Source organism: Bos grunniens, chromosome X, assembly GCF_055505025.1.
Source record: "Bos grunniens cultivar Pamir isolate PY7600 chromosome X, Bosgru_T2T1.0, whole genome shotgun sequence".
In the NCBI taxonomy this organism is placed as follows: Eukaryota; Metazoa; Chordata; class Mammalia; order Artiodactyla; family Bovidae; genus Bos; species Bos grunniens.
Window position 1 is genome coordinate 105,867,223 of NC_141194.1, and position 69,223 is coordinate 105,936,445.

Genomic DNA, 69,223 nt, shown 5'->3' on the forward strand with positions numbered 1-69,223 from the left:
CCCTCATAGTCAACAAAAGAGTTAGAAATGTAATCTCAAAACAACATAATGATCTCTGTTTGTTTCCAAGGCAAACCATTCAACATCACAGTAATCCAAGTCTGTTCCCCAACCACTAATGCTGAAGAAGCTGAAGTCAATCGGTTCTATGATCTATAAGACCTTCTAGAACTAATATCAGAGAAAGATGTCCTTTTCATCATAGGGGATTGGAATGCAAAAGTAGGTCAAGAGATACCTGGAGTAACAGGCAATTTTCGCCTTGGAGTACAAAATGAAGCAGGGCAAAGGCTAACTGGGTTTTTCCAGGAGAAGACACTGGTCATAGATAACCCTATGGGGAATAAAATGAGAGCAAAAGCCGGTGGACATCTAAATAGCACCCCTTTCACTGTTGCTTTATCTACCTCAAATTCTTATCACTATGTAACATTTTATTTTATACTTTTTGTATGTTCACTCTGAATCTTCCCCTACAAGAATGTTAATTTGGTGTCTTATTCAGTACTCTGCATCCAGAGCCTGGAACAGTGCCTGGTACATAACAGGGATTTAATAAATGAATGGGGGTGGGGTAGGGAGTCACATCAGAATCAGACGGTTCCTTCTTAACTGGAGAAGTAGCAAAAAGAGAATCGGATGGATTGGATGATAGCTGGAATCAGAGTAAAGTCGCCTTAACAGACAGTACTATCCTGAACACTCCATTAGCTAAAGGGAAGTGAAGTGAAAGTCGCTCAGTCGTGTCTGACTCTTTGCGACCCCATCCAGGCCAGAATACTTGGAGTGGGGTAGCCTTTCCCTTCTCCAGGGGATCTTTTCAACCCCAGGATGGAACCCAGGTCTCCCGCATTGCAGGTGGATATTAACCAGCTGAGCCACAAGGGAAGCCCTCACTAGCTAAAACTTTTTTTCATACTCTTAAAATATTTTTCTATACCAGCGTTATGGGATCTTAAGTCCCAAATTACCTCTTCTGGGCCGAGTGCTTATTTCTTTGTGTTCCCACTGCCCCCTCTGCCCACTCACCCCAAACCATCTCATCCAACCATGACAGGTTTCGTGAAAGCCTTGGCATGCACCCTCTTGCCCCACCAGAGTTGCAAGAAGGTGAAGGCTACAATTCGTTGTTCAGTTATTTCCCTGCCCCTCTGAGAGTGTGGCACACGGTAGGCTCAAATGAAAGAATGCCTTGGGTAGGCCTCGTAAACCAAGATTCCTTATTTGGAACAATGTCAGGCAACTTTGCTGCTTCTACTGAAGGTGGTGATACTGAGAAATGCAGCTGTTGCGGGAGGCTTATAGTAATGTACTTCGTGTGTTTGCGGACAGCAGGTCAAAGGCCCGGGATGGTCGCGCAAACAGGCGTCCGGAACCTAGGCCTTCCCTTGCCCCAGCATCCGCAAAGGCCTATTAATCCTTAATATTCAAATTCGGCCCACTAAACCATCCCCTCGGCGCCCAAGCCGCCTCTTTTCCCCAAATGACGGCCGTTGGCAGCCAATCGGCAGCTAGACGGGGCGTCCGCCCCCTTTTCCCTCGCCGGAACGGACACCGAGTCCCGCCAATTGGGGGCGTCGCCACCGAGGCCCCGCCCCACCCCGACTGCCGCATCCAATGGCGCGCCAGCTCGCTCAGGCACCGGGGGCGGGGCGCAGGCGCGCAGGTGCAGCTGTGCGCAAGCCGGCCGGGAGGGCGGGGCGCGACGTCGGCCGTGCGGGGTCTCGGCGTCGGCGGCGCGCGCGCTCCCTCCTCTCGGAGAGAGGGCTGTGGTAAAAGCCGTCCGGAAAATGGCCGCCGCCGCCGCTGCCGCGCCGAGCGGAGGAGGAGGAGGAGGCGAGGAGGAGAGACTGTGAGTGGGACCGCCGCGGCTGCGGGCGGGGACCCTTGCTGGGGGGCGGGGGGTAGGGGCGGGACGTGGCGCGGGAGGGGCCCGTGGGGTCGGGCGACACGGCTGGCGGATGGCGTCCCTCCTCTCTACCCTCCCCCTCCCGCTGGTGACGGCACCCCCCCCCCCGGCGGCCCGTTACCCGCACTTGCGGGTGACCGTCTTCGGCGCGACCTCCTCAGGCTGCCTTTGCCTGCTTCCCCCCACCCTCCCGCCTTCGGCGCGCATCCCGGCCCCCCGGCCCCGCGGGCGCCCCTGTCGCCGGGGCTTCGCCTGTCGGGGCTGCGCGCGCGTCGTGCCCTTCGCGGGGCTTCGGGCCCGCGGCGCCGTCGCGCGCCCGCGCCCCCGGCCTCTCCCTGGCTCGCGCTTTCCCGTCTCCCTCCCTCGCGCGCCCCTCTCCCGTTACTCGGCCCCCCCCACTGGCGCGCGTGCGCAGTTCGCCTCCCGTCGGGAGAGTGCGCCACAAGGGCTCCTGGGCAGTCGCCCCCATCTCCAGGCTTTGCCTCCCCCTCCTTGTCGCCCATTCCATGACTTTCTGCGCCCCCCCCCCGCCCCCGCCGCGAGCGAGTTCCTTTCGCATCTAGCAAGAACAAGTAGGTGGGAATTATTGTCCACCCACAAAAGGCACTAGACATTGTGTTCTTGGCCCCAGAGCTCATCAGAAAGAGGCGGTGATAGTTGCCATCAGGAGCCGTGGGGAGGGGACGGGGTGTCCGGCAGCACCCGAAGCGCTTCGATGGGAGCGCGCTCCCAGGGCGTTTGGGGGGGGGGGCATGGCCTCAGAATACGAGCGCCCTCCCATCCTTCCCCCCCCCGCCCGCCCCCCTTCGCCGGCGATCTTCCAGTTACATAAGTGGAGTGGGGCTCAGTCTGTGACGGGCTTCCATAGTCCCGGAGCGCGCCCGGCTCAAGATCACCAGTACCAGATGGGGCAAGTTCACCGCATCGCCGGGGTGCCCATCACTTGGTCCCTGAAAGTTTATTTTCTTTCTAGTTTGCTTCTGAGTCACCCAGACTGAAACTCAGGTGACTGATTAGTGGTGTGGCAATGTTTTTTGTGGTTTTGCACTGAAGACTTAAGGTCATGGTGAAGAGTTTAAAAGATTGCTTTCACAGAGGAGACCGTTCATGGCCTTGCTGAGTGTGGATTCCAAGGGGGGAAAGGCTGGCTGTGGAATACACCTCTGTGGCCGTCGCTTCTACTGTGAGTGTGTTCGGTGTGGATTGGTCACAGCCGAAATGGGCTCCACCACAAAATTGATATTCCTGACTCATGGTCAGGCAGATGTGTGCTTCTCGTTTTTCAGGAACAGGAACGGGCTGCAAAGCCATTCAGAGTTGTGTCTCTGTTGTGCCGATCAGTGCCCCGAATTGTGAGATGGTAGCATAGAATTCTGTGGGTGGTTGGTGATCACAGAAGCGAACCTACTGGCCTGTGAGGCTGAGTGGCTTAAGAGTTGAGGACTCTGGCAAGTTTTAGGCATTTTGTTACATTATGAAAATGAAGCATATTCGGGCCTTGGTAGCAAAAATCATTAACAGGCAGTTGCTATCCAGGAGAAATTTGGGTTCCACCGTCAGAATTTTCATCTGCATCTGAACGATTTCAACTAAGAATGCCATTAACCTCTTGGGTCCTTTGAGATATGCTGAATCTTTATTATTTTTTTTAATCTGGCTTTTAGTTTTAGGTCTTTTGGGAATTTCTACTAGGGATTTAGGGAAATAAATTTATTTATGGGCTTTGAAGGATTTCTAAATCCTAGTCCTGGAACCTAGGAAAAAATTTGCTTTCATTTTTTACCCGGACGTATCAGAACGTTAAAGGGCACAATCAGTCTCAGAGGTGTAGGGTTGATTGAATAAGTTGCCACAGAACACCCATTCATGGCATGTCAGCGAGGGGGCTGATCACTGAGGTGCATTCCTGTCTGCACACATAGATACACAAGCCTCTAATGAAGATTGCAAGGTTTGTACATCTGAGCCTCAGATGTGACCGGCAAGGGCTCGATTTTGTTTCCCATCATTGGCAGTGCGTTAGCCGCCTCGGGTGCCCCTCCAGTGAGCCGTTCCATCATACCCCTATCCCTTTAACCTGCACAGCCTCCAGAATATAGTTTGTCTGCAAAGTACCTGGTGGCATCTGAAGTCATGGTGTCCTAACAGCTTGAGGAAACCCTCTATGGCTTTCTTGCCAGTACACACCATACTCTTCTTTTGGTGTGACAAATTTGCCTGGAATGCTTGCAACCTTGAATCCCAGGTCTTTGTTTCACCTGACAGAGCACGATGCAGTCCAACCATACTCCAACTTTTGCGCTGTTTATGTTGCAGGAGGGTTCAAGTACTGTTTTGCATTTTATTTGCAATTTCCAGCCACAGCCCTTGTTTCCCGGCTGGCCCTGCCTCTTTGTGGCTGAATCTAGTGGGATGGGGAGGCACGCTGTGGAATTTGACAGAATTGGCTAGAGGAGTCCAATATGATGATGTCCCCCTCCTGAATACCCCTTCCCCCATGTGGAGATGGAATGAAAACCTTGCTTCTCGAAACTAGAATAAAGAAGAGCCGATTGGAAAGTGTTAGTTCCTTCTTGGAGGGCGCTTTCCCCTGCTTTACACCTGCCCTGTATTATTTACATGATAAATGATGTCTCCTGGAACCCGTGATATTTTGTAAAGGTGAATATCAGTGAAAATCTTTTAACTGGCTAAGAGCAGTTTGTGGCCAGCCTGCCCGAGTTATCTATGAGAAGAATATTATAGAAAGGGTTTGACTTTTGGAGTAAGTAGTGTTTCAAGCACAGAGAGAGTAAAGCATAGTCCTAGACTGGTGGTTCCAGGGAGTGTGGTAGACACCTGTTTGTTTTCCCCACCCTTTGCTGGTGATACGCACGCAGACCGGCCTCGTGTGGCTGGCAGACACAACCTTTTTTTCATGGGTAGAGCATTATTACTGCTCCAGTGGGAGGACCTTGTTCTCAGTGCTTCTGTACCAGTGTCTTACAGTCAAACTGTCATTGTCACCACTGTGCCTTTACCTCAATTTGGGTAGGATGGATGTAAAGTCTCTTTTCCTTGGACTCACTGACACAAAAGTTGTGCTCTTCTGCATTTACCTGGTCTCTTCTGCCTTTCTTTGGCACAGAGCCCCTTCCTATTGAAAGCTTGCTTTGTACGCCTTTGCTTAAATACTTGGTTCTACCCCTTTGATGGTAGGTATGGTGTGGGGGGGAACAGAGTGAGAGCAGGGCATGGCCACTCCCATATTTAAGAGGAGTTGTGACCATTCTGTTACAGAGTAAAGCCTTGGCCTTTTTCACTTCTTCAAGGCACAGTTACGTTGGTTCTGCTGGTGTATGAATGTCTTGAGCATAGCTGTTTTGTTATACTGCAGATGTCTGGACTCTTGGTATCAAGCCTTAGAAAGGCTTCTGTGCATAAGGGCTGGGGGTGCTCTATAACATATATATAGACCTGCAATTCACTGCTTTATTGGGTCTTCACCTAAGTGCTCTCATTTGCTGGCTCTTTTTTTTTTTCTCTACGAAATCTTGAGTTATCAGAGATCTTAAACTTTCAGAGCTCGAAGGAACCTTAGTCTAGGTCCCTCAGTTTACAAATAAAAATGTAATTTACAAAAAAAAAAAGGCAACTGTGAAAAGTTGTGGCTCTTCTAGGGCTTCCCAGCCAGGATGCCAGTTTGATTTTTATTATATAGCTAACTGAGTAATAGGTCAGCTGGTAAAGAATTCACCTGCAATGGGGGAGACCCTGGTTCGATCCCTGGGTCAGGAAGATCCCCTGGAGAAGGGATAGGCTACCCACTCCAGTATTCATGGGCTTCCCTGATGGCTCAGATGGTAAAGAATCAGCCCGCAGTGCGCGACACCTGGGTTCGATCCCTGGTTGGGAAGATCCCCTGGAGGAGGGCATGGCAACCCACTCCAGTGTTCTTTACTGGAGAATCTCCATGGACAGAAGAGCCCAGGAGGCTACAGTCCATGGGGTTGCAAAGAATCGGACATGACAGAGCAGCTAAGCCCAGCAAACCTGAGTAATACTGTGACTTTGACTCCTGGGATTTTAGAGTGTTCTATGACTCGACTGTTTAAGGGAATTCTGAGGCCTCACTGCACCTCAATAGATAATTCCAGATACCATCCTGGTAGTTCCAGACCAGCAGTAAAAGACTTGGTTGGTGTTGCACTTCTGAGTTTGATTATGTGAGTAATTGTGCAAATAGTCTCTTAAGTTGTACACGCTAGGCTTTTTTTAGTCTAAAGATAAAAGTGCAACTCTTGGGCCGGCAAGGTATCAGAAATTAGCTAATATGGGGTGGTTGAGGTTTTAACAAGGAAGTGTTGGTTGTCTTGATGAAAAGTATAGTGGCAGAAGACCTTCTTAGAACATGTGTTCAAAGGCAAAGGAGAAAGTATCACACTGTTAACTCAGTTTGTTGAACATTTTACTGATCTGAGAGGCCTAAAAGTGAGTGCTCAAAAACAGTCTTGTGTATGTCTGGGGATGGCTTAGGATCTCCCAGGGTACTTGGTTTCTTTTTGGTTCCACTTGTTTTTTTTTCCTCTCCTGGCTAAAGCCTTTTTACGTGATGTCACAGCAGCTTGTTGCAACTTCAGCTGCTTGCAAATGACAGGACACTTGGCCTCTGCATTTCATGTGTTCTTGGGATGACATTTTGATGTTGCGTGTTCTCTGGAACATATCTTCGGTCTCTGGGTATTTCTGTATGATGTGTTGCACGAAATACTGGAGATTGCTTCCTAACTGTACGTTTTAGTATCAAAATGTCCCTCAGAGGTGACAAGACCTGTGATAGTGTCAGTTCTAACACTCATGAATCTTTCCTTCAGCACTGTGTGTTATCTGGCAGTAAATTTCAGTGTATCCTTTGTTTCTAGCTAGGTAAGCTGGGAAATAGCATGTTACTTTGTCTGTATGTGTATCTTCAAAATGTCCCAAATAGCCCTGGGAAAAAGTCGTGCAGCACAATGGGGGCTTTCAACTTACGATTTTCTTTGTTTTAGGCTCCATAAAAATACAGACTCACCAGTTCCTGCTTTGATGTGACATGTGACTCCCCAGAATACATCTTGCTTCTGTAGACCAGCTCCAACAAGATTCCATGGTAGCTGGAATGTTAGGGCTCAGGTAAGTAACCTTCCTTTTTTTTTTTTTAGTATATGTCCTGGTTTGGCCATCTGTTTTTAAAAAAAAAAAAAAGGAATCAAACAAGATCTACTACTCTTGAACCATTATCAAAGTACCCCAAAGACTAAAGACATACGGTGCCAAACTGTGCCATATAATAAAAAAAAGTCACTTCCCTGAGCCCTGAAAGGTCAGTTGGGTTAAGGCTCCTTGGTAGCCACAGTATGATCCGGGGGCGGGTGTCAGATTAGAGCTGGAACTGGTGACCTGCCCCTTCAGTTCACCTTCAAGCAGGTCAGCTAAGCGGAGCTCTTCACCGGCTGCTCTGGCTCTCACCTAGCGGCCTTCAGCGCAGTGCTCTGTTTGCTCTGGTCTCGGGTAAATGACTTCCTGGTCAACATTAGCAAGTGGCGGTGATGCATTTGCAGACACGGGAACCTGCGTGTGTTCCCCTAGAAGGACAACCTTCTGCAAGCTGTGGCCAGACAGCAGAAAGAAAAGAAAGTGAAGTCAAATCAGTCATGTTTGACTCTTTGTGACCCCATGGACTGTAGCCCACCAGGCTCCTCCATCCATGGAATTTTCTAAGCGAGAGGACTAGAGTGGGTGGCCATTGCCTTTTCCAGGGTATCTTCCTGGCCCAGGGATTGAACCCAGGACTCCCGCATTGTGGGCAGACAGTTTACTGTCTGAGCCACCAGGGAATCGAGTGTGTGAATGCCACACACCTCCCACAGGGGCAGCAGAGAGCACCGTGAGGCCCTTCGGGCTCTTGAGACTCTAGAGCAGGAGGAAGGCCTTTTGAGAAGCTGGGGAGCTAGGCCCTCTGAGTCTGCCATGCAGGGGTCCTGTCACCCGCACGTCAGGTGCTTGGGCACGACCGCCTGGCCTTTGAATTTGGTCAGATTGAACGGTTCCTTCATTTCTAAACTGGCAGGCTCAATATCTTAAGCTTTTTTGGAGGCCACATCCACATTTGATGTTTTGACATCCAGATTGCAAACATCCCGTGTGGTAAGACTGAACACTCTAATTTGATTTCTCCATTTCTTCTCCGAAGAAAAACACGTGACTTTACACACTTGTGGTCCTCAGGATTCCAGCTGACCCCCTCAAATTTTGCACTTAGTTGTATCTCTCTAGCGGCTTCTGATGCTTCAGTCTGAAGCTGTGTGGACATCTGTCTCAGCCCATTTCGGGGCTGAGTGAGGGGCAGAGAGTTTGGATAGAGGAGCAGAAAAGGTGTAGACGGAAGTGAAGAGCATCACGCTTGTCTCCAGGTCACAAATTTGGTTCTGCTTCTGATCCTATGACTTAAATTGTCATTCCCATTTACCACTGCGGGGTGTGCTCTGGGCCCTGCTGACAGGACGTTCTTTGTACGCCACGTATTTATGCTGGTGGGAGTCGTGTGGCTGCTGCTTTGTGCATTGTCTCAGAAACTGTGTGGATGAAATGTAATATAGGCAGTGAATGGGTTTCTTCTGATAGATATTAGGCCTGAAGGAGTGATTGATGTTTTTAATAGTCTTTTTCTCCGATTGCAAATGGATTTCATAAAACAGACGGTGGCAACTCTACAATTTCTTCTAAACAATGTAGAAAGGAAGAGATGTTTTTAAAAATATCTCATTACTTGTGAATGGGAGAGACATGGCTGTTTGAGCTTCAAGGGACTTTGAAGTGAGCATGAGTGTGAAAGGCGCTGAGTCGTGTCCGACTCTTTGTGACCCCATGGAGCATACAGTCCATGGAATTCTCCAGGCCAGAATACTGGAGTGGGTAGCCCATCCCTTCTGCAGATCTTCCCAACCCAGGAATCGAAGCAGGGTCTCCTGCATTGCAGGCAGATTCTTTACCAACTGAGCTATCAGGGAGCTTTGAAGGGAATTCTCAAAGGACAGAACCTGTCTTTAATAGATAAGCACTTGATCTCTTACTACTTTTCAAGAAATTATAAAAAATAATACATGGTTTTTTTTTTTTTTTTTTTAAGAAAAGTCAAACTATTTTAAAGTATTTCAGTAAAAAAGCAAATGTTCCAGTACTCTCCACACCCACTACCCAAAGTAACTGCCGTTAATAGCGTACTGTAGATCGTTCTGATTCTTCTTCTCAGGCTCTGCAAATATGTTCCGTTTGTATTTTTGACAAAATAAGAATTGCATGGTATGTATTCGACATCTCCCATGTGATATATTTCTCTGCCTCATTTCTGTTAAATAGAAGCGTGGTTTGGTGCTAATTTACGTCATACAGTGTTCCCCTTTTGATTTTCTTGATGGTTCACTATTAAAGATGCTACTGGATTGAATGTCCTCAGGTGCCAGTCCTTTTGAAGAAAGGCTGCCTAGACTTGAAGTTGCCGGTGGGTACTTACCACATCGCCTTCCAAAATGTCTATCCCGTTTCCCATGACAATCTTAGCAAGTACTACTTCCTGTATTTCCCATATCCTCCCAGAATTGGATGTCCTTTTTAAATGTGTGTTTCTTGGGTTATTACTAGGGCTGAACGTCAGTGGTCACTGGCCATTTGTATTTGGTTTTTGTGAATTGCCTGTTCATGTTTTGCATTTATTCTTCCATCGGGGTATTTCTTTTAAGTCAGTTTATAAGAACTCTTAATATATTAAGGATATTAATTCTCTGTCATCATGCAGAGATTTTTCTTTGTTACATGACATGACGATACTCATCTAGATTTTCTTTCTTCCTAAAAAACTTGATGATGTGCTATATTCATATATACATATTTGATACATGCAAAAGATTCATATAGTTACGTTGTCTTATGATTTTTGTACGGTATTTGGAATACTTGTGTTTGTATTTAACTTTGGGATTGGATAAGGTCTCGAGTCCAGCTAGCCAGTATGTCATAGCCATTTGTTGAACCATCTGGTCTTCACCTTTATCTTATGCCAACTTCAAGTGAACAGAGGATCTTTTACTTCTTTCTTTCTGAAGTTTTTTCTTTGTGAGGCTCTTGAGGGCAAGCCCATCAGCAGATAATGGTTTATGCATTCATCCAACAAATATTTTTGCTCCTGCTTTGAGCCAGGGATGGTGCTGGGCCCTGCACGTGCTGCCTTCTTCACTGGCCGTGGGGTGCTGGGGAAGGCGACAGAGGTCATGATGCCAGCTGCGTGGCTCCAGTGCCCATTCCAGAAGACTCGAGAAAATAGCGGATCTTCACAAAAGTAGGTTTTAGATAAACTAGGAGGACTCCAGAGGGTGTATATATGCATGTGTGTGTTTTAAATTCTGACACGGAAGTCGGAGCCATAGGGTAGACTGCAACATAAGCATAGTTTGTTTTCTAACTCAGATAATTGCAGGCTGATTTGTGTCTTGATTTATGATGAGGGCTTTTTGCTGTTAAAATAGTTTTATATTCAACTGCCTTGGTTGTGATGGAATAAAAGTTGCACACTGATAAAAATGGTAATTTTCTTCTATGATGATTTTGAAGCTTTCTGTAATAGCTGATAAAAATAAAGACAGGGTTTTGGTGAATGTGATCTTTGGGGAACAAGTGTAATTTTTTGCGGCTGGCATCATTTAAATCTAATAAGTACCCTCAAAACTGAAGTGGAATCCTAATTTCTTTTTGACTTAAAGAAATGACATAAGTGATATGTGATTAAGGAAAAGGCTTCTTGTGTAAGGCTGAGGTTTTTTAATGATTACTTTAAATACGTATATAACAGTACAGCATTAAAAAGGTGGTATAAAAGGTTGCATGGTATAAGATCTCCTTGCCACCCTGTCCCCAGACAACCATTTCTCCCTGAAGGCAACCATCATTATCAGTTTCTTATAAATCTGTGAGTGTGCATGTGTAATTTTGAAATTGTGAAATGTTCATAACAGAAAATTTTCTGTTTTAACTATTCAATGTGCAGTTTAGTGACACTGAGTACATTCTCTTTGCTGTGCAGCCATCACCACTGTGTATCTCCAGAGCCCTTTTATCTTGCAAAACTGAAATGATACCCGTTAAATGAGAACTCCCCACTCTTCCCCACTCTCAGCCCCTGGCAATTGCTCATCTACTTTGTCTCCTATGAAATGGACTATTCTAGATACCTCATATTATTGTATATTTTTCTATATGTGTTTATGTATATATCTTATGTGTGTGTTTTTTTACCAAATAGTAAAACACTGTGCACATTTGCACAGTTTGCTCTTTTTAGTTAATATATTTTGATGCTTGTGTGATGTGAATTTCCGTAGAGACATGTCACTCATTTTAAGGGTTGAGGTAGTAGTCCATTATGGATACACCATAATTTCTTAACTGATTTTCTCTTGATGGATATTTATGTTTCCAGTGTTTTTTATTTCATATGTTGTAGTGAATCATCTTTTATATAATACCATTTTTCACAGCCAAGTTTATCTGTAGGAGAAATTCGTAGAGCTGGAACTTGCTGGGTCAAAGAATATATGCATTTTAAACTTTGATAGATATTGCTAAATCAAGGATGGCCTTCCAGTTGCGTGGTTTTAGAGGGGAAAAAAACTACATTTGAGTAGATAAGCACAAATTTGTAGAGATTAGAGAGCTGTTTATTCGGATAGGAAGAAATTATTTTCAGCAGTTAGCATGAGAAAGCAAAACTTCAGAAGCTTCCATTTCACGACCTAGTGTGAACAGAGGAGCTGAGACAGGACCCTTTATTTGGCAAGGAGAACGTCAGCCTGTTCTCATTTGTGGATCTTGAAGAAAATGGAGTGTTTTTATTTTGGTACCGTTCTAACTTGCAGCGGTTCCTTGGGACTCAGGGTTGAAAAGTGCCCGCAGCTGCTGAATGTTCTCCCTTATTTGTGTTGTGACGTCATAAGGAATACCCTGAAAGTATTCAGGACCATATTGCTGTCGCCTTGTTTCTCGTTGACTGTGGTACTCTATTGCAGTCCTTTTTTCACTTACCTTGGACTAATTGAGCATCTGTTATTTGTCACTTCCTGCCCTAGATGCTGGGGACTGTTCATACACTCAGTGATTTTCTGGTCTAAAAGACAACAGGCCAATACGCCTTTATTTTACAAGGGGCTAAAGGTGACAGTGGCCACTTAGAGTGCATGGAAACATTAGATCCCACCTGGACTCCCAGGTAGCGTCAGGGAAGAGACTTCTTTGAAAAATGACCCCCCCACCCAGGACCTGAATGATAAGGCACCATTAAATTCCAGGAGGAGGCACATGCAGAGGAGAGGGCTGTGCGTCTGGAAGCTCGGACGGGAGGGAACTTGGAGAGTTCAGGGTGGGAGGATGGGGCAGCAGGGGGTCTCAGAGAAGTTGCACTGGCAGGGATGCTGGTGGCAGAGCAGACCCAGCTGGCCTGGCTGTGCCAAATAGGCTCAGTCTTCCTTCCAGCGGCCTCACTCTGAGAGGGTCCTGAGCCCCAGGAGGTGGTGGCAGGTGCTCCAGCCACCTGGCCTGTCCCCCCAAACCCCCGGGTTCTGGAGGCCATCTGCCCATCAGACCCCAGGGGCTCCCGTTCCACGTCTCCTCCTCAAACCTGATCCTGGAGACTGAGAGGTTGCCCATCCCCCGAAGGTGATGGAGCTACTCCCCAGACAGGCCAGTTTATAACCTTCGGAAGTACTTTGCGAATTCCCAGGATGGTGCCCTACCGCAGGTGACATTCTGCAGCTTGTGCTTTTTACACACTCCTTGGCTTTTGAGCCTGGGCCGTGTTGCTGTGTGCAGCCCTTCATTCATTTAACTTGTCTCCTTGTGCTGTGGAAACATCTTTACAACCGAAGTCCCACCAGAGCCCTGAGGGAGAATGGAATTGTCGAGAAACAAGGATTGACATCTGGTTTATGTTTACATCCTTCGGCTCTATTAACTGAGAAGATATTTTTATTTCGGTGTTTGTGAAAACTTTCCACAAAAAAAAGGCATCCATTTTCTAGACTTATTAATAGAGCAGTCCGAAGGTTTTATTTTTAGTTTTGAAAGAAATCAAAGCAGGCTTCTGAGATAGGCACATTTTCCCTCATTCCCATCTCCTTTTCATGTTTTGCTGCTAAGACAAACATGAGCACTTTTCAGCATGAGCTGGCTGTCTCCATGTAGATTATTTTTGAAAAATGTAAGCACTTGGGTTTTTCTGGGGTTTCTACTGGTACTTAAGTTTTGACATTTCTTTGAAAAGTATTTTAAATCTGTATATACATTTTTAGTAATTTGTTTTTAAAATACAAATGTCTGTGTTTTTGGGTTTTCTGTTTTTGTAAACAGCAGAAGGTATTAGTCTATATTAAGTACTAATTTGCTCTAATATTTTCAGCTGTTTTTGGAATTACACTTGGCAAAAAAAAAGAGACAAATGTCTGCAGTTGTGACAGTTTGTCTTTTTGTTCCTTTTAACTCCAGAATAAATAATTCTAGTGAATTTTTTTCTAGGCTTGTAAGAACACAGGAATGATTTGAGTCATTGTAATAAGTAGTTAGGCAAAATTGAAAGTCTTTTTTTTCAGTGGTATGACCCTGTAAGAAACTGTTAATACAGCCTGTGAGCAACTGTGTAAAATTTCTTAACCACTCTTCCAGATTGTTTAAGACAAAAGAAAATGAACAACCAAACAAAAATACTGTTCATTATGCTCTTTATTTTTAATTACATAAGTAAAGCATCATTCTAGGAAATTTAGAAAATGCATGTGGAAATTACTCTGGAGATTCCAGCATGCAGAGAAAACTGCTGTTACTGTTTGGTGTGTATCTTTCTAGAATGAGGGTTCTGGCTCAAGTTTGAGAAGTTAGGGGTTCTGTAACCTTGGATGTATACTTGGCCTTTATTTTTACTAACCTCTCAGTAAAAATTTAATGACAGATGTAGGCAGCAGACCATGGTAGTGTTAGGAGTACCTGTGCTTTTGTCCCCAATAGAGAGCAAAGATGCTTTCATATAGTATTCCATGCAGTTACAGAGATTTTGAAATATTGCTCGTGTTCATCACAACTCAAACTTAGTTGTCAGACTCACTTCCAGATCTGGCTATTTATTTAGTGGTTTACTAAAGAGGCACATATTACTCTTAATACCAATTCTCAAAGTAAGTTGTTAATCAATTTCTATTTATTTTATTTTATGTATTTGAAAACATCCTTCTGAGGAGTGGTTCAGAGGGCCAAAGTCCATTATGCCATGCAACTCCAGATATAAGAACAGCCAACATTTGAGTGGTCGCTGTGCCAGGGAAAGAGATCAGGAAAGCCCTAAAACACAGGTGCATTAAAGAGAGACAGAATGACGTGAAAAGTGAGTTTAAATTACTATATCAAATATTTTTTATGAACACATTAATATTTTCCAGATCCTGTGCAAAGTGTACTGCAACTACAACTGGCAAATAATAACCTAAAGGTTACCTTTGTTATTGGCATTTTAAATATCCTTCTAGAGTCGTCTTTACACACCTGTGTATATGTGTCTGTGTTTTACTTATCAAATATTTATTTGTTTTTTGGCTGCACTGGGTTTCAGTTGCAGCACATGGGATATTCAGTCCTCGTAGTAGCATGCAGGATCTTTTAGTTGTAGCATACAGGATCAAGTACTCTGACTAAGGATCGAACTCGGGCCCCTTGCATTGGAAGCATGGAGTCTTAGCCACTGGACCACCAGAGAAATTCCTACATGTTGATTGAGATAAATGGGATCATATAGTATGTACTGTTGTAACTTGCCTTCTTTCCACACTGATAATGCCATAGATATCTTTCCATGTCAATAAAAATACGTATCATCACTTTTCTCTACAATAAAAATAACTCGTGTTTTCTAATTATAAAAGCAATAACTGTTTTGTGGGGAAAAAATGTTTTTTAGAAAATATGGGAAGAGGAAACGGAAGGATTGTCCATAAAACTGACATCTACACATAGATAATGTTTTTGTGCCATCATTTTTAATGATCACCTGACATTTTATTGATGGCTCTACCTTGATTTAATTAGAGCTGTTTCCATTATTTCTGTGCTTTCATTTCTGTGTGGCTGTGTGCTGACCATTCTACTCTGTGCCTGTGTCTCTAGCTTGCATCTCTAACCTCTTTTTTGTTTGTTTGTTTTCTTAATTACTTTATTTTAATTGGAAGATAATTACTTTACAATATTGTGATGATACAATATTGTGATGATTTTGGGCATCTCTAACCTCTTGAGCCCTGCATTGGATGGCCTCTTCAGTCTTTCCCCCGGAGTTGCTCCTAGCCGTCTCAAACTTAACAAGTCCCAAACAGAACTCTTGCTTTTTTCCCTCCTTCAATTCTGCTTTGGACACGACTGAGCGACTATACACCAACAATGGATCTGCTTCTCTTCATAGTTTCTGTTTCATTAAATATCATCAGCATCCGCCCAGTTACCAGTCTAAAATTCTAGGAGATGTCCTAGGTTCTCACCTTCCTCTAATCCACCAGCAAGTACTATGGGCCTCCACATTCAAAATGTACCTCAGAACCAACCACTTGTCACCACCTCCACTAAGACCTCAGTCCCCACCACAAGTCACTTCTCAGACGGATGCTCTAAGACTTCAGGTCACATACTGAGCAGCTTTCTCACCCACACTTGGAAACAGCTACATCCTTCATAGGCCTTTTTTTTTTTTTTTTTACAGTGATACTTAATTCTAAGTGATTAAATTTTTCCACGTACAAGTACTGGGTTCCTTGCTGCTCTGTGTTGAAGAATCTGCAGTTCATCAGGCTGTCATCCAGTCATTCATCCCATGACAGAGTTAAGTGTCTACCGTACCTGGGGCAGTGTGGTAGGCAGGCTGTAGGGTGACCGACACAGAGTGGCATCTATTTTGCATGGAGCTCAAGTGTGACTGGAAAGAGAGACTTTAAATAATTTCGGAGAGACAGACTTTAAATAATTTCCAAGTGATTATGTAATTACAGTGGGTTCAGTGTTCTAAAGGAGGAGTTGGAAGAGGGTTCACTGTGATCATGTGTAATGGAGGAATAGCCCAGCCTTGGGAGGGATATGGAGGCCCGCCCTAAGGAGGCAGTGCTGAAGTGAGGGACCAAGGGGGCAAAGCCCAGAGTGGAGGAGGGCTTTCCAGGTGGAGAAGAGTACCTGTGAAAGCCCCGAGTCTGGCCAGAGCTTCATCAACTGAGATACTTAAGCAGGCTACGGCAGAGCAGGGGTTGGGAGCTGAGATGCAGGCTGAGTGGCTGACAAGGTGGGTGCAGGATTTTTGACATTAATGTCATAATAGTAGGGAGCTATCAAAGGGTTAGGCTGTTTGGATTTTGATTTTATAATCAAAGTATTACAACCCCTTTATAACAGCATAACCTCAAGGTTATGGTGAAAACAACAGTCTAGCCCTCTCCTCTCCTGTTCCATGACCCAGAGATGCGATGCCAGCTTTACATGGTGTCTCCTTTGAGTTTCTTTGGTTACTGTCAGAACTAAATTGTATATTTATGTGTCTTTCTTGATTTGACAACGTTGGGGAGTTACAAAAGAAGACAGCTTACATTACCTCCCTTGTTGGCATTCATATTCACAACAGTGGTTCCTGTTCCATCACCTTTAGTCCATAAAACACTTCCCCTCTCTGGAAGGGGATATAATAACCCTGGATCAGTAAAAATGCTAAATGTTTACCTTTGATAACTAAATTCCAGAGTAAGGAGCTGGTGTAATGATCACCTGAAATGGTGGCAAAATATTTGCTGTTGTATTTTCTGTTCTCTTTCATGTCAATATAGACTCGTGGAATTTTACTTATTAAATGTTTTACTCTGCAGCCAAAGTCACTATTCTTTCTTGATCAAATTATTCCAAATGTGGCCAGTGAGATTCCCTTTATGCTGGCACCTGTGTCATCTTGGCATACCCTTATTAATTAGTCTTTGAGTGATTCTTTGCTTTCTGGGATAAGACATTCCATCCCAATGTGTGCTTTTCCTAACCCAGAACTGGTTCCAAGAGTTCTGGATCCTTTTAGTGGGAAATGGTATTTAGAATTTCAGTGTTAGATATGCACACTCTTACTGGGATGCCATTGTATCTATGATCTTTCAGTGGACAAAGCTAGAAAACATACTGAAAAGCTTTCTTACCTCACAAATACATAACGATGTCTACAATGGAAATTAACATTAGAGGGTTTGTCATTAAATTAACATTAGTGGATTTGTCTTCAACTTTATTTTACCCTTATATATCTTTTTCTTACACAAAAAAAGTTCATTCCTAATTAACATTAAAGGTTACTTAATCTTGTAATATACATAAAATAATTATCAAATTATAATGTCATTAGTACTACGAAAATAATAATTATGAATGAAGTTTCAGATTTCTTCTTGTCCTTAGGATATATCTTACCAGGGACGTAAAATCAAGATTATTGTGTTCAAAAACCACCTGGAGGATTTGCTTCTAGTAGTAGTGAGGTAGCTCATTTTGGACTACCTCCCACCTCCTTGCAGATAACAGCTAACAACTCAAGACAAAAATAAAAAACCACTTGTTTTAAGGCACTAGAGAGAGACTGAAAACAGGCAGAAATTAGAGGGAAGTCGATACTTGGAAGAAGGAAACTGCATTAGATGAAAAACAGCTATTTACCCACAGGCAGTCCTCCTCAGTGCTGCTGCAGGGAAACAGAAACTTTGATAGAGTCCTAGACTCGAGGGTTAAGGAATAAGAGGAATGAAGGCAGAAATTCTGGAAATCAGATTAGCCACAGGCAGTGGGGAAGGTAGGCAAATTCTTCATAGAAACTCTACCCAACTCCAGCTAAGGCAGAAGGAATGAATAGAGATTTCACCTGCTGCTCACCACAGGGAAGACTGAAGATCTCTTCAAGAAAATTAGAGCTACCAAGGGAACATTTCATGCAAAGATGGGCACAATAAAAGAAACGGTATGGACTGAACAGAAGCAGAAGATATTAAGAGGTAGCAAGAATACACAGAAGAACTACACAAAAAAGATCTTCATGACCCAGATAACCACAATGCTGTGATCACTCACCTAGAGTCAGACATCCTGGTTTCTGAAGTCAAGTGGGCCTTAGGAAGCATCAATAAGAACAAAGCTGGTGGACGTGATGGAATTCCAACTGAGGTATTTCAAATCCTAAAAGATGATGCTGTGAAAGTGCTGCACTCAATATGCCAGCAAATTTGGAACACTCAGTAGTAGCCTCGGGGCTGGGAAAGGTCAGTTTTCATTCCAATCCCAAAGAAAGGCAGTGCCAAAGAATGTTCAAACTACTGCACAATTGAACTCATCTCACACGCTAGCAAAGTGATGCTCAAAATTCTCCATAGGCTTCAACAGTATGTGAACAGAACTTCCAGATGTTCAAGCTGGATTTAGAAAAGGCAGAAGAACCAAAGATCAAATTGCAAATATCTGTTGGATCATAGAAAAAGCAAGAGAACTCAAGAAGAACACGTACTTCTGCTTCATTGATCGCACTAAAGCTTTTCATTGTATAGATCACAACAGACTGGAAAATTCTTAAAGAGATGGGAATACCAGACCGCTTGACCTGCCTCCTGAGAAATCTGTATGCAGGTCAAGAAGCAACAGTTAGAACTGGACATGGAACAATGGACTGGTTCCAGATTGGGAAAAGAGGCTGTATATTGTCACCCTGCTTATTTAACTTATATGCAGAGTACATCATGAGAAATGCCAGGCTGGATGAAGCACAAACTGGAATCAAGATTGCCAGGAGAAATATCAATAACTTCAGATATGCAGATGACACCACTCTTATGACAGAAAGTGAAGAGGAACTAAAGAGCCTCTTGATGAAAGTGAAAGAAGAGAGTGAAAAAGCTGGCTTAAAACTGAACATTAAAAAAAAAACAAAGATCATGGCATCCAGTCCCGTCATTTCATGGCAAATAGATGGGGAAACAATGGAAACAGTGACAGACTATTTTCTTGGGCTCCAAAATCACTGCAAATGATGATTGCAGCCATGAAGTTAAAAGATGCTTGCACCTTGGAAGAAAAGCTATGACCAACCTAGAGAACATATTAAAAAGTAGAGACATTACTTTGCCAACAAAGGTCCATCTAGTCAAAGCTGTGGTTTTCCCAGTATGACTCTGGGAATGATCGTGATTCTCACATCCCAGTCATGTATAGATGTAAGAGTTGAACCATAAAGAAAGCTGAGCACCGAAGAATTGATACTTTTGAACTGTGGTGTTGGAGAAGACTCCTGAGAGTCCCTTGGACTGCAAGGAGGTCAAACCAGTCAATCCTAAGGGAAGTCAGTCCTGAATATTCATTGGAAGGACTGATGCTGTAGCTGAAGTTCCAATAATTTGGCCACCTGATGCAAAGAACTGACTCACTGGAAAAGACCCTGATGCTGGGAAAGATTGAAGGCAGGAGGAGAAGGGGATGACAGAGGATGAGATGGTTGGATGGCATCACCAACTCAATGGACGTGAGTTTTCGCAAGCTTTGGGAGTTTGTGATGGACAGGGAAGCCTGGTATGCTGCAGTCCATGGGGTTGCAAAGAGTTGGACACTACTTAGCAACTGAACTGAACATGCCATACGTGAAATTTAATTCAAGATTAATTATGGATCTAAATATAAAGCTTTTAGGAAAAAGCAGGAGAATGTCTTCATAATCTAGAGATAAAGGTTTCTTAGCATACAGAAAGCAGTAATTATTAAAGGGGAAAATGGATACATTGGACTTCATTAAAACTTAAAACTTTTTCTTTTCCAAAGGTAAGATTAAGAAAATGAAAAGACAGAAGTCATTGAGAAGTAGTTGACACAAGTTGTAAATAGGAAAGTCGTATATCTGACAAATGACTTATATCCAGAATACATAAAGAACTCTTACAATTCAATAATAAAAAAGACAGTCTATTTTTGAAACAGGAAAAGATTTTAGTAAGTACTTCATAAAGGAAGGCATTTGAGTGATGACCAGTTTTCATGTGAAAAAGTACTAACAGTCATCAGAGAAATGCAAATTAAAGCCACAATAAAATACCACTACACACCCACTGGAAGGGCCAAAACTGAAAACTGACAACACCAAATGTTGCTGAGGATATGGGGTGGGGCTGACTAGAAACTGGTGCCAGGGAAACTTTCTGTGACCATGGTAACATCTTTTATCTTGATAGGGTTTGGCTTATACAGGTGCATACACTTGACAGAACTCATCAGATGGTACACTTAAAATTTGTCATTTTACTGGATGTAAATTTTACCTAAAAACGAGTTTTCATCTCTAGTCAATGGTATACATGCTAACTTGTTTGGAGATGAAGCGTACTGGTGAACTTTGAAATGCATCAAAAATAAGATGGATTGATGTGTGGATGAATCATGTCAATAATGGTAGAATCTGGGTGATATATATATGGGTGTTCTTTGTACAGTTTGTTCAATTTTTCTGTATGTTTGAAATTTTTCTTCATAATGTGTTGGGGAAAAGTCACTTGGAATAATTCTTTTTTGTGTGGTTATGTTACTGATTTGATGTAGTTAGCTTTATTTGTTTTCAGTGTTGTGGTTTGCTTTTTCTCTTTATTTGTAGAATACAGTCAAGCCTAATTTAATTGGGGAATTTCTCCTTTAGCAAATTTCTTCAGTTATGATTGTAGAATAACAGAGTTATGATTGTCATAATGATTCTTTATGTGTGTGCTAAGTCGCTTCAGTCGTGTCTGACTCTTTGCGACCCTATGGACTATGGCCCACCAGGCTCCTCTGTCCATGGGGTTCTCCAGGCAGAAATTCTAGAGTGGGTTACCATTTCCTCCTACATGATTCTTTATGTTAATAGCCTATATGCACACTTTATGTACATGTAAACAAAACGTATGGGTTTTATAATTCTGTTTTGTTATACTTATTCCGATCACATGTATTGAAATGAAATTTGTATCTATTGAATCTAGTATAAGAGACTTGAATTTAAATAAAAGCCAAGCCTCAGATGATAATTAGACTTGTGGTGACCACTTTGTATCGTATAAGTGCTGTATACCTGAAAGATATAATTTTTTAAAAGGCCAAAAAAAAATTAATAGGAAGAAGCGAAGCCCATATAATGCTTAGAAGTTATTAGTTTCTTTCTTATCCTTCTACTGCTTCCTCTTGCAAAAAGATAAACCAGCTCTTCCGCCGTCGTCGCCGCCGCCATCCTTGGCGTGACCTAGCTCGCTCAGATCTTCCTTGGAGAATCCACCACCATCTGCCACCGTGGTGAACTTCACAGTAGACCAGATCCGGGCCATCATGGACAAGAAGGCCAACATCCGGAACATGTCTGTCATTGGTCGCGTGGACCATGGCAAGTCCACTCTGACGGACTCCCTGGTGTGCAAGGCGGGTGTCATCGCCTCTGCCCGGACTAGGGAGACCCGCTTCACTGACACCCGGAAAGACGAGCAGGAGCATTGCATCACCATCAAGTCAACGGCCATCTCCCTTTTCTATGAGCTTTCAGAGGACGATTTGAATTTCATCAAGCAGAGCAAGGATGGCTCTGGCTTCCTCATCAACCTCATCAGCTCCCCTGGGCACGTCGACTTTTCCTCAGAGGTGACAGCCGCGCTCCGTGTCACTGACGGTGCCTTGGTGGTGGTGGACTGCGTGTCGGGTATGTGTGTGCAGACAGAGACAGTGCTGTGCCAGGCCATTGCCGAGCGCATCAAGCCAGTGCTGACGATGAACAAGATGGACCGGGCCCTGCCTGAGCTGCAGCTGGAGCCTGAGGAGCTCTACCAAACCTTCCAGCGCATCGTGGAGAACGTCAACATCATTATCTCTACCTATGGTGAGGGCGAGAGTGGCCCCTTGGGCAACATCATGATCGACCCCGTCCTTGGTACTGTTGGCTTCAGGTCTGGTCTGCACGGTTGGGCCTTTACCCTGAAGCAGTTTGCAGAGATGTATGTGGCCAAGTTTGCCACCAAGGGCGAGGGACAGCTAGGGCCTGCTGAGCGGGCCAAGAAGGTGGAGGACATGATGAAAAAGCTGTGGGGAGACCGGTACTTTGATCCAGCCACCGGCAAGTTCAGCAAGTCAGCCAACAGCCCTGATGGCAAGAAGCTGCCACGGACGTTCTACCAGCTTATCCTGGACCCAGTCTTCAAGGTGTTTGATGCAATCATGAACTTCAAGAAAGAGGAGATGGCAAAACTAATTGAAAAACTGGACATCAAGTTGGACAGTAAAGATAAGGACAAGGAGGGCAAACCACTTCTGAAAGCTGTGATGTGCCGCTGGCTGCCTCCTGGGGATGCCCTGCTGTAGATGATCACCATCCACTGTCTTCCCCTGTGACGGCCCAGAAGTACTGCAGTGAGCTCCTGTACGAGGGGCCCCCAGACGATGAGGCAGCCATGGGCATTAAAAGCTGTGATCCCAAAGGCCCTCTCATGATGTACATTTCCAAAATGGTGCCGACCTCTGCCAAAGGTCGGTTCTGTGCCTTTGGCCTGGTCTTCTCAGAGCTGGTGTCTACTGGCCTGAAGGTCCGCATCATGGGACCCAACTATACTCCTGGGAAGAAGGAGGACCTGTACCTGAAGCTGATCCAGAGGACAATCCTGATGATGGGCCATTACATGGAGCCTATCAAGGATGTGCCTTGTGGCAACATTGTGGGCCTGGTGGGCGTGGACCAGTTCCTGGTGAAGACTGGCACCATCACCACCTTTGAGCATGCCCACAACGTGCGGGTGATGAAGTTCAGTGTGAGCCCTGTTGTCAGGATCGCTGTGGAGGCCAAGAACCCGGCCAACCTGCCCAAGCTGGTGGAAGGTCTGAAACGGCTGGCCAAGTCGGACCCCATGGTGCAGTACATCATCGAGGAGTCTGGGGAGCTGCACTTGGAGATCTGCCTCAAGGACCTGGAGGAGGATCATGCTTGCATCCCCATCAAGAAATCTGACCCAGTTGTCTCATACCGGGAGACTATCAGCAAGGAGTCAAACGTGCTCTGCCTGTCAAAGTCACCCAACAAGCACAATAGGCTTTACATGAAGGCATGGCCCTTCCCTGATAGCCTGGCTGAGGACATCGACAAGGGTGAGGTGTCCGCCCGCCAGGAGTTCAAGCAGCGGGCCCGCTACCTGGCTGAGAAGTACGAGTGGGACGTGGCAAAGGCCCGTAAGATCTGGTGCTTCGGCCCTGATGGCACGAGCCCCAACATCCTCACGGACATCACCAAAGGTGTGCAATACCTCAGTGAAATCAAGAACAGTGTGGTGGCTGGCTTCCAGTGGGCCACCAAGGAGGGGGCGCTGTGAGAGGAGAACATGGGGGCGCGCGCTTTGATGTCCATGATGTGACGCTGCACACTGATGCCATCCACCGTGGGGGTGGCCAGATCATCCCCACAGCTTGGTGCTGCCTGTATGCCAGTGTGCTGAAGCCCCGGCTCATGGAGCCCATCTATCTTGCGGAGATCCAGTGTCCGGAACAAGTGGTTGGTGGCATCTACAGCATCCTGAACAGGAAGCGGGGCCACATCTTTGAGGAGACCCAGGTGGCCAGCACCCCCATGTTTGTCATGAAGGCCTACCTTCCTGTCAAAGTCCTTTGGCTTCACCGCTGACCTGAGGTCCAACACAGGCGGCCAGGCCTTCCCCCAGTGTGTGTTTGACCACTGGCAGATCCTGCCCGGTGACCCCTTTGACAATACCAGCTGCCCCAGTCAGGTGTTGGCAGAGACACACAAGCGCAAAGGCCTGAAGGAAGGCATCCCAGCCCTGGACAACTTCCTGGACAAGTTGTAGGCGGCCTCCGCTTAGCCCACCACAAGGTGGGGTGCAGCCCCCGTGCCCAGGGACAAGTGACCACAGCAGCAAGCCCCCACATTCCCCACAACACCTCAAGGCTGCAGTAATGCTCTGCCTGACAGGTTTCTGGGGCCCACTTCGTGCCATCGCTCAACATGAACTTGATGCCGTTTCTTTTGATATTTATTTCCAGATTTCAGGGGCAACAAGTGCCCTCGCAGCAGGGTCTTATCTGGCTGGTGGGGATGGGGGAGGGGATGGAACAACCAATACTTTTTTGTTGAGAGGGAAACTTAATGTCAAAAAAAAGTTAAAAATAAATGCATTAAGAGGTTTATTTGGGTAAATGGCCCCTAGTGGATTTTCCTCCAGAAGGGGGCAAGAAACAAGCAGGTATGTTCTCTTTGGACAGAAGCTAGAAGGCAGGAAACCCCACCCGCACAGTGTCACTGAGCGCCTCCAGCTGTATTAGTGCCATTGGAATAATAAACTCGACATGGTGGGAAATAAAAAATAAACCAATATATACATATATTCTTATTTATCCTGCTTATACAAAAAACATGTTTTATATACTGTTCTGCATCTTGTTTTGTTTGTTTTTACTTCCTCTGTCCTGGAGATCACTCCCTACCAGTGTTGATACCCTCCTTGCTTATAGTGGTATGGAGCTCTCCCTTCCGCATTCTTTTTGTTCCTGCTGCACAGACTCTGTTATGCAGATGAACCATGCTTTAGTCAAGCAGCTCTCTGTGGATGGACATTTGGGTACTTTTCAGTCTTTTCCTGTTGTAAACAGTGATGCTCTGTTGTTTTGTATTTGTGACTAACCCATTTTTAACCTCTGAACTCCCATTGTCTGTTTCTTTCTTGTTTGTAGATGTTTCTGTTGTGGTTTTACGGCTAAATTATCTTCAAAAACATGAGACTATTCTGTGTCCTCTAGGAACAGAATTGATCTCTCTTCCATATTGCTGGGTCTCTTCCCCAAACCCTGGAGAGCTGTTTGTATTGGGGACAGGAGGCCTGGGTGGTGGGCCCCCTGCCCCTGCTCTCTGGTGGAGTCACCCCTGCCCTGCAGGGTCCCTTCCCCTGGGGAGGGTGGGCGTAGGAGTTTTATGGGAGTGGAGGGCTGAGCAGGGCAGGCTGACCTGCAGACTTGGCTCTTGTGGGAAGCAGACAAACGCCATGGACAGAGGTGGGCTTCGCTTGGCCTACTGTCAGCCCCACCAGGAGCCTTGCAGGGAAGATAAGAAGGTTCCAGCTGCAAACTTAGAAAAAACTGTCTGGTTTCTGGCCTGTGGGGGAAAGTGGCACCTTGCACTCCACGTGTGCAACACTCACCAACCCTATTGCCATCACCCTCACTAGGGAGCTGGCTGAAAATGCCCTGCACCCAAACCTTCTGGATCAGAATATGATGGTCAACAACCCCCCAGGTGACTTGTTTGTCCGGGAGAGTTTGAGGGCCACTGCTTGCCCCAAGTCTGGTCTGCTCTGATCTGAGCATTTTGGGGGGTTTTAACAGGGGCTCCCCTCTCCTGTGTAGCTTCCTTGACTACTATTCACTCTGTTAGTCCCCACACTATTTCCAGCATCTGGAAATTTGTGAAGCATATCTCATCTGTTCAGAAGTCTCCTGCTATCATTTCTGTCGTCTGTTGGAGGATTCTTCGTCTTTATACATCTGAACTTTGTTTCTTTGAGATTTGGAGGGCTAAGAGCACGTGCATGTACACAGTTGTCATCCTCTAGTGAAGGATTTAAGCAAGGGGCTGGTATAATCTGGAGAGCTTTATCAGGCAGTGAGGACAGAAGCCAGATTAGAATGGATGGTTGGGAGGTGAGGGAGTGGAGGCTGGGTATACACAATTCTTTCTGAGAAGTTTTGTTGTGATGAGGACCAGAGAAATAGGGGTGGATGGGGTCAATGTCAGTTGTGGGGTTGCAGAGGGTCTTTTTCAGGTAGATGGATCTGAGAACATGTTTGCATGAGGAGGTGGAGATGGAGGAGATGGCATCCTGGACGAGCAGAGTCCTTGCTTGATGAGAGGCCATGGAAGGGCAGGCTCCAGGTAGGCACTTCCTCTTTGAAAAAGACGAGGAGGACAGAAGGTGCATAGATCCTTTGTGAAAGCTTGGGAGTCTAGTGAGAAGTAGAGCTCAAATAGAAGCTGATGAGTTTATGGGATAGCTGCATCAAAGGACCCCAAAGTGGGCAGCTTCCACCAACAGTAGGACATTCTGGCACAGTGCCGGAGGCCAGAGGTCTGAAATCAAGCTGTTGCGTGGTTCCGCTCCATGTGGAGACTAGCAGAGGATTCTCTCGTGCCTCTTGTGGCAGCTAGTTATTGTTATTCATTCACTCAGTTGTGTCTGACTCTTTGCAACCCCATGGACTGCAGCACACCAGGCTTCCCTGTCCATCACAAGCTCCCAGAGCTTGCTCAGACTCAGGTCCATCAAGTCGGTGATGCCATCCAACCATCTCATCCTCTGTTGTCCCCTTCTCCCCCTGCCTTCAGTGTTTCCCAGCATCAGGGTCTTTTCCAGTGAGTCAGTTCTTCGCATCAGGTGGCCAAATTATTGGAGCTTCAGCTTCAACATCAGTCCTTCCAATGAATATTCAGGATTGATTTCTTTTAGGATTGACTGGTTTGACTTCCTTGCAGTCCAAGGGACTCTCAAGAGTCTTCTCCAACACCACAGTTCAAAAGCATCAATTCTTCGGTGCTCAGCTTTCTTTATGGTTCAACTCTCACATCTGTACATGACTGGGATGTGAGAATCACGATCATTCCCAGAGTCATACTGGGAAAACCATAGCTTTGACTAGATGGACCTTTGTTGGCAAAGTAATGTCTCTACTTTTTAATATGCTGTCTAGGTTGATCATAGCTTTTTTTCCAAGGAGTAAGCATCTTTTAATTTCATGGCTGCAGTCACCGTCTGCGGTGATTTTGGAGCCCAAGAAAATAAAACTCTGTCACTGTTTCCACTGTGTGACCCCAGTATCCACGTGAGTCAGTCCCTCCCCTTCCTTGAGGCTGTGCACCTGCTGACTTGGGCCTTCCCTGAATGCCCTGTTTTTTCCAAACAGTAGCTTTCGTCCTTTTCTGATAGTATGTCTATCTAACTATCTGTCATTCCTGCTGGGGCAGAACTGTCCAGGATGGGGTTATTTGCCGTGTTCACTGAGGTGGCTTACTTATGTTTACTTTGAGTGCTCAGTTGTGTCCGACTTTATGCGACCCCATGGACTGTAGCCCGACAGGCTCCTCTGTCCATGAGATCCTCCAGGCAAGAATACTGGAGTGGGTCACCATTTTCCTTCTCCAGGGGATGTTCCCAACCCAGGGATACAACCAGTGTCTCCTGCATTGCCAGGTGTGTTCTTTACCACTAGCACCACCTGGGAAGCCCAAAGTCACTCAGTCGTGTCCGACTCTTTGTGACCCCATGGACTATCCCATGGAATTCTCCAGGCCAGAATACTGGAGGGGGTAGCTGTTCCCTTCTCCAGCAGATCTTCCTGAACCAGGGATTGAACCCAGGTCTCCCACATTGCAGGCGGATTCTTTACTGTCTGAGCCACCAGAGAAGCCTAAGAATACTGGAGTAGGTAGACTATCCCTTCTACAGGGGATCTTCCCAACCCAGGAATTGAACTGGGGTCTCCTGCGTTGCAGGCAGATTCTTTACCGTCTGAGCCACCAGAGAAGCCCAAGAATACTGGAGTGGGTAGCCTATCCCTTCTCCAGCAGATCTTCTGACCCTGGAATCGAACCAGGGTCTCCTGCATTGCAGATGGTTTCTTGACCAACTGAGCTACCAGGGAATGGTATGTGGTGTCCCTGGGTCCTGAGAGGTCCTGGCTGAGTGTGCACCGGGTCTCCCTGTGTGCTGTTGGGGGCCTGGGGCTCAGACGTCTCTCTACCCTCACCCCCCACTACGAGTCACCGGCTGTCTCTTCCACATCTCCAGGCTCACTGGGGCCCCTGAACCCCAGACTTGTGCATCCAGCACTGACTTGCCATCTCTGCTCAGCTTCCAGCAGGCTTCTCCAGCTGAACCTGTTCAAGCCTGAGCTCCCGGTCCCTCAGGCTTGGCCTTTGCCTGGCCTCCCCTTCCCGGTAAATAGCAACTCTGTCTTCTTGGTGGTCAGCTCAGAAAGCCAGCACTAGAGCCCTGAGCTGCTCACTCCCCAGCTCTGCTCCTGTCATCCTCCTCTGGCCTCCCATCCACTGCAGCCCCCCTGGCCCCTCCAGGTCCTACCCTGCTTGAGGGTCTCAGCCTGGCTCCTCCCTTTGTCAGGAACATTCTTCCCCCAGGAATTCCATGGCTCCCTTTCGGGTCTCCTTCAGGTCGGCTCAGTGGGCTCCTTCCCAGCGCTGCCCTCCCTGAAGCTGGACGCCTGCTTCCACCTGGCCACTTTCCCCTGCTTCACCGTTCCCTTCTCACCACCTCCTGTATGCTGTTTGACTCGGTTTCTCCCTGCGTCTCCCCTGGGGTATCTCCAAGGCCTGGAATTATGCACACATACTGGATAGATGGGTGGATGAAGTCTGTAGTGGGACCTTGCCCTAAGATTTTGTCTTATACTCAGAGGGGCAGCCTAGAATACAACCTGCTCTGCTACTGACTCAGTAGCTTTCTCTGTGTCCAAGTGCACTGATATTCTTTATGGTTTAATCAAATCTGCAATCTGGAGCAGAAAGTGCACACAAAGGGCAAATGTGTGGAGTTGGAGTTTTTTTGCGGGGGAGTTGTTCTTTTTTTAAACTGATTTGGCTACCTCGGGTTTTAGTTGCAGCATCCAGGATCTCTCGCTGCAGCACATGGACTTTCTAGTTGGGGCATGCGAGCTCAGTACTTGTGGCGTGTGGGCTTAGTTGTCCCAAGGCCTGTGGGATCTTAGGTCAGCGACCAGGGATCAAACCTACATCATCCCCTGCCTTCCAAGGCGGATTCTTAGCAACTGGCCCACCAGAGAAGTCCTTGGAGTTAGAGTTTAAGACACTTTTGGAGGATTTGCAATTAGCCCAAAACATGGTATACATTGGTGAAAATCTAAATGGCACCCGCACTAGTCCCCCACTTTTTTTGTTTGTTTTTCGGGCCATGGCACACAACTTCCAGGATCTCAGTTCACCGACCTTGGAGTGAATCCGGGCCTGTGGCAGTGAAGGTGTGGAGTCCAGATTGCCAGGGAATTCCCAAGTCCTCCATTTTTTGAACAGAAGGGCATGACTTGTTTCATCATGCTTTACTTTATTAATAGTGTTTCACAGGTCATACGTTTTTTACAAACTGAAGACTTGTGCAACCATTCTTTTCCCAGCAGCATTTGCTGACTTTGTGTCTTTGTGTTACATTATGATAATCCTTGCAGCATTTCAGGCATTTTCATTATTACTGTATCTGTTATGCTGATTTCTGATCAGTCATCTTTGATGTTACTATTACACGGCTCAAATGACGATTAACATTTTTTAGTAATAAAGTTTTTAAGTAAAATCTGCACAGTTTTTGGACATAATGCTCTTGTACAATTTGATAGACTGCAGTGTAGTGTAAACATAACTTTTATATGCACTGGGAAATGACAAAAAGTTGTGTGATTCGCTTGATTGTAATACTTGGTTTTTTGTGGTGGTTTGGAACTAAACTCGAAGTTTCCCTGAGGTATGTCTGTACATCCTTTACGAGTGTATAATTTAACAGCATGATTTCCCAGGGCAGCTTTGCAAAATAGGAGAAAGGAATTTTAAAGGCTGTCAGGTGCCTTTGCCATCTGTGGCTTCATATTTGGGTAACAGTATTTGTGTTTTGCCAACAGATGTGCAGCTTAAAGTACTCAGGAGGATGGCCTTTGAAGAGGCAGATCCTGCCCCCCCAGCTGCTGGGCCTGGGGGCCTGAGTGCCCCTCCCTTGGGCCCCGAGCGACCCCTGCAGACATCTGGTGCAGGCCCTGTAGCCAGAAGGGACAACTGTGTCTGGCATGTTGCTTTTCCCAGCGGGTCATGAACTTCTGGAGCAGGGACCCCATGCCACTCCTCGGGGCTTTCCCCTGCAGAGTCCAGCACCCAGCATGAGTGACCAGTGGCACCCTCCCTGGGTCTCCTCAGAGCCGTAAGAGACAGGCTTTCTGGCTCACCATGCAGCTTTGGGCACACGTGTGTGTGTGCCAGCTCCTTGGACCTGGTGTCCCAGTTCACTCTGTGGGCTTGGGCTGCTCCTTTACCTACCCAGTGGCTCTGGTTTGGGAGGGCAGGATGCTCTGGCTAATCGATCTTTCTGAGTCTCAGCAATTCAAACCCTTGTTTTGTTTTTGTTTTGGATTGATTACGACACCCACTACTACGAAGAAAAGAAAAGGAATCTGGTATTGTAGGAGGTGGTATGTGGTATGATTAACTGTTTAATTTTTAAGCTTTTTTTTTAAAAATTTTGCAGTGAGTTCTTTGAATAAGTAATTCTGAGAGCTTATCACATAGAAGGCATATGTGTTTTCCTTGGTACGTTCTGAATTATCTGGATTTATTTTTGTCTCTTGAATTTTATACACAATTCAAAGGCTGCCTTTTTAGCCTACAAAAACAGGAAGAAAAGCTCAGAATTAATTGCGTTTTTCAGTAGCTTGAGTCATGGTGACTGTGATAACTTGGTGAAAAAGCTGTGTAGTAAGTAAACTTCACCTATGATTTATCATGAATACTTTTGTTTGTTTACTTCTAAGTACTCGACCTTTTTTGTGTTAAAATAATCTCCTATTCTTTGGATCTTGGGTTTGAAGCAGGTGAATCCTAGCTTCTACTTAAAAAAGCCTAAAGGTTGAGTTGGAGGCTTGTGGTGTCCTCTTGTGTGCCCTGCAGTCTAGAGGTAGGCTGTCCATGGCTACTGTGTGGCTCCATAAGTATCTGGGATCCAGGACCCCTCAGTGTTTCTCCTCCATCACCCTGTGCAGGTGACTTCCACCCTCAAGTTTGCCTGTGGTCACAAGATGGCAGTTGCAGCTCTAGCCATTGCATCTTGCTTTCCAGGGAAGGAGGAGGAAGGCATGGGGGAAAGGGAACTTGCTGGCACACCCTCCAGCCCCATTCAGTAGTTTCCATTTCCATCTCTGTGTCCCTCTTTTTTTTCCCTGAGGAAGAATCAGTAGCAGTCATTTCTTTCTCACTCATGGGTTTGGGTGGGATTCAGATCTGTTCTCAAGCCTGTTCCACAGCCCAAGAGGGAGAAGCAACTGCCAGGGATGGTCTCATCTTAAGCCAATGTCAGGAGCCCAGGAGGAGTGAATTGACATACAAAGGCCTTTTAAAGTCTCTTCCTAATCAAAATGACTCTACTACCCAAAGCAATCTACAGATTTAGTGCAATCCCAGCAAACTACCAATGGTATTTTTCACAGAGCTAGAATAAAAAAAATCATAATTCATATGAAACACAAAACACCCCAAATAGCCAAAGCAATCTTGAGAAAGAATGGAGCTGGAGGAATCAACCTTCCTAACTTCATACTATACTACAAGGCTACAGTCATGGAGACAGTATGGTAGTGGCACAAAAAGAGAAATATAGACCCAGTGGAACAAGATAGAAAGCCCAGAGATACACCCACACACCTATGAACACCTTATCTTTGACAAAGGAGGTAAGAATATACAGTGGAGAAAAGACAGCCTCTTCGATAAGTGGTGCTGGGAAAATTGGACAGCCACATGTAAAAGAACGAAACTGGAACCAACTTCCTAATCAATTCAGTTCAGTCGCTCAGTCGTGTCCGACTCTCTGCAACCCCATGAATCGCAGCACGCCAGGCCTCCCTGTCCATCACCAACTCCCGGAGTTCACTCAGACTCACGTCCATCGAGTCAGTGATGCCACCCATCCATCTCACCCTCTGTTGTCCCTTTCTCCTCCTGCCCCCAATCCCTCCCAGCATCAGAGTCTTGTCCAATGAGTTAACTCTTCGCATGAGGTGGCCAAAATATTGGAGTTTCAGCTTTAGCATCAGTCCTTCCAATGAACACCCAGGACTGATCTCCTTTAGGATGGACTGGTTGGATCTCCTTGCAGTCCAGGGGACTCTCAAGCGTCTTCTCCAACACGACAGTTCAAAAGCATCAGTTCTTCGGCGCTCAGCCTTCTTCACAGTCCAACTCTCACATCCATACATGACTACTGGAAAAACCTTGACTAGACGGACCTTTGTTGCCAAAGTAATGTCTCTGCTCTAAAGTTTCACAAAAATAAACTCAAGATGGATTAAAAACTTAACTGTAAGGGCAGAAACTATAAAGCTCTTAGAGGAAAACATAGGCAGTACACTCATTGACAGAAATACAGCAAGATCCTCTTTGACCCACCTCCTAGAGTAATGGAAATAAAAATAAACAAATGGGACCTAATTAAAGTTAAAACCTCTTGCACAACAAAACTATAAGCAGGGTAAAAAGACAACCCTCAGAATGTGAGAAAATAATAGCAAATGAAACAGCTGACAAAGGATTAATGTCCAAAATGTATAAGTAGTTAATACAGCTCAATATCAGAAAAACAAACAAGCCAATCAAAATATGGACACACAATATGGCACAAGGAGGACTTCCCTTGTGGCCCAGTGGCTAAGACTCCATGCTCCAATGCAGGGGGTCTGGGTTCAATACCTGGTTAGGAAAAAGTGTGAAAGTGTTAGTCACTCATTTGTGTCTGACTCCTTGTGACCCCATGGACTAGAACCCACCAGACTGCTCTGTCCATGGGATTCTCCAGGCAAGAATTCTGGAGTGGGTTGCCATTTCCTTCTCCAGGGGATCTTCCCAACCCAGGAATTGAACCCAGGTCTCCTGCATTGTAGGCAAATTCAGAGAACTAGAACCCATATAGGAGAAGGCAATGGCACCCCACTCCAGTACTCTTGCCTGGACAATCCCATGGATAGAGGAGCCTGGTAGGCTGCAGTCCATGGGGTTGCTAAGAGTCGGACACGACTGAGCGACTTCACTTCCACTTTTCACTTTTCATGCATTAGAGAAGGAAATGGCAACCCACTCCAGTGTTCTTGCCTGGAGAATCCCAGGGACGGGGGAGCCTGGTGGGCTGCCGTCTATAGGGTCGCACAGAATCGGACACGACTGAAGCGACTTAGCAGCAGCAGCAGCAGCAGCATGGGGTCTAGGAAAATGGTGCTAATGAAGTATCTGGAGTTGGGGAATGGAGACGCAGACGTAGAGAACAGACTTGTGAACACAGTAGAAGGAGAGAGAGGGACGAATGGAGAAAGCGTCACCATATACACACTGCTGCTGTCTCTGTCAGCCCGGGTTGGCCTGCACATGTGCTCAGGTGCATGCCTTGCCTCTGGACGTATTTGGATCCACTATCAAGCAGGCAGCCTACGCACATGGTTCACAACTCAGGAAGTGGGAGCTCTCTGATGATGCTTGGTCTTACAGTGTCCCTGCCACCGCCTGGGCCCCTCTGCAGGGAATGGCTGTCTCCAGGGGCTTCTTTGTGTCCTTTGAGGTGTTCCATACACAGACACATACTTTTAAACCTACGTTGATTTCCATGCACCTGCTCGGGTCATCATAGCTAAGGTGTAGTTTTGCCCATTTTGTCTACATTCCTAAGTTCACTAGCAAGAAGCTGTACTTAGCTTTTCATCAACCTCTGCAACATCCATATTTGTCTCCTTTTTCCTTCTACTGTTGTTTTTTTTCCTTGTCTTTTTCCTTTGAAGAAGTGAACTCGTGGGCTTTGTTGTCCTGTTGGACTTGTATATCTGCTTTCCAGTCCATTGAGTGCTGTAAACCTTTATTATATCTTCTACTTTCTTGTAGTACAGTCTCTGGTTTTCTTTCTCTCACTTCTTAAGTCTAAACTTAGCTCATTGGTTTTCAGCTTTTCGAACGTAAGCATTTAAAACTGATCCTCAAACAATTGCAGCTGCATCGAGCCAGTTTCAGTGTATCGCATCTCCACTGAAAGTCAGCTTGAAGGGTTTTTTCAAAAATTTCCTCTTAGGATTTCTCTTTGACCCACAAATCATTTAGAAATGTTTTTTTTTTTTTTTTTTTTAATTTCCAAGTACATGGCTTTGTGGGTTTTTTCCTAGTTGCTATTTTTAAAAATCCAGTTCCAGCTAAATGGCACCGTGCTCCAAGACTGTGATCTCTGGGGTGTCCACCTCATGGCTTGTGGAGAAGTGCAGGACCGGATGAGCATGGACTGTTGGTGGGGAACAGAAGCCAGAGGAAGCTCGCCTCCTTCATCTCGTCCATTATGAAAGTGTCCTCTCTTCTTACTGTTGTTCTGCTTCCGTTCACTGCTGGGGAGCGTGTGTCAGTCCAGTTTGCTTATTTTACCTTTATTATTTAAGACCAAATTTTGAGTTTTAGAAACTGTTTTGACTTCCTGGTAAATCGAGCTCTTTGGTATTACGAAGTGAACCTCTTGATAATTAGTAGTGCTTTTGCCATGACTGTTGCTTCATCTGATAGTAATGGTGCTACGCCACCTGTGTTTTCGGTCAGCACAGCCACTTTGAATTTTCCTCCTTTCTGTGTCTTTATGGATTAGACGTAGCTCATGAAAATGGCAAATAGCTGGATTAAAAAAATTCATTCTGTTACATCCATTAACATCTGTTTAATTACTAATGCATTTAGATTTATCTATACCGTTTTATTTTGTGCATTCTGTTTTTCCCACATTTCCTGTTTTTTTTCCTCCTTTCTTCTGCTGGATTAAAGTTGTTTTTTTAAATCATCTTAAGATACACATAACATAAACTTTACCATCTTACCCAATTTTAAACCGCTGTACCACCATCTCTTGGAAAGTTTTAATTGGTGTCATGCAGTATACATAGTGCCATACTCTGCTTTTTCATTTACCATTTAACAATAGAACATAAGCATCTCCATTGTTATGAACTAAAGTGTATGTGTTCCCCCAAATTTGTATATTGATGCCCTAACCCTCAATGGGAAGATGTTTGGAGTGGGGCCTTTGGGAGGTGACTAGGTAGGATTAGATGAGATCATGAGGTTGGGAACCACTGGGATCAGTGCCTTTATACGATGAGATACCACAGAGCCCACTCTCTGCTGTTTGCCATGAAGTGGACACAATGAGAAAGCAGCCATCTGCAAGCCAGGAAAAGGGCCCTCAGCAAGGAATCTCCCAGAACCTCGATCTTGGACTTCTGCATCCAGAACTGTGAGCAATAAATTTCTGTTGTTCAAGCCACTCAGTCTGTGGTATTTCAAATGGCAGCCTGAGCTGAGACACTCTTGTTAAGAAAAACAGGGAACATCCCTTGCAAGCTCACTTAGATTCCATCGCAAATGTAGTGAATCTTCTTTCTCGGCTCCCTGTCCCTTACCTCTGGACGCTTTGCTGCTTCTCCATGTGAGGCTTTCCGCAAGAGTAGTTTCTGTTCGTAAGCTTCACATCCCCCTTGGTCAGCTCCTGGGATCACATCTGCACTCAGTCCTTTCACTCCGCCCCCCGCCCCCGACACACAAACTGGGGGGTGGGGGGTGGTTCCAGGCCAGCTGCTGTCCACCTGCCTGACCAGGATCCACTCCTGGAATCTGTAGCAGCCCACGCTGGGCTGGTCCTTAACCTGTGCTCTGCAGGTGAGAATGTACCAGGCTCAGCATGTATCTTAGTAGCCTCTCCATGGCCTATGAAAATTTGAATTTCCTTCTGACAGCTCTTCGCTGGAAGAAAGGGGAATTCACCCAGGTTGTGCCCTTCGGCTCTCGTCTCTTCATCCCCTCCCGCTTCCCTGGGCTCTGCGGCCTTCTCTCCCAGTATCCTAGGTGATGATTCAGTTGTCTGTTGCTGTGCATGTCTCCTATCAGGTGAAGCCACTGAGGGTGGGGGCTGCGTCTTCTCGCCCACCACAGCCTCCCCTGGCGTCCTTGGGGTGGTACGCGTTCTTCTTGTCTGTGAGTGACCTTCGTAGGTCGTCAGAGCTCTGGGAAGAAGGCAGTTAGCAGCAAGGGATATAGCTCTTTGTTTTACCCCTCGAGCCGACACATTTCAGTAGAAGATTGTTCTGCATTCCCATATGTACAGAATCAGTCTACCTCAGCCTTCAGGTGCACGTGAAACACTGGAACCGGAAATGGCTCGGGTAGGCTCAAATGTCCCACCAAAGACCCATTTCAGAGGTGTGGTTCTCTCAGCCGCACCAACTTGGTTGTGAGGAGCTGTGTGTTCAAGCAGAGTAGTCTCTGTGAGTGTAGCCAAGTCTGAGCGCATCTCTGGGAAAGGATCTGAAGTAGAATTGGGTGTTATCAACACACACCTGTCTCTTAGCTCCAGGAAGCTCTCATCTTCCAGAAGGGGTACCCATGAACCCTAGAGGCATTTTCAGAGATCTGAAGTTGGCTGAGCAAGTTCTCCGGCACCTGAGTGCTGTTCCATCCCTTCCTGCCTCAGTGGCAGTCACCTTGGGAGCCTCAGGTCACCTGCAGCTCAGTCCACAGGTGAACCTTGGGGTTTCAGCTAACATCTCATTAGGTGGCGAGAGAGAGCACTGAAAATGAGTATGAACGTAATTGAACATGTTTTTCCTTATGTGAGAGAAAGGTTCACGGGGTGGGTGTGTGTGTGTGAGAGAGAGAGAGAGAAAGGCTCACAGTGTGTGTGTGAGAGAGAAAGGCTCACAGGGGGTGAGTGTGTGAGAGAGAGAGAAAGGCTCACAGGGTGTGTGTGTGTGTGTGTCCATCAAATTTTACTGTGTGTGTGTGAGAGAGAGGCTCACAGTATATGTGTGTGTGAGAGAGAAAGGCTTACAGGGTGTGTGTGTGTGTGTGTGTGAGAAAGGCTCACAAGGTGTGTGGGTGTGTGTATGTAAAAGAGAAAGGCTCACAGGGTATGTGTGTGTGTGTGTGTGTGTGTGTGTGTTCATCAGATTTTACCATGTGTGTGTATAAGGCTCACAGGGTGCGTGTGTGTGTGTTTGTACGTAAGGCTCACAGGGTGTGTGTGTGTGTAAAAGAGAAAGGCTCACAGGGTATGTGTGTGTGTAAGGTTCACAGCGGGGGGTGTGTGTGTGCATTCAGCAGATTTGACCACACAAGGCACTTAGGGTCCTGGCCCTTTTTTTCTCCCTTCCCTTCTCCTCAGCCCACTGCCCGCCCTCCTGCCCGCCCCGCCCCCGCCCCCCCAGCCCAGAAAGAAGGTGGATTGACTGGAAGGCGGGCAGGTGAGACCCCGCCAGCTCTGCTCTGCCCTTTCTCTCTCCCACCTCTCTGCCCTTGCTTCCCAGCCGCCCCGGCCTGGTTCAAGCCTTCCAGCTCTCCCTCACGTCTCTCCCGGCCCCACGGGGTCCAGTGTCAGACCTCATTCCACTGCTGGACCCCCAGAGCGGGGAGCCGTCCTCCACTGGTGTCACGGCCCCTCACCTGACTCCTGCCTCTTCCAGCCGTGAAGAGCTGCACTTAGCCGCCTAGCCTTTGTCCGAGCTCCCGTGCTGCACCACCTCCTCTGCCAGGTGGTCGAAGATGTGAAGACCTGCCCCCTTGGGGTCAGATCTCTCCTCTCGAGCTACAGCTTCCTGCAGGTCCCTCCCCACCGGAGGACAGTGTTGACTGTCCCACCCCGCACACCCCTGGTGGGAGGAGGACCAGAAGTGTGTCCCCTACGGTCATGAGCCAGTCTATGAGGAACATGGGCTGTGATGCTCAAACTCCTCAAGTCCCCATGGCAAGCCTGCTTGCCCCCTGGACACCCCCCTCTATCGAGAACTTGGTGCCAGGCTCACAGGCTTTGTTTCGCTGTTCCCGACCGTCTCATCCCACAGGTAACTTAAGCAGGCATGTAGCGGGCTTCCCTGAGGGCTTAGACGGTAAAGAAGCTGCCTGCAGTGCAGAAGACCTGGGTTCGATCCCTGGGTCGGGAAGATCCCCTGGAGGAGGGCATGGCAACCCACTCCAGTGTTCTGGCCTGGAGAATTCCATGGACAGAGGAGCCTGACGGGCTATGGTCCATGGGGCCGCAAAGAGTTGGACATGACTGACTAACAGTAACAGAGGGCCCTCCTGGTGCTTGGCTCTCAACTTTTGATCATTTCGCCTCCAGTTACCTCAGCCACCCACTACCAAGGTCACAGCCTGCACTTCGTCCTGTCCCTGGAGGCTGCCCCACCCTTGGAGTGCTAGCACACAGCTCCCCTGTTGACAAAGACTTCCTGGAATCTGTCAGTTTTCCCTCCTTTTATGAATCCTGCCCATCGCTGTACAAACGTGTTTTCCAGTTTCCCAGCTTCACCGAGCACTCCTGCCACTCCTGCCCAGTTCTCTGTTCCCTCTTTGCCTAAGCTTTTCACAACTTGTCTACTGAATATTCCTCTTTCCCACCTCCTAGTTTTGCTCCGCCCCTAGTGGATGTTTGCCTTACCTGGGCCAGCGGGGATTTCTCTCAACAGTCTTGTTCTCTCCTGGAATCCCCTTCCTGCATCTCTTCAGGGGTCCCACCAGCACCCTCTCCTGGTGCAGAGTCACTGGCTTCCTTTGGTTTTCTTACTTCACATCTGAGCCACCCCATCTTCTGACTGGAGTCACTGAAAATGCTCTATGCTTCTTTTTCATAGTTGCCCTTTCAGCTTGAACCACGGTCAGTACACTACATCTGAAGGTCAAATCTGTGCCTTCCTCCTTCCCGTATGCATTGTCTGAGGCTACTCTCCCACTTCACTGGCAAGTTGAGTGCCTCCTGTAAAGCAGAAAATGCTTGCTGTGTGGCCCTTGGCAGAGAAAAATGCCCTAAGCCCCGCACGGAGGTATGGCCATGTGTTGCTGGCTGGCTCATCAGACCCCCCTCCCCAAGAGAGCAGGGCCAGCTGTGCTGTGGCCAGTGCTGCCCCCTGCAGGGTGGCAGACACAGTGCTAGCTGCCCTGAGCCACCTTGGCAGCAGAATTCGGAATATTGTTCCCGGCTAACTAGATTCAAATCTGTTTCTCCAGCCCTCTGGCCCACCTAATAGGCTTTCATTCCCCCCAATTTTTGTTACTGTGGTAAAATACACTTGAAAAAAATTACCGTTGAAGTGTAAAGAAAGAAAGAGAAGTTGCTCAGTCATGCCTGACTCTTTGTGACCCCATGGTCTATAGCCCACCAGTCTCCTCTGTCCATGGAATTTTTCAGGCAAGAGTACTGGAGTGGCTGACCATTTTCCTTCTCCAGGGGATCTTCCTGACCCAGGGATCGAACCCAGGTCTCCTACATTGCAGGCAAATGCTTTACCATCTGAGCCACCATGGAAGCCCCCATCTAAGTGTACAGTTCCATGGTATTAAGTATATTCATACTGTACAAACATTACCACCTTCCATCTTCCAGGAGCTGTTTAATCCAGTCCTGTTCTACATAAATCAGCTAGAGTTGGTCTCTGTTGCTTACTACCAATAATCTGGACAGATCCACCATTGATTGTCTTTCTCCTGCCTCGCTCCTCGTTGTCTTCTTTGCTGACTCTTTCTCCTTGTCACAGGACCAGATAACAGGAGGGAAATTGTCCATACTCGTATCTAAGGGACCCTCACTTGTGCGATGGCCTCTTCAGACATCCATGCTGAGGACTACCAGATCTCTGTCTCTAGTCTTGAGCCCTCAAAGGCGAAATGCCTCAACATGGTAAACGTAAAATCCGGAAGTCAGAATCCTGAATCTCCAGCGCTCTGCCGGCACACACATGCCCTCCCCTGATGGCACCTAGGCCAACCACAGTGTCCCCTGCTTAGACTCTGCAGTAGCCCCCACGGCAGTCAAGGGGGTGACCATGCAGATCCGCAGAAGGAGTGCAGTCTGCAGGCCACCCCCAGCTGCCGGCCCCTTTGGGCTTGGTCTTGGCCTTGGTCTCAGCTCTGAGAGCTTCCTCACCTGGTCAGGCTGATCCCAGGGCCATGGGTGGTGAAGGAGGGAGTGGGTACCAAACCCCTGCCCTACTGTCACTGCCCAAGGCTCCAGAAAGCTCTGGAGCCTGCATTGCACTTCAACTTCTTCCCCTGCCCCGGTCTGCTTGCTCTTCCTTCCGTGCATGGGTGTCAGTCCCTAAGAAACATGTAGTGCCCCACACTGTGAGTGCACCTGCAGCACCTCATGTCTCCCTGCCTGCTCATCCTGCCTCACACTCTGTCTTCCATGAACGATGAGCCTCTTCAGACTGTTCATCTGATCATGTTGCTCCTCTGAGAAAAACCCTCTGAGGGCTTCTCATCCCTCACAGGATAAAATCTCATCTATTCCTGGACATGCAGCCTATATCATACCCAGGGCTTAGAAGAGCCATGCTTGGTTTAATGTTCTACTGCGACCAGCTCCAAAGTCTCCATTTTTTAAGAAATCCTGCATTCTCATTTGATAACGCGTCCTGCAAACGAGGTAGCCAGGCCTGCCTCATGTTGAGCTCCTTTTCTCCGCCTTGCTCACTTGGCTTTAGCCCATCATTCTTGCGTTTCCTGGAACATGCCAGATTGTTCCTGGAATTGGGGCCTTGGCTCTTCCTAGTCCTTAAGCCTGGACCCCTCTTTACATGATCCCTTGAGGCACCTGAAGAATTCTTTACCCTTTATGTTCAGGACATTGACCACCATCCCTCTCACTGATGAGGTTTTTTTTTTTTTAATCACTTTTATTTGGAAGCATGGTATGTTCTTTCAGCCTGCAGATACAGCTCACCTTTGTCTCAAGTTCTCTTATGTATCTTTGATGGCGTCTATGTGCCATTTGGGGTTCCCTACTGCAGGGCCACGAATTATCCTTATGTTGGATTATCTGTCTCTCATCCAATGTTGTTAGCGTCACTCTAATTGCTTTTGCTTTTATCTCTTTCATCTGCATACAGTGTTTGTCTGATTGGATTTTCAGCTATTCATGTTCTGATTCTGGCTGTTTTTAAATGTATTTATTAGTTCCGTAATGGCACATCTTGGTCTGCAGTTTGTTTCCCTAGATTGGGAATTTGCCCTTTCATCTTAACTGTGTTTTATCTTCTCATCTTTGAACTCTTATTGAGAACATGTTCTTATAAAATTGTAAGGAATTTCCTTCTCTTCCTTTTGTGTATTCGCTCCATGGTGAAAGTTTGCCTTTCCTGAGCCATCTCCCTCCCTGTCTCTCTTCTCCTTTTTTTATTTTTTTTTTTAGCTTTTGGCCATAAAATGTTTCTAGAAGTACCATGTGGTTTTTTGTCAACTTGGCTCAGGCTTTGACGGCTCCGTTGTTCTGTTGGCTTTGCTGCAGAGGAGTTTTGGCTGTCTCCTCCTGGTCTGCTGGCCCATCTCAGTGCTTTCCCCTCTGGGCTGCCGTGAGCTTGGCTCTTGTGGTCAGAACCAAGTTGCACAACCAGGGGAACTGCAGGCAGGGGGACTCTTCGGCCACATCTGGAGTCACTAGCTTAGGAACAGTGTTCAGTGTTTTATGTCATGGCTCGCTCTAGCCCCTTGAAGGACTTGCATGCCATTCCTGGAAAGGGGCACCCCAGGCTCCTGCTGGTTCCCTGAGCTGGGTGGCCCCAAGCACAGGCACCTCCTGCAGTGCTGGCCTGGCCTGCTGGCTACTAGACCTGGGACATACGTGTGCTTGTGCCTGGTTCAAACTGTCACCCTGCAGAGACCAGCACACCCCTATAAAGCAATTCTATTCCAATTCAAAAGGAGTTTTCAAGAGTGAGAGATGCCTCCCCAGTTCCTCCGTTCCAGCTTAGTGGAGGAGAGGTCTCAGGGCTCTTGTGAGCTCCCTGACATGGCTTCCAGGGGTGGAGCAGTCCTGCAGCTGCTTTGTTCTCTGTAGCCCTTTCTTCGGCTGCCAGGTCGTGGCATGTGCTGCATGCAACATTACATCCCTTGCCTTTGCGGAATGAAATCTGCCCTTCCCACTCCTCGCTGTCTGTGTGTTTCCCCATTTTCTCCGGGATCGGGAGAGAGCAGGTCCGTGGGAGGTTGGAAGCCGCCGTTTGGACCGGATGCTCTCATCTGCAGTGACTTGATCGTGTCGTGTGGCTGCTGATGCGGGGTCCCTGGAAGCACATCCCAGCCCCGCCACCCTTTGTTGTCTTCAGCTCTTCCCAGGTGCGGATTCCAGGCGACTCTCCACCAGCGGGCTGGAAGTCAGTCTTCCATTGTATTTTCTACCCTATTAGTGCTTGTACACAGGGCCACCTCTGACTTACTGATGTGTGTCTTATCACTTTTTCTCTGGTCCCCAGAGTTGTTTCGGGGAGCGAGATTCAGTCCCTGCCAGTGACCCACAGAAACCCCGCAGCCTGCTGGTGCCCTTGCCCTGCAGGCTTCTTGGCCCTTCCATCTGCCATGGGCAAACCGTGCTTTTCAGCCAGCCTGGCTCCAGGTCCCCCCATTGTGACCTTGAAGATTTCCTGGGGCTCTGCTGGCAGGGGTGGGGGGGTCCTGTCCCAGACCGCCCCCCGCCCAGTAGGTCACTCATGGTGCCTCAGCCATGGGTGTCACCCCTTCTTTTTGTCTTTTGTTGCTCCTTTTCTTCAGCGGCTCCTGTGTTGTCATCAGGAAGCAAGGCTGTCAGACCTGCAGCTGCAGGGTGACCTCCACTAGTGAGAGGAAAACAAACGGTATTGAGAGAAAAACTGCAGCAGGCGAGAGCTGTGGGAGTCTGTTGCTAGGAACCAGAGAGGCAGGCGTGACCTGAGTGTCTGTGCACACGGGCCATGGGGACCTGAAGCTGGATATATGGCGAGGGGGCCTCAAGGCCAGCTTTGCCCTGATGAGTGTCCGTCTGTTTGTGGGAGGGCTTGACGTGAGTAGTCTGCAGCACAGAGGTGCACAGGGGCCCGGAAACATGGTGGGAAAGAAGTAGCTAGATATGGAGGCTGGGAAGAGACTAAGTAGCAAAAATGTCAGTCATAAGACTTGAGTTCTGGGTTTCCTTTCATTCTTAGCACATTTATCCAGCCCCCCTGCAGTGACCTATATGGGAACAGTGGGTGGTGAAGCCACCCAGCTTGGCTTTAGTCATGGTCCACAAGTTTACCAGCATCTCACATAGGACCCGATCCTTCCCACCCCAAGCAAGCCATACCACCTTCCAGAGCTCTCCCCTGGCTCCTGGTATCTCCTCTCTGACAATACTCATCAAAAGTGCTGTGATTTCGTTATTGACTCTTTGCTTTATAAGATTGTTTGTACTGGGAGAAAGAGAAGAAACAGATGCAGGTAGAAAGCATGTCTTGTTGCCGGAGAGTCTGCTATGGAGTGAATGAGGAGGTGACATAAAACACTCCTCCCCACTCCCAGTGTCCTGGTTGTGACAACTGTGTTCAAAGTTTGCCCCTCCCTGCTGGGCATTCCAGAGTAGAAGCCATTTCTGCCACCCTGCTTTATTCCTATGGAGTTCTAGAACATTTTCATCACCCCTAGAGGAAGCCACATGGAAGAAAGACAGCCTGACGTTTCCTCAAAAGGTTACACGTGGAATGCCCGTGTGACCCAGAAATTCCACTCTAGGTATAGACCCAAGAGAATCGAAAATAAACACCTGTGCAAAAACTTGTGCACAAATATCCACAGCAGCTAAAAAGGTAGAAGCAACCCAGATGTCTATCAACAGATGAATGAATGAACACAGCGTGGTGTGTCTATACGGTGGAATGTTACTCAGCATAAAAAGGGAAGAAGTTCTCATACATGCCACAACATGGAAGAACCCTGAACACATTATGCTGAGTGAAAGGAGCCTGTCACAGAAAGCCATATATTGTATGATTCTATTTATATGAAAGGTCCAAGCAGATCCATAGAGACATAAAGGAGATTAGTGGTTGCCAGGGGCTTGGGAGTAAGGGGTGCTGAGGAAGTACCTGCTTAGTGGATGTGAGGTTTCCTCCGGGGGGGGTGACAAAATGTTCCGAAACTAAATAGTGGTGATGCTTGCACAACATTGTGAATGTATTAAGTGCTGCTAATGGTAAATTTTGTATCATGGGTTTTACCACAATTAAAAAAAAAAAATTTGATCAAACGCTCTCAGAATATTTAGCCAACAACCTTCAACTTGGCTACGTGCCTAGTCATTAAACTTCTTGGACTAAATTCCTTTCTGTCATGGTTACCATGTTCTGGGCTTTGGAGATTTCATTTTGGGTCAGTGTGTTCCAGTCCACCATGTGTCCCCATAGGTCCCCACACTCACCTCTTTCTCTTGAATGGGACAGCAGAGCTACTTGGCAGAGCATTGGAAAACCTACCATAATGATTTAGGGTAATTGGTGAAGTCGGCTATCATTTTAGTGGGTTCTTACAAAAATTAAGGTCGAATTCACATATCATGACATTCACCCATTTAAAGGGTGCAGTGGCATTTAGTACATTTGTAATGTGTCTAATGGGAAAGATTGAAGGCAGAAGGAAAAAGGGGTAGCAGAGGATGAGATGGTTAGACAGCATCACCTACTCAATGGACAAGAGTTGAGCAAACTCTAGGAGATAGTGGAGGACAGAGGAGCCTGGCGTGCTGCAGTCCATGGGGTCACAAAGAGTCAGGCACAACTTAGGGACTGAACGACAGCAACAAATGTGCAACCATTGCTTCTATCTAGTTCCAGAATATTTGTATCACCCCCCCAAAAAGAATCCCTTGTTCATTAGGAGTCATTCTCTACTACCTACTACCTCTGGCCCCTGGCAGTGAATATCCTACTTGCAGTCTCTGGATTTTCCTATTTCTGGATATTTCATATACATGAAATCTCATAATATTTGTCCTTTTGTGTCTGGCTTACTTCACTTGGCATTAACATCTTCAGTTCACGATCCATCCATGCTGTACCAGGTGTAAGAGTTTCCTTTTTTTTTTTTTTTCCGTTTTGGCCACCATGGGGCTTGTGGAATCTTTGTTTCCTGATCAGGGATTGAACTCTGGCTCTTGGCAGTCAGAGTGCCAAGTCCTTCTTGGGACCTTCTGGCTGCTGTGATGTGTGCTGTTAGGAACATCGTCATCCATGGACTCTTGTTTGAGTCCCTGTTCTCAACTCTCCAGGGTCCATACCTTGGAGTGGAATCTCTGGGTCACATGGGAACTCCACGTTTACCTTTTTGAGGAACTAACTGCCTGACTGTTCTCCACAGTGGCAGTGTGTTTTCAAACTTGCTTATCTTTCCCACATGTAGTGGTTTCGTACTGTGACAAGGAGACTTACTGTATGGCACTGACTGCCTTCATTTGGGGAGGGTTCTATCTTTGGGCAGCATGAACTGTGTTTTGTACAGCTTTTCAAAGCATAGTTTCTTGCATCTTCTAAAAACTGGGGTATTAAAAAATACACTGAGTTCAGAAGAGGGCCACTAAACTTTAGGTTCCACTGTTGAAACCTTCAAGCAGAACCCCGTCCCTCCTCCTGCACTGCAGAGACCCCTGAGACCATCTTGCAGTTCCAGTTTGATTGCTCTCAGATCTTTAAAGGGGCCAAAGCTGGCGACTCACAGTGCTACTGCCTTGATGATTCATGCAGAGAAGCCTCCTGGATTCTGAGATGCTGCAGCTCGTACTGGAGGGAGAAAGAATTGGAAGCCCCAAGGAGTGACTCTTTGGGACAGAAGCAGCCTCTGCCGGGAGGCCTGTTCTCACCTCGCATCCCAGACTATTGACATGGGGAAGTAGCCACCCCCTCATCCTTCCGGTTCGTGGCTGCGTAGTGATGCTTGGACTCCTGACCGGACTCCACGGGGTGGCTGACTGGAAATGAAAGGTGCTGAGACACGCATCTCCCAACATGGGCCTGATGCAAGCATGACTGAAATTAGGAAACGTCAGGATGTCACTGGGGCTCTGGAAGTGTCCTAGAGCTCACTCTGGGGGAGCCTGATTCCACTTCAAGGGAAGAATACCTTTTCAGCTGCAGCCTTCACCTGGTTTTGTGGTCTGTCTGTCTTTAATCTGAAATCCTTGGGGGTTGAGTAGTCCCACCTGAGTGTCCATAGTCTGATTAGTGCAAGTGCCAGATGTCAGCGATCACACCCCTGAAATTCACAGGAGCCTTGGATCCAAAGAGTGCCTGGTACTGCATCCCAAGGCTGCCTCCCGCATGATTACTGGAGGTTCCTTTCATTAGGAAAATACAGTCAGTTCTCGCCATCAGACCCCTTGGGATACAGTGATTTGGACTGAAGTCAAGATTCCTGCAACTCTTTTTCCTTTGCTAGATCAAAGCAAGGATTTGATGTAATGTTTTTTGTTTCATGAGCGTAATTAGCAGATGATTTTATTTACACAAGAGTCTTCTTTCAGTCTTTGTAGACGTTTAAGATTTGTGTAGTCTTTCTGCTTCAATGTGATATGTCATTTCCTCCCCAAATCATGTGTTTTGCTAATCACACATTGAAAAACAGAAGTTGTTATGGGAAAAACTGGATCGGGGTAGACCATGAGAGACCTGTGTGATTTGGTAATCAGAGCTCACAAAACCAGTAACCATTGTGGTTAAAGAAGCACCAGGGCTCAGTGAAGGCTCTGTTGGCATTTGCAAGTGGCATCAACATCAGCTGACTGGTTTTTGCCATGACCCCCAGATTGGTGCCTCCTTCCCTGCATTGCACAGGTTAGTTTGTCTGTTGATATTAAAAGCTGGGTCCTGGGCAAGGCTGCCTTTGGCAGTGATTTTTTTTTTTTTAAACACAGGGAAACATGTCAACACTTTCTTTCACACTTGTAGCTGTACCATCTAGAGCATAATGCTATTGAAAACGTTGCAGTGCTTTGAGCCACTAAAACAAGGCACTTCTGCAAGGTTTCTAGCCTTTTTTCTTAATATATTCACGTGAAGTAAAGGCATCCTCTTTAATTGTGAGACAGCTTGGGTGAAACAGCTTTGAAATCTTGGTGTCGGGCAGCACAGTTTCCAGTCATGTTGCCATCACCTCTGCCTCTGCAGACATGCTGCCCCTGCGCCCCGAGCAGGCATGCCATCACCCTCCTGAGGCCTGAAGGCTGACTCTGCTCCGAGCATCCATTTGGGGCAGTTGGAGCCCTCAAGGACTTCAGCATCACCTCCCCGGCTGCCTTCAGATGAGTGAGCCAGTCCAGGCTGGCGTGGCACTCCTGGGTGGCCCATGTCTTCAGTCACTGGCCCTTTTTCTGCCCAAGCTGCAGCCCATTATGAAGAGTCCACGCCTGCCGCTACGTGGAATGCCCCTCTGTTTCCAGGCCTTTCCTCAGGCCTCAGGAGACGCTGCTGTCACCGCTTTTCCCTGTCTCTGGCTCCTCTGCTGGTCGGCCGTAGGGTGCCTGCTGGAGTCCTCGCCAAACAGGACTCCCTCCCTCCCTTCCTGGTCTCTTTAGCTTGCGTATTCCTTAGTCTCTGGCCAGTTTGTGAGTATCGGTCAACCTTTGTAAGCACTGTCTTCTATAGCATCTTCTGGAAGTTGTTCAGTCCGGCAATTTTGGTAGTTTCAGCCAGAGGAGTCTCTGCAGGTTTCTCTGCCTCACTGCAGGGAGCCGATCCATGGACCTGCTCCCCCAGCATGACCATCCTCTGTGGCCACACACTCTCCGTCACTGTAGGCATCATTCTTGGCTTTCCTGGGCCCTCAGTGGCCACTCCGGCACCCTCTTCTGCCAACCCCAGGGCCCAGGCACCCATAGTCGGCATGTCCTGGCTGCCTCCTTGAAGCTGATGGGCAGAGGGTGTCATCGTCCCTTGGACACGGTTCCTGAGGGAGGGGATGACAGGAAAGAGGACATGTGTGCTCTCTGGGGCAGTGCGGGGATCAGGAAAGGCCTCTCAGAAGTCGAGAGCCAGGGTGACACACGAGGCTTACCCCAACTCATTCATTCCTCCAGGGAGGGGCGTTAGAGCTGTTGCTGGGGTCAACCAGGCCCACCTGGTCTGCCCTGCCCAGAGCACTCGTCGTCAGCCCTGAAGACCTGCTGTGTCTGGCCTTCCTCTGTGCCTGGGACAGAGGACAGGGTCACCCTTGGCTGCCTCCCCTCATGCACTTCCCCAAACGGGGAGCTTCAAGCCTAGAGAGTGAGTCTGGTTCTACCCTGGTGTCCCCACCCAGAACTGAGGCTGGCTTCAGGCAAGGGCCATCGACGAGCACATGTCATCTCAGATGTGACCTCAGACAGGTGACCTTGTCTGGTTATCTCTGCTTTTCTTTTGACCTGTAACACTGAAGAGTTGATCAGGTGGATACCCGCAAGTCTCAAATGGATTAACTTAAGAACTAGGTACTCAGTTCTCATGGTCCTCTCCGGGGCAGTGTGTGTGTGCGCGCGCATGCACACAGAGATACACAGTCTGACAAAAGGGGGGATGAAGAGAGGGCTGTTTGGTTTCTTTGAAACTGTGTTTTAACAAACCCCGTAACCCTCCTGCTGGGGAGCCTCGAGTATTTGCCTGGCCTCCCTCCTTGAGGTTACCCTGCCACCGAGCAGGCAACTGAGCCAGGGGTAACTCACTTGGATTACCTGTTTGGCACCCTTTTTGCCTCCACTTCACACCCAGCAGAATGACTTCCAGGCTTCTTTGTGGGCTTTTATTTGATTTCAGTAGCAGTCAGAAAATCAAAGTACCAAACCACCTCTGTGCCCATCAGTCCACAGAATTGAAAATCACCATATTTTCATAGCGGCTTCAAGTAATTTCAATTTGAAAGAGCCAGGACGTCATAGATAGTTAAAGGCTGTCTTATTCCCATCTTTGGTGCTATTAAAAACTCATTTATCGATCACTTAGGTGAAAGGGCAGGTTTTATGTTATGTCTGTGTGATTGTAATAAAAATCTTTCAAAGCCCACACAATTCGTGTAGGCCAAGTTGCAGTCTGGGCACAGGGGTCTCCCCACTTGGTAGCCAAAGAATTCTCTCCTCCCCTCCTTGAGCTTCTTTTTAGTTGTTCCTTTGTGTTGAGGTGGAGACTGCTTATAATGCGGTGTTAGCTGCTCCTGCAGTTCCTCCTCACAGGGCTGGCTGTCGCTCCACCCTGCTGCTGGCCCAGGTTTCCCTGTCCTCAGTTGGTGGCACTTGTCCCCACACTGGCCAGCTGTGTTGCTCCACCTCCTGGTCACGTCCCGAGTCCCCACTACCCTCACCTGGGACTGTGCCTCAAGAGCCCCTGGAGCAGTCTGCCCTGCCCTGGGCATTGCTCCCTGAGGAATTGCCATTCCCTGCCCCAGATCATCAAGGTGATGCTTCTGCAAGGCTGCTGTGGTGTGGAGTCCAGCAGGCCTCAGAGTCCCCCAGGCCACCTGCTGCCCTCTGGGGTCTCCCGCAGGTCACTCTCCACATTGCAGCTGAAGGAATCCCATCACACCCAGAATCAAACCCAACACAGCTCCATGACCCACCCCCGCTTGAGGCCTCCCTGCTGCCCAGAACCTTCTTCCCCATAAGATCCTTGAGACCCTCCCTCACTTTCTGTCTTTCCCTCCTTTTCCCCCGACATCGCCAAGCGGGTTCTTTTCTTCTCTGAAATCTAAGCAGTTCATGCTTTTGGACCTTCACTTTCCCCAGCACAGGCTGCCCTAGGACCTGAGCCAGCCTCCTTCCCCTCCATGGATGCTAGGTGTGTTCTAGTCTCTTCCCTTCTGTCTTGATTTTCTTTTTGGTTATGTCAACTTTTACGTGATTCAGAAAATGAAATTCTGGTCCACACACCTGGCGAGTTCTGGCTCTGTGCCATTACTCACCTCAGTCCCACCTACCCCGTGCTGGACTAGTTCTGTGCATTTCTGCCCTCTGCTTCCTGAAGTGTCCTCCGTTTCTCCCCTGGAGGGTGGCCTACCATGGACCCCTTCCTGGGGGTCCCACCCTGGGGTTCAGGCTACCTGGCTCTCCATGGTGCGCACGTGTCAGTGTTGGCCCAGTAGGTCTCAGGTGGTGGCTGTCTGGCTTGGCCGCAGTCTTGGGCCACTAAAAAGAATGCTATCGCCAATAGCATCATGCTCAAATGCACAATGTTGTTTTGTGTTTCTGTGGGTATGTCTTCTTCATAGATTTCTAGAAGGGCTGGCCCTAGACGGCATTGACACCCTTGCTGGTACCTAAGGAGCATTCCTGGGGCGCGTAGTTCATGCCGAAGCTCACCGTAGTTACAGTATCCACAAACGCACATGAGGGCTCTGAAGAAGCCAGACTTGGCCATCAGGGCCCCGTTTTGCTGTGGCCCGGGACTGTCTGGGTTTCCGACACAGAGCTAAGCCTGGGCTTACCCTCGAACTCTGCTGGAGATAGCCAGGATAGGTAGGAGGGTGGGATGTGCCCTTTCCACGCCCCGTCTCCCCAGGCCCAACCTGTGAGTTCCTGATGCAAACTCACCTTTGGGGACTGAGCCATGTCATTCGAGTCTTGTGGCCAGGGCAGGCCATGGTGCCTTGGTGGTGGTCTCCAGGGCGTGGCCAGCAAGGGAAGTCACTTGGGGTGGGCTGTTGTGAGCGTCACGGGCCCTGGGGGCTCTGGGGCTCAGATCTGGAATACAGATCAGTCTGGCTCTTTTCCTGGGTGAGCTTCTAAGAGAGGGCTTTGCAGGTGACCTGCTCTGAGCCCACAGTTCTGGTTTCTGGGCCTCCCTGGCCCAGGTGATGCTCTCACCCTGTTGGCCCAGCCACGAGAGCAGCATGGCCAGACTCTAATCCCAGAGTCTGGAGCCCCACAGTAACCATTGTCCAAGGAGATAAGGAGGGGGCCCTACCTGGTGGGACCCACACATAGGGGAGGAGCTGGTCTGTCAGCATGGAGGAATGGGGAGGCGCCCGCCCTGGAATTGGGCACGTCCCAGTGCCAAAGCCCCGCGTTGTCAGGAGAGTCTGGTGAGAAAGACTCCCCCAGCAGGGAACTCCTCCTCTTCTCACATGAGAACCCTGGGCAGTAGTGTCTGGCTGCCCCATCCCACTGTTTAGACAGTGCCTTTGTGACTCTTCTCTGTCTAGGGTGTTGGTACCCATTGTCAAGATGAGGAGACTGAGGCACAGGATGTTGAAGTCACTTGTGCAGATCCATGTTTGGAAATGGCAAAAAAAAAATCATGATTTGGGCTTGGGGTGGCTTACTCCAAATCTGCAGGTTTTTCCTCAGCACTGCACTCGGCACCACGTCCCCAGTGGCAGTGTTAGGCTCTTCCCATCACCAAGGTGTACTGTGCGGTTTTCATTGAACACCCGTTTGAGAAAACCCCAAACACAAAAGCTTAGAGTAACACTCATGCTAGGCCCTGGGGAAGAGGAGCCCCTTCCATTTTGGTGAGTAGGTCCCTCTCCAGAAGATGAGAGAGCCTCTCATCATCCGTCCAACCCAGAGGCCCTAGCTCGTAACACCGAGAAGCCATCTGGGCAAGCCTGCTAGGGATGGGCTTCAGGGTGACCACAGTGTCGGTAGGGTGCTGCGGGCCATCACTGTCAGCAGCCCTGGGCTCTCAAGTCATCTGTGAAGGGGAAGAGCATTTCAATCTTGGGGATGCTGGCAGGACAGCCCCTCTCCTGGGGCCCTGCCTGTGTTGGGGCACCCCAGACCTGCCAGCGCCCACTTTTTTCTTCACAAAGTTTGTTCCCTGTGATACTGACATCCTTGTTTAACACTCAGGGAAGAAAAGTCCGAAGAGCAGGATCTCCAGGGCCTGAAGGACAAACCTTTGAAGTTCAAAAAGGTGAAGAAGGATAAGAAAGAAGACAAAGAGGGCAAGCATGAGCCCCTGCAGCCAGCAGCCCACCACTCTGCCGAGCCAGCAGAGGCCGGCAAAGCAGAGACCTCAGAAGGGTCAGGCTCGGCCCCAGCCGTGCCAGAAGCTTCTGCATCCCCCAAGCAGCGGCGCTCCATCATTCGTGATCGGGGCCCCATGTACGATGACCCCACTCTGCCGGAAGGTTGGACCCGAAAGCTTAAGCAAAGGAAATCTGGCCGCTCCGCTGGGAAGTATGATGTGTACTTGATCAAGTAAGTAAGGGTGATTCCTGTCTCTCCAGAGCAGGGAAGGCTAGTGGTGGCAGGGGGTGGGGGAGTCAGGGACCATCGCTAAGAAACTGATGGGGACCCCTTGGAGTGTTAGCTCCTTGCGGCTCATGGATCAAGAAAGTGTGTGTGCATAACCCCTCTTCCGGTCGGGTCTTCAGTAGTGACCACTGCTGGTGGGTGAGATCAGGTATGCTTGGAATGGCCACCTGGGGAGGTCACTGCCCTGAGGGAGATGTCCATCAGGGCCTTGTCTGGAGGAGGAATAGCACTGGGGACGCAGAGTTGCCAGCAGAGGGGCTGTCCTCAGAGCCTGGGAACCTCTGTGGGAGAGTCCTTCTGTGCCAATACTTCATGAGCCCTGAGAAATACGAATTCATAGGGTTCAGTCTGTTGTGTGAGACGTGCTGGGAAAGGGCGGCTGTCCGATACAGCCTAGAGAGAGCCCCAGATGGGCTCAGAGTGCCTTTCCCACTGTCCCTCTGGCCTTTGTCCAGCTGTGGGCTGGTGGTCAGGTGTTACCTGTTAAAACAGAGTCACTTCCTAGCCAGATCTTTAGAGGATGAGTGTGACTACGTTCATTTCACTTGTTCCCCTTAGATGATTCCAGACAGGTTAGCCGTTTTGAAAAGTCACTCGTAGACAGTCTCATTTAATTCCAGTAACTCACATAAAGGTGAGCAAAGCATCATCCTGCTGGCAAATGAGGAAACTGATTCCTGGAGAGTTCAGTCTGGCAGGTAGACAGGGTCCCTGGGCCAGACCCCTTTAGGGGGCTGAGGAGTGCAACTCTCGGGGGCATCCAGGTAACAGCAGGCCACATGGGCATCTATGGCTGTTGGGCGACCTGATTGCTTCCTGTATAAGTGGGACCACAGCTCCCTAGTTTTAGCTCATCTCAGCTTCTCTTAAATGTCCCTCTTGGTGAGCTGTATCATCGGGCATGTCAGTTGCAGAACACCTCCTGTCAGAGGGTTCACCACCCACCTTCTCCTGTGCCTCACCTCCAGCATTGCTCTGGAAGCTTCTAACCATTCTTTGTGTGTCTCCGCTTGTTCCCACAGTCCCCAGGGAAAAGCCTTTCGCTCTAAAGTGGAGTTGATTGCGTACTTCGAAAAGGTAGGCGACACCTCCCTGGACCCTAATGATTTTGACTTCACGGTAACCGGGAGAGGGAGCCCCTCCCGGCGAGAACAGAAACCACCTAAGAAGCCCAAATCTCCCAAAGCTCCAGGAACTGGCAGAGGTCGGGGACGCCCCAAAGGGAGTGGCACCACGAGACCCAAGGCAGCTGCGTCAGAGGGTGTGCAAGTGAAAAGGGTTCTGGAGAAAAGTCCTGGAAAGCTACTCGTCAAGATGCCTTTCCAAGCTGCGCCGGGCAGCAAGGCAGAAGGGGGTGGGGCCACCACCTCAGCCCAGGTCATGGTCATCAAGCGCCCCGGCCGGAAGCGAAAAGCGGAGGCCGACCCCCAGGCCATTCCCAAAAAACGAGGCCGAAAGCCGGGCAGTGTGGTTGCTGCCGCCACTGCCGAGGCCAAAAAGAAAGCCGTGAAGGAGTCATCTATCCGGTCCGTTCAGGAGACCGTGCTCCCCATCAAGAAGCGCAAGACCCGGGAGACGGTGAGCATTGAGGTGAAGGAGGTAGTGAAGCCCCTGCTGGTGTCCACGCTCGGCGAGAAGAGCGGGAAGGGACTGAAGACCTGCAAGAGCCCAGGGCGGAAAAGCAAGGAGAGCAGTCCCAAGGGGCGCAGCGGCAGCGCCTCCTCGCCCCCCAAGAAGGAGCACCACCACCACCACCACCACGTGGAGCCCCCGAAGGCCCCCGCGCCGCTGCTCCTGCCCCCGCCCCCACCCCCGCCCGAGCCCCAGAGCTCCGAGGACCCTGCCAGCCCCCCTGAGCCCCAGGACTTGAGCAGCAGCGTCTGCAAAGAGGAGAAGATGCCGAGAGCAGGCTCGCTGGAGAGCGATGGCTGCCCCAAGGAGCCTGCTAAGACTCAGCCCGCGCTCGCCACCGCGGCCCCGGCCACAGAAAAGTACAAACACCGAGGGGAGGGAGAGCGCAAAGACATTGTCTCATCCTCCATGCCAAGGCCAAACAGAGAGGAGCCTGTGGACAGCCGGACGCCCGTGACCGAGAGAGTTAGCTGACTTTACGCAGAGCGGATTGCAAAGCAAACCAACAAGAATAAAGGCAGCTGTTGTCTCTTCTCCTTATGGGTAGGGCTCTGACAAAGCTTCCCGATTAACTGAAATAAAAAATATTTTTTTTTCTTTCAGTAAACTTAGAGTTTCGTGGCTTCAGGGTGGGAGTAGTTGGAGCATTGGGGATGTTTTTTTCTTATCGACAAGCACAGTCAGGTTGAAGACCTAACCAGGGCCAGAAGTAGCTTTGCACTTTTCTAAACTAGGCTCCTTCAACAAGGCTTGCTGCAGATACTACTGACCAGACAAGCTGTTGCCCAGGCTTCTTAGGGTGTGCCTGCACCTCCCTCCCACCCAGTCCCCCCCACGTGGTCACTAGGGACAGAGAGCACTTGAGAAGACACTCCTGGTTTGGGGGCCATCGGTACCCCAGTCTCAGCTCTCCTCTCCCCCCACACCCCGCCCAGCCTCAAGCTCCACCACCCCACCCTCCAGTCCCCCTTATGCCCACCCACGTCGGGACCAGGAGGTCCGAGGCAAGAGAGACAGTTGGATCCTTTAGAGATGGTGGAGACGGCCAGTGGCTCCAGCCCGTGTGATCCCACACATGGGGGCACACAGACGGCTTCCCACCACCCCCCAACCCCAGATCGACCAGGACATTTCACAGGATGGGGACATAGCACCTGTCGGCCCCGGTTCTGGCCCAGCTAGGAGGGAGGCATCCTTTGAGCCCCCCTGGGTGTCGACTGGCCTGCGCCAGAGGCGACATTGGCCCAGGGCCGGCCTCCAGCGGGTAGCACTAGACAGAGGCCACCAAGGCCATGGGCCGAGGCCCCAGCAGGCTGGCCCAGGCTGCAGCCAGCGGAGTGCCGCAGGCCAGGCGGAAGGCATCCCTAGCTGCTCAGAGCAGTTGTGGCCACTAGTTCGAGCCTTAGTAGATGGGGCCAGGGGCCAGGGGGAAGGCAGAGGAAATGTTCTTCCAAAACTTTTCCAATTCTCAACTCCTTTAGGGACAGCTTAGAACTATTTGCACTATTGAGTCTTCATGTTCCCACTTCAAAACAAACCTGCTCTGCGAGCAACCTAGCGGGCTTGACTTGGCGACCCTTTGTCCCTCAGGCCACTAGACGTGACGGTGTTGACAACTACCTGGATCTGTATATACCTGCGCTTGTTTTCAAGTGGGCTCAGCACATAGGGTTCCCACGAAGCTCCGAAACTCTAAGTGTTTGCTGCAATTTATAAGGACTTCCTGATTGATTTCTCTCCTCTCCTTTGGTTTCTGTCTCCTTTCATTTCAGCCTTTTCATTTCTCCCCTTCCTCCCTCGTCCTCACTGCTCCCTTCTGTTCCAGGCAGCCGCAGTGCCCGACCGTACTTCGAGCCGACACTGGTCAGCTCAGGCCCCCAGAACTCCCCCACCCTTGGCCTTCCCGCCGTCCAGCCCAGCTCCCCCTGCCACCCATTTCTGAGCCCTGAGGAAGCCCCAGACTCCGCTGAATCCACCCAGCTCTAGTACCCCAGCCTCTCTGAGGGGCATGGGAGAGGCAAGATCTTGCTCTCCCAGGAGTCTCCTCCTTCGGTCAGACCCTGGATCCCAGGTCTCCTCAGCCTTCCCACTCAACGGCAGTGGGTAGGAGAAGTGGACCAAGATTGGGATTGCAGAGCCAAGGGCAGCACAGAGACCCGCTGTGGCCTGCCAGTGTCACGGAGTGGCCAAGCCCTGACCTTGGCCTGTGCAGGACCCGGCTAGGGTGGGTTAGTTGGGCCGGGCAGCAGGCAAAATGAGTGCAGATATCCCCTGCCACTCCTCTGAGCAGTAGTTCTCCTCTGCTGGGCCCTGTGCGGCCTTTGCTTGCTGGAGGCTGGTGGAAGGGGTTGGTACTTCACGCTTTTCCCCATCAGCACCAGGGGCTGTGGTGTTGGGGCATCGAGGCTTGGGCTTGTTGCGGGGTGTTCATTTGTCAGTTTCAATTCGAGACCCCGTGCTTTTACCCTCTGTTCAGGAAGTCCTTATCTAGCTGCATATCTTCATCATATTGGTATATCCTTTTCTGTGTTTACAGAGATGTCTCTTATATCTAAATCTGTCCAACTGAGAAGTACCTTATCAAAGTAGCAAACGAGACAGCAGTCTTATGCTTCCAGAAACACCCACAAGCACGTCCCATGTGAGCTGCTGCCATGAACTGTCAAGTGCGTGTTGTCTCGTGTATTTCAGTTACTATCCCCCAGCTTTCCTCACTGCAGTGTAACCATGAAGGAGTGAAACATCTTAGAAACCATCTAGCACTTCCTTGCCAGTCCTTTAGTGATCAGGACCCCTAGTTGACAGTTCCAATCAGTAGCTTCAGAAAAAAAAATGAAACTGTGTCTCTCTCTCCCAGAACGGTTAAAAGCAAGGGAGTTTGCCCTGTTCTGTTTGTGGAGTTGTAGCTGCCCTTTCTAGCATTTTTGTATCCATTTCTTGATGCTGCAAAAGCAAGTCCCCCAACCAAACCCACTCTGCTGTCCACCTGCTGGGCTTCACTTCTGAGTCCTCCCCCAGGAAGGGATGGGAGTTGGAAGAGGGGGCATGTTCGTTGGGGTCCCTCTTCCTCCAAGGACAAAAGGCTCCTGGCACTCTCAGAGGACCCCTGTCCACATGAGCCCGCTCTCCAGCCCATTTGTCATGGAGGTGCCATCTGGTTTCCTGGGTCAGGTTTTGAGGCGTTAATTAAACCAAATCCATAAAACGTGGCTCCTGGAACCAGTCTCCAAAGCTGACCTCTCCAGCAGCTTGGCACCATCTGGTCCTGGGCCAAGGAGAGCTGGGCCTGCCATGCCCCCCTTTGACCTGTAACAGTTGATTTTGGGGCTGACCGATGTGGTGGTCGAGAACACCGAATCTCAAGTGGCGTTTCCTTTCTGCCCAGCCTGACCTGCAGGCCCCTTGCTCCGCAGCTCCCGCCCCTAGAGTTTCAAGGCTATAGGTGGCACCTTAGGGTTTTCTCCCCCTTTGATCCACATTCCCTCTCCCCCAGATACAGGCATTATGAGCGAGTCACCTTTGGGCAGGGGCGCTGATGGTCCTGTACCACTTTGTCCTGGAGACAGGTGGACAGAAGGTTGGAGGGCAGGCCTAGCCTTGGAATTCTCACCAGCTATGTCCGGCCCAGTTGGGGAGTGTGATGTTGATTCTGTGTGTACTTGAAGACCGCGAAGATTCGGGGGGCATCCCTTATAGACTGTGTCCAGAAGGCAGGAATTGATAAGACAGCTTTCAGATACCCAAGGGACTAGGTCTGTCACATTGGGTCTCCTTGCCCTGTGCCTGTCACTTGGCTGTCCTAACCCGTGTCGTTGCTGGTGTTGACACCACAGTGAGGCGTGGCCCCTGGGCCACAGCAAGGTCCAGTACATGTCCCTTCTGCACCGTAGTCCCTATCGAAAGGCACAGGAGACCCCCAGAAATGCCCTGCTCCCCCCCACCACTCCCCTCAGCTCCCTGGACAGTGGAAGCCACAGTGGTGGCCTGGGCATGCCGGCCACAGCCAGCACCTGACTTCTCTCCTGAGCCCCCATGCCATTGCTAGCAGCAGTCTGCTCAGTGGTGGTATGCCAGCCTAGAGGCCACGAGCAGTGGCGGTGGGACATGAAACAGCACCAGGTTGTCACCTGCCTCCCTGCCTGTCATTGCCGTGACGGCCATCATGAAGGAGGGTACTTAATAGCCACAAGCACGCTGCTATCTTTGGTGGAAGAGCAGTTTCCTTAGCTGACAGGACCTCTGGATTTGAAGTAACTTCTAACAAGCGGCGTGAGCCCAGGAGGGAACAGAGGGTGTAAAGGGAAGCCACCAGGTATGGCAGCCTGGATCTCGTGGAGCCTGGCAGTTGAGCTCTGTGCCTCCTCTCCAGAGTGTTCCTACCAGGCCCAACAAGGCCAGGGGAGGTCACAGGCATCAGCCCTAGCTCAGCGCAGCCATTTCTAGCGGGTTCATGGCCCCAAATTGTTTTTCTGATGTGAGTTGCCTATGTGGGTGGCCCAGACCATCCAGACCTCGGGGAAGTGAGTTCTCTCTAGAGCCCTGTGGGCATCAGCCTACTGACCCCCTGAGTACTGGCCAGTGCCTGGGGAGGGCTAGGGGCACAGGCATGTTGCCAGGCTCGTAGTGGAATCCCCGCTCTCGAGCCCGACAGCCCCGCCACGTGTTCCGGCTCTCAGTTGCTCTCTGCAAGGGCCCTATCTCAGCGCTCTGCTCTACTGGAGGAGTTTGTTGAGTGTTTTTGCTTCTTTCTCTTTTTGAATCTGTATCAATCTTTAGAAAACATAGCGGAATTATCAGAGCTCGCTAGGATACTGCCTCACCCAGGGTCTAAAAGTTCCATGTTCAAGGGGAAAAAAAGGGAACACTGAAGCCCCTTGTCAACATTGCAGAAGGAAGACCTAGGAAACCTTGAGCAAGAAACTACATCCTGATTTTCTGAGTGAATAAGAGCAAGCTTTTGCCCAAAAAAGGCTGATCTAAGAGGACTTGGAGCCTGGCCTGCTGTGTGGCCAGTGCTGCAGGTGAAGGGGAATCCAGCCTGAAACTGCTGGGTCTGCGCCTTGGAGCCCTTGGGTCACTGGAGAGTCTATCTCTCTGTCTCTTTCTCTGGCTCTCGGGTAGCGGTCCCTGCAGGGAGACCTGCCTGTCTCGAAGCTACAGGAGCCCAGCTCCGGGTGGGAAAGGGGGGCACTCAGCAGAGAATTGTGAAGGCACGCAACCTCCTCACTACCTGACTTCACCTGTTCTTCCTCCTCTGTCATCTCCAGCGAGCCTACCCCAAATGCCGAGGTGTCAGGAAGAATTGGTTCGAATTAGGGCCCAGGCCACTAAGCAGGAGAAAGTGATGTCTCCTCCACAGCGTCTACCTGTGGTGTGGCGTGCCCCTGAGGACAGTCCCTGGCTCTGCGCTCATTTGGGGCCTGGGGCCAAGGGAGGGCAGGGGAGAGAACCCTCATGGAAGGGGCTTCAGCTGGGGGTTTCCAAACATTGGGGAAACTTGCCTTGGTTCTGCCGGCCACCCCCTCGGTCACCTGTCTCCTTGAGTCCTGCTCAGCGGTGAGGGGAAAAGGCCACGAGGTTTGGCTCCTGCCCACTGATAGTCCCTCTCCCCACAGTGTCTGTGTGTCAAGTGACAAAGCTGTTCTTCCTGGTGACCCGGATTATATCCAGTATCTTCTAGACTATACGCATAGACCTGCTTGGTCTTTTCTCTCCTGGGCTTTTGTTTTGCTCTTTAGTTTTGCTTTTCCCTCTCCTGTCCCTTTTATTTAAATACACTGACTAGACACACAAAGCAGTTGAATTTTTATATATATATATATGTATATTGCACAGTTATAAACTCATTTTGCTTGTGGCTCCACACACACACACACACACACAAAGACCTGTTAAAATTATACCTGTTGCTTAATTACAATATTTCTGATAACCATAGCATAGGACAAGGGGAAATTTTAAAAAACCAAAAAAAAAGAAAAAAAAAAAACACAAACGAAGAAAACAAACAACAAAAAAAAAAAACCTGACAAATCCGTCTGCTGGTCACTCGTGTCCAAGCAGAACCGTGGTCTTTCCTCGCTTCTTTCAAGGGCTTCCCAGTGCCGAGCGAAGGAGGCAGCTCCTGGGTTTCGCACTGTTTCTCCCAAGCTTGTGAGTGGGGCCCCAGGGCGCTGGTGTAGGCAGGACAGTTCGTTTCAGTGGGTGGATGCAAGCATGCTCCCTGGCTCTGGTGAAGCCCAGAATGTAGTTGGCACTGCCTGGGCCCCTTTGATCTCTGGGTGGGGCAGCTGGCGTTCATGGGGGTGACCTGCCCCCCCGACACCCTCCAGTGACCCAGAGTGATAGTGTGCAGACAGGCAGCAAGCCTCCCCACTGGTAGGGCCTGTCTCTGCCAAGTCTGGGGGCCGCAGGGGAGACGAAAGGCTGTGTCTCAATTCAGGAAGTGTGAACCGTACCAGGTAGAACATCAGGGACCCCAGAACCACACATGCGGTCCAGCGGGTCCCCTCCAGGAGGTAGCGAAGACTCCAGAAACGTTCCTTCCTCTTCCCCCACTGCCCCAATCCTACGAGTAATTGCATTTGCTTTTGTAATTCTTACTGAGCAATATCTGCTAGAGAGTTTAGCCGTAAGTTCTTTTTGATCATTTTTTAAGTAAGTAAAAACACCAAAAAAAATAAGAATAATATCCAGAAACTTGTTCTTCCAAAGCAGAGAGCATTATAATCACCAGGGCCAAAAGCTTCCCTCCCCGCGTTATTACTTCTGAGGCCTACGTCCAAAAGAAACCCTTAGAGGCCCTTCAGGTGGCCAGGCACCACTCAGGCCCCTGGGAGGACCTGGGCCTGGGGGCTGGGCCCCACCCTCAGTTCAGTATTAGTGGTGGGTCCCTGCCTCTTCTACCCAGCCTGGGCCAGGGCGGGCAGAGGAAGCCGCTGCGACCACTGCTGTCCAGCCTCTTGCAGATGGGTGTTGGCGCGTGTCCAGTTCTGCCCGAGATCTGAAGGCGGCACCGAATTAGCCTCAGCCGGTGACCTCTCACCCGGCCTGCCCCAGGCAGCAGGGCCCACCCAGTGCACTGTTCCTGGGTTGCTGGATGGTGGCATGGCAAAGGCTTGCAGAACTCAAAACCTGCTCCTTCCCTTGCTCCCAAGGCCTCCTTTTCCGTTTAAATTGTCACTGCTTCAATAACAGCCACTCCAGAGTCAGTAGTTGATGAATATATGACCAAATATCATCAGGACTGTTACTCGGTGTGCCGAGCCCTCTCCTCGCACGGGGCTCCTGTACCCGGACACTGTACCGTGTGCTGTGTTTGCGCTCCTCCCTTCCTCCACCCTCCCCTCGTCTCTCTGGGGTTGTTTCTGTTTGGGTTTGGTTTGGTTTTGAGTTCTCCTTTTGTGTTCCAAACATGAGCTTCTCTCTACTGGTCCTCTTAACTGTGGTGTTGAGGCTTCTATTTGTGTAATTTTCGGTGGGTGAAGGGAATTTTGCGAAGTAAATCTCTTCTGTGTTTGAACTGAAGTCTGTATTGTAACCATGTTTAAAGTAATTGTTCCAGAGACAAATGCTTCTAGACACCTTTTCTTTACCAACAAAAGAATTTGGAGGGAGGGGATGGTAACCAGAAGGAGAGGGGCTGTCCTCTTGCCCCAGGAGGGGGAGAGCCAAAGACAGGACCCCCTGCCCAGATCAGCCAGAAGCCACCCAAAGAAGTGACACCTAGAGCTGACAAAGTAAATAGCTGACATGCTGCCATTTGTGAAGTCAGAGCAAAACCAGGTTTTGGTCCACTCCCAGATTAGTAGCATCAGGATTATTTTTTTAAGGACAGACAAGGTTGACGTTCCTGCAAGGGGAGCCAGCCACATCTCGGCGGGAGAAGGTCGGGGTGGGCCTGCGGGGCAAGGCTCGGCCAGAGGGTGGGCATCTCCTTGGAGACCTCCACTGTGGCCACAGGTCAGGCTTGTGTGGACAGGGCATTATGATTCGGGGTGGGGGGGGCATTACCGTTCGGGATACCATCATCAAATCCACCCCGCCCCACAGTGCACGACACTAACATAACCTCTGGATTCCCCACTTTCCTGGATGAGGAGATGATGGTGGGGTCGGGGGGGTGGTGCATGCCCTTGGCTGTCATCTGATCCCCAGTAAAATTTGGATGTGAGAAACCACCCCCCTTCTCGTTTCATGGCAAAACCCTATCCTCTTGAGTAGCCGTTACCTCCCAGACACTATTGAGGACTGACAAAACAGGGGTGGCCATGTGCTCCCTTAGCACCCGGGGTCGCCCCCTCTTCGAGGACAGTGCTGACCATTTGGGAATGGGGCTTAGGAGCGAGAAGAACCAAGCAGGGTCACCGCCCCCTCCTGAGTCGCAGGGACCCTGGTCACCCTGTGCAGAGGGAGCTGGCTCCAGCCCAGGAGGAAAAGGGCTGGAAAAGTGTGTGTGGGGTGCAGGGAGTCACCCAGGACAGACTTGGCTGGAGATGATCTCCAAAAGCCCTCTATCGCATTCACCTTCAGTTTTTGTGTTTTGGGACAATTACTTTAGAAAACTTAAGTAGGTCGTTTTAAAAACAAAAAATATTGATTGCTTTTTTGTAGTGTTCAAAAAAAGGTTCTTTGTGTATAGCCAAATGACTGAAAGCACTGATATATTTAAAAACAAAAGGCAATTTATTAAGGAAATTTGTACCATTTCAGTAAACCTGTCTGAATGTACCTGTATACGTTTCAAAAACACCCCCCACTGAATCCCTGTAACCTATTTATTATATAAAGAGTTTGCCTTATAAATTTACATAAAAATGTCCGTTTGTGTCTTTTGTTGTAAAACCAAGTGATTTTTTCATAAGGTTCTTTTACTATTTGAAAAGATGGGCAGCACGCAGTTTTATTTTATTTTTGTAAGTTTTTTAATACGTGTGAAAGCCAAGAATACTCAGCATGCCTTTCTAAGTGACGCGTTCGCACCTTTTGTTGGGAAGTACTGTATCCTGTGCTGTTAGCATTCTCGATAAATCTCTCTGTGAAAGTGACTCCAGGTCTGGGCTTTCATTATCAAGACAGCTCCCAGGACAGCAAGGTGGGGCACTTCCTGGGAACACACAGAAGCCAGCCGCTTTCTGGGCGCCCTGGGGAGGACAGAGCCCTGGCCGGCACCCTGCACCGGCCTGCCTTGGGGTCCGCCTGCCCAGAGGGGAGCTCTGAGCCGGCAGGTGGGAAGGGCCTTCTGCAGGGCAGCATCCTGGCTGTCCCTGATGGGCTGAGGGGCTTTTGGAAACCCCCTAGCTCTGACTCCTCCGGTGCCTCCCGCCTGAGACCCTTCCAAGGTCTCTGCTGACCTGCTCCCAGCTCAGAGGACACGCTGCCCCCGTCCCACCGGCTTCCGATGAGGTGGAGTGCTCTCGGGAGCTCATGGTTCCCCTACAGCTGTCTTTCATCAGGCTGCCGATGGCTTGGAGGTGAAAAGAACTGCTCAGAGTTCAGCATCACAGGTACATGTATGTGAACACAGCTACTTGGAGGTGCACTCGAACATCCTGGCCTTAAATGATAAAACAGAGGGTTGACATTCATGGCGTGCGTGTATCCTGAGCATCCCTGAGGTGCCAGGGCTGTCCCGGGAGCTGCAGTCCAGCAGAATTGGAAGTGGGACCAAGTCCCAGTTCACTTAGTATGTGTGTGCCCACTAGTTCCCTCCTCAGCTTGGGAGTCTCGGTAAGAGCTGTCCCTATGGAAGCCACTGGGGCTCAGGGTGTGGCCGGCCTCCTCTTGTGGAGTGGCTGCAGCTTCTGGGAAGAGGCCGCCACAGAGGTGTGTCTTGGGCCAACCTGGTTTCTGCAAACCACTCTTGAAGTCTCTGGATGGACAGCCTGCAGGTGAGGAGGGTGGCAGCCCTCAGGGGTCAGGATCAAGTGGACAAGGGGCTAGCGAAGACCTGCCTTTCAAGCTGGCATCTAGCTGGAAAAAAACAGAAGAGGAAGGCGCCCTGGCTGCTTGGCGGGGGGTGGGGAGGGGTGTGGGGTAAACAGATGAGTGCTGAAGCTAAAGAAGGACGCACCAGGGGACTCCAGGCCAGCTTCCAGCTACCAGGGTATCTGCTGGACGGAGTTGCAGGTGCAAACCCGTGGGGGTGGGAGCCCTGGCACGTTCTTGGACCCCCAAGGAGTTGTGGCTGGGTTAAGGCCGCTGCCAAGTGCCAAGAGCGAGACAGGTGGGCAGGAAAGGGCCACATGGTGACAACGTCAGAAGCCATGCTGAAAAGCTGCAATCCTTCTGAGGGCTTCGGGAACCCCGGGAAGGTCTTAAGCAGGAAAACTGGTGTGGAGTGCTTTGTGCCTAAGGAAGACCCCTGAGCCAGAGGAGGCAGGGAAGCACGTTCGTTTAGGTTCATCTAGGTCAGAGCCCCGTGGGGAAGAGAGGAACTCCAGAGACGTTCAGAGAGGTAACAGTTTCCTGGTGGCTGCTACTGTGGCTGCTACTGCGAATGATGGAGGCATGCTGGAGGCCTGTGGGGAGACGCCAGACAGGCCAAGTACGGTGCTCTGTGAGCTGCAGAGAAAGGGGTGGGAGCCGCCAGAGCCTGCCATCCTCAAGCGTGACAAGAGGGAGGAGGGCAGCCGGAGCGAAGGTCTGTCTCTAAGAGACGTAATAAACACATTTTCTGTGCTAGCGGAAGGAGCCAGCGAAGAAGAGGGCAGATGCTGCAAAGACCTAACCACCGCTGGAGCAGGTTCCCGGAGGGCCAAGAAAAGATGGGATCCAGGCCCAGGAGGTGGGTGGAGATGCTGCGAGCTTCCAGATCATTCTTCCTGCCCCCAGCCTCAAGCCAGCTGCAGAGAGTCAGCCGGGAGCCCTGGTGTGACCCACATCTGACCTTGTCCCGCCTGGATGTCTTGACCCCTCTCCACTGCTTTCCCCACGAAACGGAAACCTAAAGAGGACCAGCCAGCGGCTCTCCGAAGCCCCGCTTCTAACCCTTTCTGGAAGGCCTTCGCTGTGCCCATCGTCCCTGGAGCCGAGAAGCGCTCTCCTGCAGCCCTTGGAGCCCTCCTCCTCCTCCTGGAAGCTCACCAGTCCGCCTCGCCGGGCCCGGGGAGCTGCCTCCGGGAGGCGTGACCGCGCGCGGCGCCCCCGTGTGGCCGGGGCTGGCGGCGGCGGCGGCGGGCGAGGTGGTGACGGCCCCGGGTGCCGCCCCTTCCGGCCCGCCGGGCGTCGCACGAGGCCGCCTTAAAGGGGAAGTGAGTCAGTGTTCGCGGACCCGGCCGGCCGAGGCCCGCGCCCGCCGCGGCCCGGAGAGGCCCCGGCCCGGCGACGGCGGCGGTGGCCATGGCCGGGGGGCCGGGCCCGGGAGACCCCGCCGTCCCCGGCGCCCAGCACTTCTTGTACGAGGTGCCTCCCTGGGTCATGTGCCGCTTCTACAAAGTGATGGACGCCCTGGAGCCCGCCGACTGGTGCCAGTTCGGTGGGTGGCCGCAGGCCGACAGGGGCGGGGCGGGACGGGCCGGGGAGCCGCGCGGGGCCTGGACACCGCGGCCTGACGCCCCCTGACCCGCAGCCGCCCTGATCGTCCGCGACCAGACCGAGCTGCGGCTGTGCGAGCGCTCCGGGCAGCGCACAGCCAGCGTCCTGTGGCCGTGGATCAACCGCAACGCCCGCGTGGCCGATCTCGTGCGCATCCTCACGCACCTGCAGCTGCTGCGGGCGCGGGATATCATCACTGCTTGTGAGCGCGGCCCTGGAGACCCCCGGAACCCCCCGGACCCTGGGACAGGGGCCGCCCAGGGCTTACCTCGGAGCTCCTCCCTCCAGCCTGGGCCTAACGTCCTTTCTTTCCCCGGCCTCCCAGGGCACCCTCCCGCCCCACTTCTGCCCCCAAGCACCACCTCCCTGACACCCAGCAGCATCTCCGCACCCGAGGCTGCGGTTCCCGGCCACCGGAAGTTGCCGTCTCTGGCCTCCACCTTCCTCTCCCCAGGTAAGACAACCCGGTCTGGGAGGGTTCGTGGGGGTTGGCCTGATGAACGTCAGGAAAGGACCCCCTTGCTCCTGGCCACCCCGATAGATCCTGCCACTGGCCTCTGGCTGCCTTTCACTGGTGTCTTTACGAAGCTTTTCCAGGCTCTCAGACTCACTCTGACCCCGAGCTCTGCCCTGGACCAAGCCCAGCTGCCCACCAGCCACCATTGCCATCTCCAGCCCCCTCATCTACCAAGGTAGGTGGGTCCTGCCCCCCACCCAGAGGTTTGACGCCAGCAAGCAGTGACAGCTGCCTTTGGTCCCCTGGGCCACCCTAGGCAGCCCAGCAAGGGTGAGCTGAGGCAGAGGGGAGGACATGGGACCTCACCTGACACAGGGTCTCTTCCCACAGCCCAGCCCGGAGAGCCCCATGTCCCTCCTGCCAGGGGCCCCCTCTTCTTCATTCTGCTGGCCCCTCCATGAGATTTGCCAGGGTACCCACGACTTCTCAGAGGAGCTCAAGATCGGGGAGGGCGGCTTTGGCTGTGTGTACCGGGCGGTGATGAGGAACACCGTCTATGCTGTGAAGAGGCTCAAGGAGGTCTGTGCAGCATCCTCGCCAGGGCCCTCAAGGGCTGATCCCAGACTTGGGCTTTTGTGGTCCTCCCCCACCCCCTTCACGACCCCGCAGGGTTCTTTCAGCCCTCCGATTTCACAGTCCAGGGCCCCCAGGCCCATGCTCCTTCTGGGCCCAGAACAGGTGGCGGGGCAGGGAGGGGCATGAAGTCTGGGCCACAGGAGTCTCACACTGCCAGTCCCCCCTGCCTCATTCTCCCCGAGGGCTGCAGGAGGCCGACCTGGAGTGGACCACAGTGAAGCAGAGCTTCCAGACTGAAGTGCAGCAGCTGTCGCGGTGAGCCTGCAGGCAGGGGCAGGGCCCCGCCAGGACCACATGTCCGGGGACCTGGCTCCCCCTTGGTCTGCAGCCTGCCAGGCCCAGGCGAGCCAGGGAACCTGGTTAGGGACCGTCCACACCCCACACCGCCCCCCCGCAATGGCCAGATGAAAGGCATGCTGGATGCTGGGAGCAGAGCGCTGAGACTCCACTGTTTCAAGTAGGTTTCGTCACCCCAACATCGTGGACTTTGCCGGCTACTGTGCTCAGAGTGGCTTCTACTGCCTTGTCTATGGCTTCCTGCCCAATGGCTCCCTGGAAGACCGCCTCCATGTCCAGGTAAGCCTTGCCTGGCCTGGCCTGGCACACTGTATCACGCTTGGCACCTGGTCCGAATGGGACACGGGGCCTTAGCCTCAGTGATCGGGGACTCTCCATGCTCGGAAGCCAAGCTCGTGGGGCCTCTGAAAGGGGCCCCATCTGCTCCCCTGGGCAAACAGAGTAGTGGAAGGATCTTGGCAGCATTGTCCAGAGGGCAGGAGGCAACGGACAGCCCCTAAGCCCCGTCTAGAGAGGCGCCCGCAGGACGCAAGGGCTGACCAAGCCCAGGACAGGAGCATCTCTGACCTGACACTTCAGCGCTCAGGGGAAGCATGGATGGGCATCAAAGACGGTGGCTCTGTGGTCTCCCCTTTCTTCCTTGTGCCCCTCCAGACACAGGCCTGGCCCCCTCTCTCCTGGCCTCAGCGACTGGACATCCTTCTGGGCACGGCCCGGGCAATTCAGTTCTTACATCAAGACAGCCCCAGCCTCATCCATGGAGATGTCAAGAGGTGAGGCGGGGACACGGCCAGCCCCTGGGGGCCTTTGAGGGTGGCAGGAGCCCTATGGCAAGGGGTGATGCTCCCACACCTCCAGCCAGCAGGGACCGGGGGTGCCTGCTGCCTAGTCCCCAGGAGCCTGGCCCTGAGCGATCCTCCTGAGAACAGGGGGCGTCAGGGCTGGGGTCTGAGAGTCACTGAGCACCCAGTGTGGGCCAGGGGTGGACATGGAGGCCAAGGATGGGTCCCACTGGTGAACAGGGACTCAACTGTAGGACCGGGCTCTGGGGGCCACTTGCTCGGAGCCCCAAGTGGCCAGAACACCATGAGCACGGGCCACGATCCGCCACTGAGGTGCACGTCAGTGGCTCCGGTCTGATTGTCTCAGAACCAGGCAGGGGGCAGTAGGTGCCGGAGTGATGAGTCGCAGAGAGGGCTAGGGCCAGGCTGACACCACCGCCTTCCATCCCCAAGTTCCAACGTCCTTCTGGATGAGAGACTGATGCCCAAACTGGGGGACTTCGGCCTGGCCCGTCTCAGCCGGTTTACAGGGGCCAACCCCGGCCAGAGCAGTAGTGTGGCCCGGACTCGGACAGTGCGCGGCACCCTGGCCTACCTGCCCGAGGAGTACGTGAAGACTGGGAGGCTGGCCGTAGACACCGACACCTTCAGCTTTGGCGTGGTGAGCTGCGGGGCCCTTGACTGGCCTGGGGGTGGGGGGCCGCAGCCCCTGGAGAATCTCCCAGCAGGCCTGACCATCTTCAGATCCCGGGACCTGTCCTCCCCAGCTCAGGTGCCCTGCACGGCTCCACACCTACATGTCTGTCATTTTCCATTCCTCTGCTCCACGTGGGCCCTCCAGACCCCCCGAGTCTGAGTCCCACGAGCAGGTTCTCAGCGGCCCCAGTCTGCAGCCTGCTCTCTCTGCAGGTGCTGCTGGAGACCCTGGCTGGCCAGAGGGCCGTGAGGATGCATGGCACCCAGCCCAAGTATCTGGTGAGCCTCCTCCTGAGGCAGGTGGGGAGAGAGGGAGGGAGGAACAATCCGGAACGCGGGGCCCCACAGGAGCCAGCCCGGCCTCTGCTGACTCATCGTTGAGAGTAGGCAGGGCCCCAGACAGCTGCATCTGCCTGGCCGGGGACAAACCTCTCTGTCCCTGGCAAGTGCCATGGGCCCTTCCAGACCCCACCTGGGTTTGGCGGTGCAGGGGGCGGTCAGGGAGAGGGGGTGCAGCCCAATCACAGTGGAAAACAGAATCAGGGGACCTGGGAGAGGCAATGGTTTGAAATCGAACCACGTCCCCCCTCACCCCAGACGCCTTCCCTGGGTTTTGCAGGGCAGGTCTGCTCTTCCGTGGACTGACCCAGAGCCCAAAATCCAGCTCCTCTTTGCTTAGTCTGCAGGATCCTTCACACTGTATAAGCTGGTGTGTTGCCTGGGCTCAGGGCTGTTTCCATCCATTCCCGGGTCTCCAGGGGTCTCTGCCAGAACCAGGCACCAAATAGATCTGCACTTGGGCCCATCATCAGCACCGCTGTGGGGCAGCATGCCAGACCCCACAGGGTCCCTGCCATGACTTCTCTCGGCAACCACCAAAAAGCTCTTTTAGAACTGTGAGGAGGCAGTGGAACCCCTTTACCCCCACCGTGCTTGGGATGAAGGCCCAGACCCTTGACATGGTTGCCAGCTTGCTGTCTGTCCTCCAGACCTGGCGGTTCCCTGTTCCTCTGCCTGAAAGGCCACGCCCCCCGACCCCAGGGTCTGCTCCTGGTCCTTCCTGTCTGGTCCTGTCCCCCCCATCTCCATGGGGCTCTCCCTTCTGAGCCCCGCCCTCTCTGGCTAGTTGCTGTCTTTCTATCAGAGCCCAAGGGTCACTTGCTTGGGCCCCCCCATCGAAACCCCTGGGGGGGCCTCCCTGCCGCGGTTTCCCCTGGTTTTCGAAGCATGTCGACGTCTCTCCTCTCTCAGGAAGTCAGCTCTGTGAAAGCCAGCCCAGGCGCTGGGCGCATGGCTGGATCCTGGGGGCCCAAGTCAGCGCTGAGCATACACAGATGAGGGCCAGGGGATGGCAGCACAA

General features: G+C 50.1%; 2 protein-coding genes, 1 long non-coding RNA gene and 1 pseudogene across 13 annotated transcripts in view; 3 read left to right on the forward strand and 1 right to left on the reverse strand.

The window, feature by feature from the left end:
• The first annotated feature begins 1,757 nt into the window (after positions 1 to 1,757).
• Positions 1,758 to 54,067, forward strand: MECP2 (methyl-CpG binding protein 2). 5 transcript variants are annotated; one of them, XM_086389522.1, is made up of 5 exons: positions 1,758 to 1,852; positions 6,937 to 7,060; positions 51,421 to 51,771; positions 52,851 to 52,905; positions 53,015 to 54,067. In XM_086389522.1, exon 5 carries the CDS (start codon positions 53,143 to 53,145, stop codon positions 53,932 to 53,934), a length of 792 nt encoding a protein of 263 aa, XP_086245648.1. In that variant the 5' UTR covers positions 1,758 to 1,852; positions 6,937 to 7,060; positions 51,421 to 51,771; positions 52,851 to 52,905; positions 53,015 to 53,142; the 3' UTR covers positions 53,935 to 54,067. The 5 variants fall into 5 exon arrangements, with proteins under 5 accessions (XP_086245648.1, XP_086245646.1, XP_086245649.1 ...); XM_086389520.1 differs by having other exon boundaries at positions 52,851 to 54,067; XM_086389523.1 differs by lacking the exon at positions 6,937 to 7,060.
• LOC147341040 (elongation factor 2 pseudogene) lies at positions 22,309 to 24,371 on the forward strand (annotated as a pseudogene). Its single transcript, XR_015159797.1, has one exon. The product of XR_015159797.1 is annotated as an elongation factor 2 pseudogene (transcript).
• Positions 54,068 to 62,360: 8,293 nt separating the features above from the next.
• LOC147341041 (uncharacterized) lies at positions 62,361 to 65,331 on the reverse strand. Its single transcript, XR_015159798.1, has 3 exons — positions 65,264 to 65,331; positions 62,814 to 63,016; positions 62,361 to 62,566 (listed from the first exon to the last, which is right to left on the reverse strand). It is a non-coding gene; the product is annotated as an uncharacterized LOC147341041 (long non-coding RNA).
• The window catches only part of IRAK1 (interleukin 1 receptor associated kinase 1), an 8,050-nt gene continuing 3,524 nt past the window's right edge, over positions 64,698 to 69,223 (forward strand). For 2 of the 6 annotated variants that reach the window (XR_015159794.1, XR_015159795.1), the window contains exons 1-10: positions 64,699 to 64,936; positions 65,030 to 65,197; positions 65,321 to 65,449; positions 65,584 to 65,687; positions 65,843 to 66,031; positions 66,279 to 66,343; positions 66,550 to 66,664; positions 67,040 to 67,158; positions 67,621 to 67,828; positions 68,009 to 68,142. Coding sequence is in view for 4 of the 6 variants with exons in the window: in XM_086389515.1 (XP_086245641.1) it covers positions 64,801 to 64,936; positions 65,030 to 65,197; positions 65,321 to 65,449; positions 65,584 to 65,687; positions 65,843 to 66,031; positions 66,279 to 66,343; positions 66,550 to 66,664; positions 67,040 to 67,158; positions 67,621 to 67,828; positions 68,077 to 68,142 (1,299 nt within the window). In the remaining 2 variants the exon portion in view is untranslated. Of the gene's footprint in view, positions 64,937 to 65,029; positions 65,198 to 65,320; positions 65,450 to 65,583; positions 65,688 to 65,842; positions 66,032 to 66,278; positions 66,344 to 66,549; positions 66,665 to 67,039; positions 67,159 to 67,620; positions 67,829 to 68,008; positions 68,143 to 69,223 lie in introns of all 6 variants that reach the window. The other 4 variants (XM_086389516.1, XM_086389515.1, XM_086389518.1 and 1 more) reach the window with 4 other exon arrangements.

Bases quoted from the DNA above. Each gene is read 5' to 3' on its own strand.
- MECP2 (XM_086389519.1), top strand. From the start codon at position 1,791: ATGGCCGCCGCCGCCGCTGCCGCGCCGAGCGGAGGAGGAGGAGGAGGC. The intron at 1,853-51,420 runs GTGAGTGGGACC...TTTAACACTCAG, and splicing joins GGAGGCGAGGAGGAGAGACT to GGAAGAAAAGTCCGAAGAGC. The intron at 51,772-52,850 runs GTAAGTAAGGGT...TTGTTCCCACAG, and splicing joins TATGATGTGTACTTGATCAA to TCCCCAGGGAAAAGCCTTTC.